Raw genomic sequence first — 72,089 nt, 5'->3', positions numbered from 1 at the left:
CATGCTGCCATCTTCCCGTGATCCCTTCAACAGTTGTTGTTTTTTGTCTTCAATTTGAACTTGCCATTCTAACATTTGAATTGAGATCTCATTGTGGTTTTGATTTGCATTTTCCTGATGGTTAGTGATACTGAGAATCTTTGCATGTGTCTGTTGGCATCTGTATGTCTTTTTAGGAAAAATTCCTATTCAGGTCCTCTGTCCATTTTTTGTAATTGGATTGTCATTTTGATAGTGAGTTGTATGAGTACTTTATATGTTTTGGATGTTAACCCCATATTGAATATATCGTGTTTGAACATCTCCCATTCAGTAGGTTATTCGTCTGTATGGCTGATGGTTTCCTTTGCTGTACAGATCATTTTAGTTTGCTGTAGGTCCCATGTGTTTGTTTTAGCCTTTGTTGTCCTTGACTGAGGAGGGAAATCAAAAAAATATTGCTAAGGCCAGAGTCAGAGAGCTTGGTGCCTATGTTTAATTCACATTGAGTTTGTTTGTATGTGCTTTAGGGAAGTGTTCCATGTTTTGCATGTAGCTGTCCAGTATAACAAACACGAATTACTGAAGAGACTTTTTCTCATTATGTATTTTAACCTTCTTTCTTTGTTTCTTTGTTTCTTTGTTTCTTTGTTTCTTTCTTTCTTTCTTTTCCTTCCTTCCTTCCCTCCTTCCTTCCTTCCTTCCTTCCTTCCTTCCTTCCTTCCTTCCTTCCTTCCTTCCTTCCTTCTCTCCTTCCTTCTCTCCTTCCTTCCTTCCTTTCATTTATTTAGGTATCATTAATCTACAATTACATGAGGAACATTATGTTTACTAGAATCCCTCCATCACCAAGTCCCCCCACAAACCCATTGCATTCACTGTCCATCAGTGCAGTGAGATGCTGTAGAATCACTACTTATTTTCTCTGTTGCACAGCCCTCCCTGTGCCTCCCTCCCATTATACATGCTAAACATAATGATCCCTTTCTTTTTTCCCCCTGCTTATCTCTCCCTTCCCACCTATCCTTCCCAGTCCCTTTCCTTTTGGTAACTGTTGGTCCATTTTTGGGTTCTGTGAGCCTGCTGCTGTTTTGTTCCTTCAGTTTTTTCTTTGTTCTTATACTCCACATAAGAGTGAAATCATTTGGTGCTTGTCTTTCTCCGTCTGGCTTATTTCACTGAGCATAATACCCTGTAGCTCCATCCATGTTGTTGCAAATGGTAGGATTTGTTTTCTTTTTATGGCTGAATAATATTCCATTGTGCATATATGTACCACCTCTTCTTTATGCATTCATCTACCAATGGACACTTAGGTTGCTTCCATTTCTTGGCTATTGTAAATAGTGCTGAGATAAACATAGGGGTGCATATGTCTTTTTCAAACTGGGCTCCTGCATTCTTAGGGTAAATTCCTAGGAGTGGAATTCCTGGGTCAAATGGTATTTCTATTTTTAGTTTTTTGAGGAACCTCCATACTGCTTTCCACAATGGTTGAACTAGTTTACATTCCAACCAGCAGTGTAGGAGGGTAGCCCTTTCTCCGCATCCTTGCCAACATTTGTTGTTCCTAGTCTTTTCTGTGTTGGCCTGCACAGGGTCCTCTGACCAACAGTCCCTGAGGGCAGTGGGCAGGGGCAAAGAGCAAAGGTCCTGGCCCAGGGGGAGCATCCTTTGCCCTACTTCCCTTGTTCCTGGGCTGATGGAATGTCAGTGGCGTCTGGGTACAGGTCTGAACAAAGTCACCTCACAGGTCCAGTTTGCCATGAAAAGAAGATGTGGCTGTGACAAAAGCCCCTTTGTTTCAGGGAAATCATAGCAGGTGCTGAAACAGGTCCCCAGTGTGCTAATTCAGTGACAGAGGCTCTTGGTCAGGCTCTGATGGGAGCATGAGAAGGGTGTCCTCTGGGTGACACTGTGTGAGTTCCACATCCTCTGGGGGGATCCACCCTGCCCCTCTATCTGCCCCTCTGTCACCCTCTTCTGCCAGCTCTCTCTGCCCAGGCAGTGTTAGGTGGACTGATGGTGAAATACCCCTAGGCTGCAGGAGGTCTCCTTTGGAAGACCAGTGTGCCCATCAGGCTCTGACGCCATCACAACAAAACATGAACTACCTTGTCTGTTTTTGGTGGCAGCTTCTGGAAGACAGAAAGATGAAGAGATAAACAGACCGGAAGGGGTGTGGAGGGCTCTGGCTCAGCCATGCACACGATGGGGGACCCTGCTCTGCAGCCGAGGACAGAACAGGGCTTTGGGTGTCCATCTGAGTGCTTGCTTCATGTGGGTCTGTGGCCAGCTGGCCCCACCTGCCTGAGCTGAGCCCACAACCCCCTGTCGGTCCCTGGGGAGACATTCAGGCTGGGGTGTCTGGTCCTGGCACAGGTGTCCCACCGGGTGGTTTTCAACAGCATTCTTTACATCTTATGAAGACAAGAGATACTCTCCTTCCCTTCCTTCTCTTCTCTCCCCTCTGCTCTCCACACCCTGAAGCACCCCCAGTGCAGAGCCCTCAGGGAAGTCCACCCAGCACCCTCCATAGCTTCCTGTCCTCAGCACCCCTACTTTGGAGACCTGGGACCTACCTGCAGGCTTCTTGATGGGGCTGCCCTCTCACGCCTCCGGGGGTCCTTCCTCCTGCAGCACTCCCGCATGTGTCATTGGGAGCCCAGCTAGCCAAGCCTCAGTGCCCACCCTCCCCTGGGCCAGCCTCTGGCCTGTTACTGCTCTGCTTAGGCAGGGTCCTTCCCACATGCCACGAAGGTGACATTTTACCCTCAGTACCCTGGGACCAACGCCAGTTGGGACACCAGACCTGGAGCTGCTGTGGCAGGAATGCAACCGCTTCATGTCTGTCCCCTGTGCCCAGCACAGGGCCCTGCACAGCCTGGCACAAACTGGGGAGGAATGACAAGGCTCTAGTGATGGGCAGAGACCACGTTGGTTTTACAGGCACAGCTGCCTCAGAGGAATCCTGGGGCACCTGACTGTACTTTGGGGCCATTTTTGGCCCTTCAGGGTCTCACTTTCCCTCCACAGTAGAGGGCTCTCCCCAGACTTTGTCCACCCGAGTCCCTCAGAACACTGGCCCCTGGGAGGCAGCCCTGTCTCAGAGCCTGGGTCACTTCTCCTCAGTGGCCAGGGCATCTCACAGGCCACTTCCTTAAGGCAAGCCTGAGGTACAGAGCTCCTCAGCATCCAGGATGTGGGCCCAGGAATGGGAGGGCAGCACCTGTACCTAAGCATTTGGTCAGGTGACCTTAGAGCAGGATCCCGGGGCGGGCAGGTGTCAGGGTGCCTGAGGGGTGCTGGAGAACTTGGGCACAGGGCTGTGTGGGTAGAGCTCCCTCACCTTCTTGCAGCAATAGATGCACAAGAGCAGCAATGGTAACAAAGAGAGCTGGGACAAGGAATGGGAACAGGAAAAGGCTGTGGGGTGTCTGGGTCTGTGGGACAGCCTCAGGCACTGTTGTCTGCTTGTGAGGGACCATCATAGCCTCCGTGGGCTCCTCCTGTGGGATGGTCGTGGGCTCTGTTTCCTTCCTGTGGGATAGTCATGGGCTGTGGTCTCTTCCTGTTGTAGAGTCTTGGGCTCTGTGGTCTCCTTTGGGACACTGTGGCCTCTGGAGGCTTATCCTGCAGAAGCATTTTAGGCAGCGACCTGAGGAGCTTTGGGTGGCCTCTTCCCAGGCACCCACCAGTGGCCATTAATTACCACCAAATGTAAGTTCAGGGAGAAGAAATCCTGGGACAAAATACCTCTAAAACTGAAATCAGTTAAAGGGAGAAATAAAGTTTAAAATCCATTTTTTGCTTACAAACTGCAGTCCGGGGCCATCTCTCTCTTCTGCTCTGGCAAAAGCAGGCAAGCAAGGACCTCTCCCTAAACTTTGAGGTTCAGATAAGCCCTTAGTTGCCCAGGTAATTACCCATTGATATGGAGATGAACTCTCCACCACTGAGGATATGCAAATAGAGTAAAGCTGGTGAGATATGGAAATATTATAATTTTGCTCACACAGAGGTCAAGAGGATTTCCGGAATCAGGTCTGATTATTAGTGGTGCCACTGTACTTGATAGTATTAAATGTCTTTAAATCTTCACCCCATATTTTCCAACAGGCATTAAAAAATGTCTCAGCTGTATCTGAGCACAGATACAGGCACTGATGAAAGTGTGTGACTAATATTCAAAATATCTTTTTCCTGGTCTTTCCCCCAAGCTGCTATGGTACTGTGTTCTGTTGCTGGAACAGAATAACCTGAAAAAGGATCTTTCATTCCAAAGTATTTTTTAATCACAGCATTTCCTGCCACTGTGTCTGTGCCTTTGAGGTTAACCAAGCAGCAGGCTCTTCTCTGACCACAGCCTCTTGAGAAGAAAGTCCTCTGTAGCCAAAATCATGCAACTTGTATTCTAGACCATCTAAGTTACCAGATGTGTCTACCAAATATTTGGTCAAAATTTTCTTCTGCTCTCTGGAATGTGTGGCCCCTGTGACTGGATACCAGGACAGCACAAGAATATTCTCAGTCCAGTTTGGAGGCCAGTAACACTCTGGATCTGTGTTTTCCACTACAAAGAGCATTTCCTTGGGGAGTAACAGAGCCCTTGGGAACAGCTTTTATTTCTATTGTAATATGCCCATCATATTTCTCAAGAATGTAGTTGCATCCCTTTTCATTTAAGACATTAATTATCTTGGAAATGCTCTCCACACCTGCTTGGCATCCTAGAATTTCTCTTTGGTTATTATGTTGCCTTTAAAGTACTTATTAAGAATGTACTGCAGCCCATCAAACACTGTTTCATTGAATTACACCTTCCTCATTGTGGAGTTTTCTCTCTTCTTTTCATGGCATTCACAGTAGGAATAAACATTGCTTGTGCTGGATGGGTATTGTTTATAGTGAGCACCATTGTAGTAGTTGGTAGCCAGGAGGATGTTGAACTGAGCCTTTGCCTCAGCATTCATCTCGGGCTAGAGACAGGGGAGCTGAGCATCGTGGGCTGCCCAGAGGGGAAGCGAAGGACAGAAAGGGGCGTCACCACACTCCTTGCTGGAGTACTGGCTCCAGAGGAGTGAGAGCAGGAGAGGAGGGAGGAAGTGAGTGGGAGGTGCCAGAGGGCAGGCCCTGCAGCTCTGCTGTGGGCAACAGTGGCAGTGGCTCACAGCATTTACTGTCTTTGACTCTTTAAAATGATATTTAATGTGTGTCTGAGTGGGTTGATTTAGGTCTCATGTATCTGGATGTCCATTTCTGAATTCTCCATGTTTGGGAAGGCTGTAAGGCTGGAGGCACCAGAGGGAGGAAAGCGAGGACAGTTCAAATGGAGCAAAGAAAGCATCAAATAGCTCTTTGCCATATAAGGAAGGAACGGATAGCTCTTCCTGGATTCCAGTCCCGTGATGTGCCGACAAACCGCAGATGCAGACCCCCTCCATCTGGAAGGAGGATACCTCTGGCTGTCCATCACCCGACCCTGAGCCAATAAGAATTCCCCACATACCTCTGGCCCAGCCCACTTCCCCCTCCCTTCCCTGTGCTTATAAAAGTTCCCTGCTTGTCTGGTTGGGCACGACTTCTCCAGCCTGTGTCTGTGCAGACTGGTGAATCTTGCCCAGGATTGGGCTCAAATAAACTGCCTGGCCTTTTGTTGCCTCTTGTCACCTGCTCATTTAAGTTAAAATTTATCTTGCATTTGGTGCCGAAACCTGGGAAGGAGCATGAGCGCGGGGCCCTGACAGGCCATTGGTGGCCCTGCCCCCTCCTTCCCCAACCCGGGACCTCAGCCTGCTCTCTGCTGCGTTTACTATTTTCCGGTGAGTCCCTCAGTTTCCCCTAGTCTGTTTCCCTTCCTAACTCCTTTTCACCTGGTCCATTCAAAATCGTAGCTATGTTCAGGTTGGGGCATCCAGCCCATCCTCTGCTGGCATCCGGCCTGCCCCTGGCCCTGCGGTGTGGGAGACGTCCTTCACCCAGGCTCCCAGGATGTCTCCCCTGACTTGTCGCGCTTGGGATGCTGGGTGCTCCTCTCAGCGGGATTAGTTAGGAGGGAGTGGTGCAGACATGGGGAATCAGCCCTCAAAAGCAGAGGCTCAGACCCCACTGCGGTGTCTCATTTCTAATTTGGCTACGCTATATTTGTCCTGGGAAGTTCGCAAACAGTAGCTAGTCCTTCTTTGCTCTCAGGCTGGGCCTCAGTATCCTTTGGACAATCAATCTCGCTGGCCCCCTGAGGGAACTTTCGATTTTGGCCTCCTCACCGACTTGACTAATTATTGCCACCAGAGTGGAAAATGGGGTGAAATCCCATATGTGCAGGCTTTTTGGACTTTGCATGCCCACCCAGATCTGTGTGTTAAGTGTACCCCTTCCCAAGTTTTGTTGGCCCAGGCCTCCACCAAAGACTGCCGATCTCTATGACTCCTATTACTGGGAGGCTCTTCTCTGATGGACTCGGCAGAGGATCTCGGCTACCCCCCTTCCCACTCCTTCAGGCCCACCGTGGGGGCCAGCTCCCTTCCTCAATGTTCATCTTGTTCCCCTTCTCTTCCTGCCTCTCTGCCATGTTGTTCCCCTTCTCTTCCAGTCATGCCACCATCTTGTGCCACAGGTGCCGACTCCACTTTGGAAAAAACAGATAAAACTCCCCCATATCCTGGTCCCCAGCCTTCAAGTTCCACATTGATTCCCAGGTTGTATTCCCCACTGCCAGTGTCGCCTCCTCCATCACCTCCTTCAAACCTGCCGCCATCTTACTCACCGCAGCTAGCGCCCAAATGGTCTAGCCCTCCCGTAACCCACTCTAAGTCACAGTGGTGTTAAGCTCATGTGATGGCTCCTTTGAGAGAGGTAGCAGGGGCTGAAAGGGTAGTGCAGGTTCATGTTCCCTTTTCCCTGGCAGACTTGTCCCAAGTGGAACAGCGATTGGGGTCCTTCTCCTCCAACTCCGTAATGTTCGCTAAACAGTTTAAGTATCTCACTCGAGCTTACAAGCTCACCTGGCACAATGTACATGTAGTCCTCCATTCCACTCTAACCCTGGAGGAATATGTGTCATGGTGGCAGCACAGCACTATGCCAATGAGACCCATGCCACAGATGAACAGGAACCTATGGGCAGAGAGGCTGTTCCTCTACAAGAACCCCTGTGGGATTATAATTCTCCTGAGGGTGAGGCGTGCCGGGATTGCATGGTTCACTACTTGTTGGGTATGAACTCAACCGCTCAAAAGACCACCAATTACAATAAGCTTAGAGACATTACCAGAGGCCTGATGAAAACCCATCAGAATTCCTCAAGCGCCTAAAGGAAACCCTAGGGGCTTTTACTAAGATCTACCCGGCCTGAGCGTTAGGTTCCTCTCTCCTGGCCATGCTTAAAAAGGCTGAAGGTGGTCCCCAGACCCCTCTAGGAGACCTGATAAATATGGCATTTAAAGTTTTTCGTGCCCGAGAGGATGAGAGCAAGAGGAGGTCAGCTGCCTGAATGGCAGAACACACTCACGCCGTAACAGCTGCTCTTTGGCTGGCTCATGGAGATTGTCGGGGTGTCCCTGAAGATCAACTCGAACCTCTGGGCCCTTGCTTTTGGTGCGGCAAAGAAGGGCACTGTGCACAGAAGTGCCCCAACCAACCATGCAGACCGACCAAACTGTGCCCCAGCTGCAGTAAGCGAGGTCATTGGAAAGTAGACTGTCCACTAGGGAGTAGTCCTCCTCCAGTGGAAGAGCCCCGCCAGGGGCAGACGCCCTAAAAAAACTACCCTTCAGACCTTCTGGGCATCCTCAAAGATTTAAGATGCCTGGACTCGACAGCCTGATCACCCTCACCGAGCCCAGGGCCAAGCTGTGGGTAGTGGGTAAGCCCATCTCCTTCTTGGTGGACACGGGGGATACCTACTCATTCTCCCCTCCTTTAAAGGGCCTTTATATCCTGCCAGAGTCTCCATAGTTGGGGTCATGGGAACCCTCTCCAGACCTTTAGAGATGGGCCCAGTGGCTTGCACCTTTCAAAGCATCGCATTTACCCATTCCTTTCTAGTCATGCCTTCCTGTCCTACCCTTCTGTTAGGACAGGATTTGCTCTATAAGTTAGGAGCCTCTATTTCCCTCCCACCTTTTGAATGCTTACAGGACACCAGAAGTTCCCTCATTGCTTTGGTCAGCGAAGGGGGGGGTTGGACGATGGGGACCTGAGTCTCCCAACTCCTTGGACTGCTGTCAATCTGGTTGTGTGGGACATCTCCACCCCTGTAGTGGCAAACCACCACACCCCAGTTTTAATACACCTTAAGGACCCATCCCGCTTCCCTTCTTGGCCTCAATTTCCTATTTTGTAGGCTCACTGAAAGGGACTACAGCCTATTGTTCATTGTCTGCTCTCGCAGGGGCTTTTAGTACCTACTAACTCTCCATGCAATACTCCCATCTTGCCAGTAAAAAAGCCTTCTGGAGTGTATCGCCTCGTTCAAGACCTCCAAATAATTAATGAGGCTGTTATTCCCTTACACCCAGTGGTGCCTAACCCATATACTCTTCTGTCTCAGGTCCCTTCCAGTACTTCTCATTTTACTGTACTGGACCTTAAAGATGCCTTTTTCACTATACCTCTCCACTCAGACTCACAGCCGCTATTTGCCTTCATGTGGGAAGACCCTGACACCCGTCAGTCTAGACAGTTAACCTGGACAGTTCTGGTTTTAGAGATAGCCCCCATCATTTTGGACAGGCCCTGGCAGAGGACCTCTTACGACACTCAACAGGCAAGAGATTTCTCCTCCAATATGTGAATGATCTTTTACTTTGCAGCCCCTCAAAGGAGACCTCGGTTCTAGACACCACATCCCTTCTTAATTTCCTGGCAGACATGGGATACAGGGTATCCCCTGCCAAAGCACAGCTGTCTCTGTCTCAGGTTACATACCTCAGTCTAGCTCTAACTCCCACCACTAGAGCCCTAACGGTGGGCTGAGCAGCTGCATTAAAGCTCTCTTGCCACCTACTTCAGGAGCCAAGGTACTGTCCTTTCTAGGATTGGTAGGGTTTTTCAGACACTGGGTGCCTAACATTGCCCTTCTGGCCAGACCGCTCTTTGCGGCTGCCACAGAAACTCCTACTGGGCTGCTAACTTCACCCACTGAAGTAGCTTCTGCTTTCAATCAGTTGCGAGATGCGTTGCTCTCATCCCCCCCATTGATACTCCCTGACCTAACTAAGCCCTTTACCCCATATACAGCAGAGAGGGCAGGGGTGGCAACCAGGGTGCTGCTACAGCCAGTAGGGCCAGGGAACCGTCCCATTGCCTTTCTCTCCAAACAGTTAGATACCACCGCCAGGGTGGTAGCAGCCTTGCCTCTGAGCCCTGGCAGCTGCGGGAAGTCTGGCCCAAGAAGCTCTGAAATCAACTCTCCAACAGTCCATCACTCTGTATTCCCCACACCAGTTACAGGATCTTTTGGGTCATAAATCCCTGGCCTCCTTGAGTCCTTCAAGAGTACAAGAATTCCATCTTCTGTTCATTGAACATCCACAGGTAACCCTACAAGTTTCTCCACCCCTTAACCTAGCCTCCTTGCTTCCTGTGAGTGATCAGGCGGTTCAGCCCACTCATTCCTGTGTAGAGATTGTAGAGGCTCTTAGAAAACCTAGAGAGGGCCTACAAGACGTGCCCCTTGAAAACCCTGACTTGACTTTTTTCACGGACAGAAGCTCAGTGAAAGGAAGTGATGGGGTGTGAAGGGTGGCCTATGCAGTGGTGACTCTGTCGCAGGTGATAGAAGCAAACCTACTCCCATCTGGGACCACCTCCCAGAAAGCTGATTTAGTGGCTCTTACCCAGGCGTTACAGCTGGCAGCCAGGAAGAGGGCCACAATTTATATTGACTCTAAATATGCCTTCCTAATTACACATACTCATGCTGCAATTTGGAAGGAAAGGAGCTTCCTTACCACTAAGGGAACCCCGATCATCAATGGCAGGGCTATCAGCCACCTGTTACAGGCCCTACAGGACCCCAAGGAGGTGGCCATCATGCATTGTAAAGGGCATGAGACTGGAAACAATCCAGTAACCAGGGGTAAATGCTTTGGCAGACGCCACGGCCCAACATCCGGGTCTAGCCAACCCTCTGTGCTGTTTCTTTCCCCCTCTCTATTGCCCCAATACCCTAATGACAAATGGCGACTGCTTCTACATCAAGGAGGGATGTTGGGAGATCAGGGATGGATATACCTCAGGGGACGAATTGCCTGCCCCCGAGCCCAAGGCCAAGATATCATATCCAAAATTCATCAGTTTCTACACATTGGTCTGGAGGCCATGCACTGGTTTCTGTCCCCCATATTTGCCCCTTATGGTCTCCACAAGGCAATAGATCAGGTACACCAGACCTGCACTACTTGTCATTGCGTCTCATCTCAAGGTGCTCTAAAGATCCGGATAGCCCTCCACCAGATGAGGGGAACGATCCCCGGACAGGACTGGCAGGTCGATTTCACCCATATGCCTAGGCATAAAAAGCTCCGATGTTTACTAGTTCTGGTTGATACCTTTTCAGGGTGGACCGAGGCCTTCCCCACCTACCAAGAAACTGCATCAGTGGTGGCGCAGGTGCTGGTAGAACACATCGTTCCATGTTTCGGGCTCCCCACTTCACTCCAATCCAATAACGGACCTGCCTTCATCTCCTGGGTCACTCAGCTAACAGCCGATGCTCTCAATATCACCTGGAACCTCCATATACCCTGTCAACCCCAATTGTCTGGTAAGGTCAAAAGGGCTAATGGTCTCTTAAGAGACCAACTAAGCTGTCTCTGGAGGTAAAACTCTCATGGCCCAATCTTCTCCCCATCACTCTCGCTCAACTGCGTGCTGTCCCGCGGGAACCCGTTGGACTAAGTGCATTTGAGCTAATGTATGGCAGGCCCTTCTTACTGAACACAGGCCTGCCTGCTACCTCTCCTCCTTTGGCCTCCTACCTTCCTTGCTTTTCACTGTTGAGACATCTTCTCAGAGAACACGCAGACCAGCTCCTACCCCAACCTACGTCATCCAGCAACCCAGAAAATGAGCGATCCTTCAGCCAGGAGATGAGGTACTTTTAAGAGAACTCTAGCCTTGATCACTCCAGCCTTGCTGGACAGGACCATGTACTGTAATCTTCACAACCTCCACTGCTGCCAAACTATCGGGACACCCTGCGTGGTACCATATTTCCCAACTAAAAAGAGCCCCTCACCCCGATGATGTTTGGCAGGTGGAACGAGTTGGACCTCTACGGATCCAACTCTGATGGGCTCCTCGTCCTACTCCTCCTCCTACATAGTGGAGTGGCCTCACCTTCTCCCGTCAGGTATCGATTTGAGGCCACCCAAAGATACACCATAGAAAATGGACAGGTAGAGGAGACGATTGGGACAGCTTTCTATGAGGTTAACAATTGTCAGTCCGTAATTTCCCTTCCTCTTAACCGAGTTTGGTGCCCTGATGAGGAGACACCTACCCACATGGCCCTCTGCTTCACCTTTCAACAAACAGGAAAGTGCAAAACACAGTGGGTCAAGGAAAATTTTGGGTGCCCCTGGGCCTCCTGTGTCATGAACTGGATGGTAGAAGGCCGCCCAGGCAATAGCTGCCATATGCTTACTTTTCAACTCTGGGCACCCCGGTCAAAGAGGTATTTAAACATCAAGGACCCCTTTCATTCCTTTTTCTTCTTGCTCCTATGACCAGGTAATTTCAATTCACTATCTTCTAGTTTACTTCTTGGTCAACTTTGTTGTTGAAGTTCTCCATTGAATTCTTCTATGCAGCTCCAGTGTTCTTCAGCTCCATGATTGATGCACAGTTTTTCTTTTTTCTATTTCATTGTTGAATGAGTTCCATTGTTTTAAATTTTAAGACTTGTTTTGTGGCCTTTCATGTAATCTATCTTGAAATTTACATAATCGCTGAAATGAGGGCGTTACAGGGGGTGTCTACTTAAATAATTTTCAAGCATACTCCTGCCAGACCATCATGATTCACTGACACCAGGAGGTAAGCACCCCCGAACATCTTGAAGAAGTACAACAGGCCATTAAAACCCAGGAAACCCACCTACAGTCTCACATACAACAAAACGCTAGGACCCTTCCCTTTTCTTGGTTAAGTCTCCTACAGGAAGGGCTGGATTTATTCCAGCACACCCTCCCCAATATTTCCTTGACTCCGTGCTTCCTCTGAACTTCCCTTATAGAAGCCCCTGTGGTAGCAGTTCAGGCACCACCAAGAGAGACCCTATCTTGCCCTCCAGGCCCTCCCTCAAAGCCCAAACTTATTGGGGAGGTGCCATTATTTGAGACACCTGAAGCAAATGTGACCTTGAGACATCACTATAAGCAGCCTTCCCTTCTCTGCTCCCCGCCAGGCACCTTCCTGTGGTGCAATGAGACCTTATACAAAACCAACTTCGCAAACACTTCTTGCCTGTTCATCACCCTGGTCCCTAGGCTGACTCTGTACGGGGGAGCTGAGTTCGCCAACTCCTGGGCCTTGGATTCCCGTCACAAGAGAGCAGTCCTCCTGCCTTTAGTGGCAGGGATCTCCCTCACTTCCTCCATTCTGGCCATGGGAGTGAGCGCTGGGGCCCTGGGTTACAGTATTATGGCCCTAGAAAAACTGGAACGGCAGCTTTAGGCAGCCATCCAGGCATCTGCAGCCTCTCTGGCATCCCTCCAGGGGCAAGTCACCTCGTTGACCCTGGTAACTCTCCAAAACCACCAGACTTTAGACCTCCTTACTGCAGAGAAGGGAGGGACCTGTCTATTCCTCCAGGAACAATGTTGTTACTATATCAGTGAGTTGAGACTTGTGGAGCAAAATGTTCAAAAACTACAAGAACTAAAAAAGGAACTCCAGGGAACCAGCATATCAGATAGTAATCTGTACAGCTGGTTTCAATCGCCTGTTATGACCTGGTTGATGCCTCTCCTGGGCCCTGTTGCAGCGATCTGTTTTCTACTCCTTATTGGCCCATGTGTTCTCAGGTTTCTTCAACAGTGCATAGTGGAAATAACATGCATAAAGGTCAATCAACTGTTGCTGCACAAGTACTCGCCCCTCCCGACTGAGCCTCCTCCGGCCGTCAACCAGCTTTAAAACCTCCTACGATGCCCCTTGTCAGCCAGAAGTAGCCAGATTGAGTCATCGCCCATGATGACCAAAAGGCTGGAATGTAAGGTTAGAGGTACTGGAGGGAGGAAAGCGAGGACAGTGCAAGTGGAACAAAGACAGCACCAAATAGCTCTGTGCCATATAAGGAGGGAATGGACAGCTCTTCCTGGATTCCAGTCCCGTGACATGCCGACAAACCCCAGATGCAAACCCCCTCCACCCAGAAGAGACCTCTGACTGATCACCTGACCCTGAACCAATAAAAAATCCCCAAATCCCCCAAGGGGTGGCCCACTTCCCCCTCCCTTCCCTGTGCTTATAAAAACTCCCTGCCTGTCTGGTTGGGTGTGACTTCTCTGACCTGTGTCTGCACAGACTGGTGAACCTCACCTGGGATTGCGCTCAAATAAACTGCCTGACCTTTTGTTGCCTCTCGTCACCTGCTCATTTCGGTTAGAATTTATCTTACAAAGTCTTAGCTACTATTGCTTTAAATTTACTTTATATCTCTTTCTCTTTCCTGTCTTCTATGTTTCCCATAGTACATATATTGTTTCTTTTATTGATTTCACCTAAGTCTTGTAGGCTTTCCTTACACTTTCATTCCTTTTTCTTCTTGCTCCTATGACCAGGTAATTTCAATTCACTATCTTCTAGTTTACTTCTTGGTCAACTTTGTTGTTGAAGTTCTCCATTGAATTCTTCTATGCAGCTCCAGTGTTCTTCAGCTCCATGATTTATGCACAGTTTTTCTTTTTTCTATTTCATTGTTGAATGAGTTCCATTGTTTTAAATTTTAAGACTTGTTTTGTGGCCTTTCATGTAATCTATCTTGAAGAAATTTCACTTTCCCTGGAGGAAAATGTGCATTTGGCTATTGTCATGTGGAGTGTCTCTACATATCAATTCCATACAATTGGTTTATTGTGTTGTTCACACGTTCTGTGCTCCTGTCTCTATTTCCTTATATTTTTGTCTAGCTGTTCTATCCATTATTGAAAGTAGGATATTTAAGTCTCCAGACTTTATTGTTGAGCCTTCTGTTTCTCTCTAAATGCTATCATAGTTAGCCTCAGAAATTTTGGACTGCTGATGTTTGGGGAATGTGTTTATAACTTTTGTTTTCGCGATCAGTCTACCCCATCACGAACATATAATGTCTTGGTTTCTCCTTTATAAAAGCTTTTACTTAATGTCATTTTGTCTAGTATAGCTACCCCAGGTCACTCCGGGTTTCTATTTGCATGAAATATCTTCCATATATAACATTCAACCTTCTTGAGTTCTTACCTCTAAAATCTCTTGTGGAAAGCATATACCTACATCTTTATTTCCCATCAACTCTGCCAGTCTGTAAGGTGGCTTTCACAGGGTTGCCCAGAAAATGGGCCTGTAACCCATCCCAAGTGTCTGCAGAGCAGATGGTCCTGCAGGAAAAAATTATGAACGAGTGTCACATAAAACCCACACAACAGAGGTGAGGGTGGAAGAGCTTTTCATTATCTGAGGGTGGGCTGCTGGCAGATGCCAGGGTCTGGCCCTTGGTGTCTAACATGGCATGAGGCTGGGGACTGTCTCCTGGAATGGGCACCTCTGAGTCACCAATCCCTGGCTGTGGGCCCATGCAATCTTCTCTCTCTTGCAGCTGAATAGCACTGCAGCAAGAACAAACCGAGTGTATGGTAGGCTGGAGGCTCTAGGAAAGATGTGTGGGCCCAGGGAAAGGCATTGAGCTGGGCCAGGAGTCTGCTGCCCAAGTGCCTGTGACCCCATGCCCTTAACTGGGTCTGCAGATGGCCACAGGAGTGCCGCAGGTGAGGTCTGGAGCTGGGCCAGGCCTGCACGGACCTGTGGGAATCTTGCACAGTGGGTGTGCCTGCTCCTGCCTTTGCTCATCTGGAAGGTGATGCTTAGTCCAGTGAAATTGCTGGAGCTGCCTTTCAGGGCAAAGGTTGTACCGTCTGATAGAAGTGACAGTTCTGAGCTGGGTTCAGTCTCCTCATTTGCCAAGTGGGTCCTGGGCTAGGGCCCCTTCTTGCCCCAGGAATAAGCTACACAGCCTTTCAGGGGTGTAGAGCAGGCAGATGTTCGGGTATGGGCATCCACTCCTCAGGAGGGTGAGTGTGGGGAGCAGGGCTGGGACCCTGGCAGCCTGTGGTGGCTCACCCCTGGCCCTTCTGCAAGCATGGTCACTCTTGCCTCCTGCAGATTACAACATTGTCAGCCTGATGATCGCTTTGTCTGCTGGGAAGCTACACTCAGATTTCTTAATTTAAACTAACCTGATGCAAATAGTTGACCCATCACTTTCTCCTTATTGCCTTTCTGGATCCCAGGTTTTCGCATCTAACAGTCAGATAAAACTGGTGGCCTGCAACCCCCAGATCAGTGTTTCACACTTGGCCCCTTTCTGCCTCACAGCAACTCTTTGGAACCCTCCGAAAAGCCAAGGTGATTCCATCTAGGCTGTGAATGGCAGAGCAAAGTTGGGGAGGTTCTGTTTTCTTTCTTAGCACAAGATTTAAAATGACAAATGCTTGATCAAGAAATTGGGTATTAGCTCTCAAATCAAGCTTGCATTAATGGGAGGGTTATGTTTTCTAGCCTTGAACACACTAAAAATAATTTCCTAGGAGAAATTTTCATATCCAAAGTTGATTCTGAGCTGTCCACTTCAGTGCATTTCAATACTAATCCTTAAGTCTAAGTAACTCTCACTTATATTCCTTAAGATATTCTATTACTCCTGCCCCACCTTGTCCACAGAAGTAAGATGATTGTTTAAATGTGTAAATCACTTCATGTCAAGTGCTGTTCTCAATTTCCAATGCCTTCTCATTTCAAGTTGAAAAAATTCAAATATTTCACATGAACCACAAGCGCCTATATACCTCAGACCCTGCTTCCCTCCCTCTTCCTCTGCCCCAGACACAAATGAGCTTCCTTTCTATACCCAAGGAAACTAAAACTTCAAGTCCCACATTAGGTCTATTATACTTGCTGTTTCCTTTAAGTGAGAGTCAGCTCTGGGCCATCCTACTTGCCAACTGGGTCTCAGGAAGGTCTCCTGCTCCATGACGCTTTCCCTGGTCACCTGCAGAAGGCCAGCCCTGCCTGTTCTGCTCTGTCATCCCATCCCCTTTACTTCTTCACAGCACATATTGCCAATTGGTGTTGTCATGTTCATTTAGTAGTGGACTTGCTTATTGGGATGAATCAATGAATTAACCATGTGAAATATATAGTGTTGAAAAGGAAGTGGAGACTCAGAGCAAAGACAATGGCAGTTGTGTTCTGTGCTTGCTCATCTCTCCTGGCAACTTGGGTTGCACTGCCCAGCCACGTACACAGTTTCCCAGGTGGTTTCCACCAAGTCATCCTTAGATATGGCTGGCAAACCAAATCCCCCCTCCCAGCCAGCCAGCCAGAACCCAACAAGCATCCCCCCAAATCATTCACCAACATCACACAATATAACCAGCCCATAAAAATGTTCTGTTTGAAATGTTTTCATATAACTATTAAGAAGAGTGCAGAAAAGAATAACCTTCATTCTTCAATTGGTTGAATGGATGACACTAGAAATAAAATCAGATTTTAACATTTTGGTTACCTTTAATATACTTTTGAAAAAATACTGGTGATGCAATTTAAATGCACCAGTGACTCAGAAACATAATTAGTTTCTGAACCTCTACAGACCTAACTGGTCAAAAGGGCCTAGTCTTCTAAGAAAGTGGGGAGGAGAGGAAAAGAGGGAAGGGAAGAGATCAGAGGGGAACCAAAGTCCAGGATTCATCCAAATCGCAGCAGCACCCAGAGCTGGCCGAGAGAATGGGGGTTTAGGTGCAGATCAGGCTTTGGCAGTGTCTGTGGGCCTCATTTGCAGAGACAAGGATCCAGTGGATGAAACCTCATTGGCAGCAGAGAAATCATCAGTGTTGATAGACGTAATGGTGTCTCGGAGGAAGAATAAGCTGTATGTCGTAAATACTGCAGACTCAGCAGGTCCCGTGGCAGCACCGCACATTGGGAAGTCTCTGAGGTGTACACGTGCCCAGTCTCAGGGAGCCTCCGCGCATAAGAGTAGCGGGCTACCAAATGTCCCCTGGGCTTAGGGTGCAGGGACACAGCAGCACCCCGAAGCCTGAGCAGAATGCGGGGACGGAGGGCTCGGCGGTGCAGTGTTGTCCAGTGAGGGTCCGTCCGAAGACAGGGCCTGAGCATGGGGATCCTGAGCTGCGCATGCTGTGCTCAGCAAGAGGCGCTTCTTGGCCGGGGCCTCGTCTGTCAGCTCATGAGTCCCCTGCTCCGGAGGATGACAGCCAGGACCACGCCTGCCAGTTGGGTGGAGACCCAGGTCGGATGGACCCAGGGTTGTCAGCAGGGTTGAGCCGCGCTCCGGGGACCTACAAGCAGTGTCCTCGCCCTGAGCTGCAGAGGGAGGAGCAGCGGCCCGCAAGCGGCGCTGAGAGGCGGGGAGCCTAGGGCCATGGCGGCAGCCCCCTAGCCCTGCAGCCACTTGCCGGGCAGGGTGCAGCGCGCGGCAGGGCGGCAGGTCCCGGAGGACCAGCGTGGCTATCCTTATCACCCACAGCTCCCAGGCATCCGGCTCCTGGCTGTCTGCCGCCACGGGCGCTGCGTGGTTCACTGCCGCTGAGTGGTTCACTGCTGCCCATTCCTGCCAGCGCTTCTGGAGCTCATAGCTCTCGGGCCGCAGGGTGCACACGAAGACACCCATGGAAAAGCTGACCCTGGCCTCCCCGCAGCTGCACTGAGAGGCTGCTTTGCCATAATCGATCCAGCGAGGTGTGGCGAAGTTGATGGCCTCCGCCCAGTTGAAGCCATGGTTGAAGCCAGCGTATTAGCCGTAGGGAAATGTCAGTATGAAGTCGCCAGCCTCGTGCATGACCCGACTGAAGGGGATTCCGTTGTCCCTGAGGACAGTGGGCAACATGAGGGCAAACTTGTGCCGCAGGAAGGCCCCACAGCCGGAAGCGCTGGCCAGGAAGAGCTCCTCTGCCAGGCGTTCCAGGAGCCGGTGGTGCTCCGGACACACCACGTACCACGTTTTGGGCTCCCCGAAGTGCATGTAGTTGATGCTGTACAAGTCCATGTCCTCCGTGTGCCATGCGAATGTGGTCTTCCACATGCCAAAGTACAGGTAGGGCGTGTTGACGCCTTCGATGACCACCCCACTCTCCTGCTCCAGCAGGTCCTGAAGGGTTCCCAGGTGTCTGAGGTTCCACTGCTTAGTGTTTTCATCAAATAAGGAGCCGTTGACATCAGCGCCATAGATTGGTGAACCATAGAGCCGGGTTTTCCAGTATTTTCGCTCCAAATCGTCAAAATCCGAGTGTGGTGGTGCCTGATACTTAGCACTGTTGGCCAGGTGGCAATACTCCCCGACCATCATGGCCTTGTTTTCTTGTGGTATTGAGTGAACACACCAGCCCTGCCTGAGACCACCTCTTGGAGGGGAGTGGGGATTAGGATGTCACTGATGTCATCGTAGGTCTTTCTGGCTTCCCACCCCTTGGGGGGGATTATCTTGGCCACACCTGCTTGGTATGCACCTTGAGATTCCATATAGGCAATATATTTATAAAAGTCATTAAATTCTTCTTCGGTGGGGTAGAAGGTCATGATTGTACAACTTGGGTTCTGGGTACAGTTTGCCTTAGACTTCATAGCTTCCATAATGAACAACAATTTTCTAGAGAGGAAACATACACAAAATGGATCCAAGAAAAAACAAGAAAGCTCAAATGTCCCAGATAAGAATCTGGATCAAAGTATAACCCCTAAAAAACTCTGAGACACAACATTTATAGGTGAACCTAGCAAATTTTTAAGAGAACAACTGATTATACAAATCTTTCATGCTATAGAGAAGGTTGTAAAGCTACTCAGATGAGGCTATACTTATCTGATAGCAAAACTGGGAAAGGACAACAGAAAATAAAGCATAAATGAAAGCTTGCTAAATAGAATATCATCTATCCAATAAAGCAATATGCTAACACCATTGGTACTGGGGTCTGCACAGAGCCATGGGGAGATCAAAGTCAGGCCAAGGAAATGGGGTGAGGGGGAACTCCCAGGAGGAAGGAACCCCATTCCCTTTAGAGGTCTAGGCATTTAATCTTCCTCATCCTGCAGTCTCCCCAGTAAGACTTCAAAAGATCAGCTTGCCTGCCACAGCGTAAAATAGTAACAGCCCCTGTACCTTTATTGGCAACTATGGGCAACTCCACAAGGAGATTTTTAAACTATCTTATTGATGTCCTCAAATTTTCCCTTTTACTTAATGCCATTCAACTTTAAACTGCCCTCCTCTTCCACCATTATTTCTCCCATATTTCCTTTCCATCTTTGTCCTTAAGTTCCATCCTTTCTCAAGTATATCAACTTGATCCCATATCTTCCCTTACTGACCCAACAAAGCACCATCTCTTCTTCCACCTCTTATAGTTCTTGTTTAGCACTTATAATTTATACCTTATATAATATGAACAGCAAGAGTCACCTTTACTTAGCACTCACTTTGCCAGGCCCTTTATTAAGTACTTTCTATATAATATTTCATTGAAACCTCACAGCTAGTTTATGAAGTTGGCACTATTGTTAGCCCCAATCAGTGGAGTAGAAAATGAAATGTAGAAAAATGTATATTTAATTCAACAGCTTGTGCTCTCCATCTCTGGAACTTTTTCTGTTCTCTCCATGGCTATTTCTACTGTTAAATTCCTTAAATCAATGCCTCCCCCTTATTCCAGGACACAGTCAATTAAATATCACAGTCATCTTTGTCTCTCTTGAATCATCAGTTATCAGTCTCTTTCCTGATTTAAGCTGCCGTCTTCCCTCTCACCTTCGTTTCAATACCAAACATATTGAAAACATACATGAAAATAGTTTGCATCCACAAACGCATTTCCTCCCCTCTCACCTGCTTCTGCCCCCACTTCTCCGCCTAAACTGATGGCTACAAATCATCGAGCTGTTTCCTCCCAAATGCCGCTCCAGGGGCTACACTTGATCTCTGCACATCCTTGGTTCACAGACACCTTCTTGCTCCTAAAGGCCTCTGACCTCCCTGACGCTGCTCTTAACTGCCTGGTTCTTCCTCTTCCTCCTTAGTTCCACTTCCTTTCCTTGCCACACACAGATGCAGGGAACATCTCTCTCCTAAATTCTTTTTCTTTCTCCCTTTAAATTTCCTATTTATGTTGATAGCTTTCTTTAGTACTGCACTTTCTCTCCTTACAAGCATTATTTATTGTTATAGCTTTCCTTAATATAATACTGACTTTCTTCTAAGCTTCTGCTTTCCTTCTTTATCTTAGACAGGTCCACTAAGCCCCTGAAATTAACTTGTCTTTATTTCTACAAATGGTAAAACAGTTATCCTACTCACCTTCATCAACTGTTACATCTCCTTGCCCAGCCTATAGGCAGTGGCTGTCAGGGGATCCCATGATTGTCTACTGGGAGACCCCAAGAACATTTGCACAGCATATGAGGCTTCTGTGCTCTCCTTACCTTCCCTGCATAAGACCCCAAGGACCCAGTTTGCTTTCCTCTCCTACTTAGCTGTCACCACCCAAGCCAGACCTTGGCTGCTTTGCGCCGGGATCACCTTGTGATAGTATCATGTCATAGACTCCCTACTCACCCCAATTTTATAATCTTAAAATTCTTTTATAATATTTTATAAATTCTTTAAGTATTTCTTGGGAACATATAATCAAAATTTCCATTCTATTTGAAAACTTGCTCTAAAGAAATGGGAAGAATGAACAATTTAGAAGGAAAGCTAAATATCAAAAGCTTAAATACCATGCTAAAGGCCTTTCCCTTAAGACATAATAAATGCTGACTATGAATATTACACAAGACCTCATTTCTTATTGAATTATCAAATATACAATTGAAATAATCTTTGAGTTGAGCACTTTGTATCTGTTTTATAAACTCAATTATTTCCTTTGTGCATTTCTAAAGATTCTAGGAAGAATGAGGCAGGGCTATCATATCTATTATATATGTGTGTGTGTGTGTGTATTATATATGTGTGTGTGTGTGTGTGTGTGTATATATATATATATATATATATATTAGTCTTCAGCTATTGAGCAACAAAAGATAATAATCTTTTATGTTATAATATAAAAATGTATATAATAACTAGTATATATAACATATATAAGTATATATTATATATAGTAATACAACTGCACTCAAAACAAAACCGCTCAGAATTTGCCAGGTACAAAGACAGTATCCTTCAGTTATTCCAGTCAAATGTGTCACTTCTCTGTGATCCCAGCTGCTTGCTGTAACCATGAGACTGCCTTCTTCTTTCAAGCTGGGCTACAGGTACTGGTTGAGAATAAACAAATAACACTTTCACTTCAGATACACGTATCATTATCCATGGTATCCACAGTAAAACAAATTATTTATCTAAGGAAACTTGACAGTTCTTACCATGGAGGAAGGTATTGTCTTAACAGAATGATTAAAAAATAATACCTGGTCTCTTCAACTTAATGATCTCTGGAAATTACAAAGTCTTTCCTCTGTGTCTTTTAAAAATAATTCCTCTGATCTTTCCTTGTGTGTATGTGTGTGTGTGTGGGGGTGGATGTATGTGTGTGTGGGGGGGGGAAGTGTGTGTATGTGGGGGGTGTTTTCAGTTAGAGAAGGTGAGGAGTGAAGTGAATAAATTTAAAAGTCCCTTTCACTTCAGCCAGTGTCCAGATTGCACACCAATTTCAGGATAGCAGGAAAGCCTTTTCGTCTTTCATGCTGCATACATATTTCAATTCTATTATCTCAAATGGGGATTGTTTCACAAAATGCCTCAGGCATTGGCCACTGTTTCTGCTGACAGTATCTAAATTGTGTTCAACAAAAACTTTCTTCTCAAGTTAGAAAATCTGCTTAACCATTGACTGAAAATAATTTATAGCCATGATATTTGATGGCTGAATAAATTCTATTTTATTAAGGCAAATGGCTCAATTTCCCCCTCTTATTGGACAGTTATTTTGTTTTTACTCTTCCACGACTATTACCAATCACTTATATTTATCCTATATTTCAGTACCTAGAACAGTATATACAGTAAAATATTGGTTGAATGAAATTCCTTAGGCTAGTTATTAGGAATGGAATTACTGCATTTTAGTATTTAAATATTTTTAAGATCCTAACACATATTGCCAAAACTTTTCAGAAAGAATATGTCATTTCATGTTCTCACCACTGAGTAACTTCACTTAGGGGGGAAAAAAAAGGCTTTGCTAATTTGGTAAGTGAAAAAGTGCAGCTCTAGTTTTAATTTACCTTTCTTGGATTACCATGAAGGATGCTATTTTTTCTTTCATGATTATCAGCCATTGGATTTCATGGTATATATTGGTTCCTATCTTTCACCCATCTTTCTCTAATAGGGTTCTAGTGTTTTTTTTTCTCATCTACTTATACTAACATTTTACATATTACTTATGCATATTTCACAGATTATTTTACATAATTAACATTTAAATATTGCTCATATGAATATTTTACATATTAAAATAAGCCCTTTGTTATATATGCTCATAGTTTTTCCAAGTTTGCCATTTAGTTTATATAACTTTAATTCTATTTCATTTAAAATGTTTTTGACATACATTTCAATGTCTTATGCTGCTGTTTATTTTTTCCTTTGTAATGTCTTTCATGTCTTTTATATTCAGTAAATTACTTCCCTGTCCAGAGGCAGATAAGTATTACCTCATGGTTTTTTCCTTTTTATACATTAATTTTACCTTTAATTCTGATTTTAATTATACCTTTCATTCTAACTGGTTTATTTTATTAGTTCATTTTATTGTCTTGTGTGTATGGTGGTGAGGAATAAGGAAGATGAAACTGGCCCACAGGCCTCTCTATATATGACCTGTTTGCTGTGTGTTTTCTCCATTTACAGAAGCTTTTTGCTGTCCCAGTGTTCTTAAGTTTTTTCAGTCTCAAAATTCAGGTGCTTTGGTTTTAAGACATTTTTTAAGTTACTTCTTTGATGACTTCCTCTACATTTTTCCTATGCACATTTACTCCTGTTATTTGGATATTGGACCTCATGGATTGGACCTTAATTTTTGTATCTTTTCTTCTCCCACTTTTCTATCCCTTTACCACTACACTCTCTCTTTTGAAAAACCCCCTCATCTTTATCTCCCCAAGCTCCTTCAATTGTGTCTTTTTCATTTCCCCTATCAAAATTTTAGTTTCCAACAGGTCATTTCTGATCCCTTAAGTTTTTTTGTATATATGTACCTTCCCCCACGCATTTTCCCCCCAGTCTTAGTATCCTGTTCTTGTTTTACAGGTGCACTTCTTCAGTCTCTCTGAAAATACTAAAATGTCAATGGATTTGAAGTGTTTTTTTCCCCCTGTATAGTCTGTTTCTTTGAAATTTCTTTTTACATTTTTTTCATTTTGTTTTCTATCTTTCACCTGTAAGGCTTTCCTCAAATGTGTGATGATCCTTAGTAGTTGGATCATATATGAGTATAGCACAAAAAGAAGCTGATTCAAAACTGGGTGTTTGGATAGGTTTGGTGATTATGCTTCCCTGAATGGTGATCTGGCTGGGCTGTGTCCTGGGTGAAACGCTGACACTGGCATCTCTAAGAGCTGGTCATATGGAACAGTGAAGGATCTTCCAATCTTCTTCCTGGAAGGGACAGGCCTGGCTTCCCCACCACATGGAAAAAGATACTGAAATTTCCAATATCCAACTTGTGAGGCTCACCAAATCAGTTTGTTTTCCCGATGACAACCACACTGTCAATGGTTCCTGGAAATTCTCAGTTCAGAGACTACCTTTTCCACTTGCTCTAGGAAATGAAACTTGGTTTTCCACCAAGATGAGAGAGGAGCAGTTTATCCTGCTACGAGAGAATGCGAGGGAGTCTGAGGCTCCAACTGCTTCTTGGACTTTCAACAAATCTTCCTTAGCCTCCGTCCACATCCAGAGGAAGCCAGTGCCATGAAGTCCTAAGCCTTTTGGAGTCTGTGGACACAGTTGTGTTCCTTCTTAGCTTTTCTCACTCCCAATTTAAGATTCAACTTTCTGGGTTTGATAAATCAGTTTCTATTTGTTCATCTGTTTTCAAAATTTACTACTATCTTATTTCCTGTACCATATGCTCTCTTTGTGACTTATTTCTTAAAACAAAAATCCTAGTACTGTCACTTCAGTGGAGTTTGGAGGGAGCAAAGTAAATATTGTGTCACCACCTTTTTCTCTTTGTTTTCCCAAATGTATCTCTCAGTAGCTCCTTCCACAAATCCTTGGCTGGAAATACTCCTAGCCATTGTCTTGATTCAATGCTCTCTCTCCCTCACTTCTCTTTTCTAAGTTATTACCTCTGCCTTCCTGATATAGGTCCCACCAATCCTAGACCTTGGTGAGGATTCTGTCTTCCATATTCCATGAGAACTGGTTGCTTGGGCCATTTATTTGGTGTTTAATACAAATTGCTGAGGTGGGAGCTCTCCAGAATATTCCTTTCACCTCTAATGGGCACTTATCTAAAGTAATAAATTCCTTCCATGAGTTATGCTTGCTTTTCTCTCCATGATATTTTCACGGTTCTGCCTCACAAGCTTCAACATTCCCTTCTTGATAAGCTACATGGAAAAGTTATGATAAAAAGGTGACTTTTTCTGTATACTTTGTGTCTGAAAGTCCAATATTTGGTGTAGATTTCCTATGTAGGAACATCCAGGAATGTAGATATAAAGACTCATGGCAGGAAGTGTCAGGCATGAACAGCATAGACTAAATTGTGACATAGTTGGAAAAGCACAGAATAATCATGACAAAGATTGGAATTTGACCTTTATTTTTACTTGCCAGGGAGGACATGCTCTTTAAATTAGCAACTTAAATATCACATTATGACTTATTTGTGATGTAAAGTATCAGTTGAGCATGGTAATATGAACCTCATTAGTCTTCTCTATTTGCTTTCCTCTGTTACAGGGACACTTAGCAGTCACAGTGGTATTTGGAGCAGAGAGCAGCAGGAGCCAGAAGCCTTCTGGAGCCCCTTATTGCCAAGACACAGCCACGCTATTGAGTTTTGAGGCAACATCTAATATATGTTTCTTTGAATTGTCAATACATTTTGAAGACATTGCTTGAGTAGCACGTAAGTCTTGTTCTTGGATTCTCCAGGAGATTCTGTAAATTACTTTAATGCTTAGAAAAACCCCACTTCTTTACCTTAAAGTAGTGAATTCTATAGTATGCAACTAAAGAATCCTGACCAATACACTGTCTCCCTCATTCCCATTCCTAAATGACTCTTACATTTTTAGCTGTTTTGTTTTTCTAGTATTTGTAGACTTTTCAGTTTTAGAGATTGTGGACACTCATACCACAAAAGGCATGGGTTAAGTTCTCTTATGTTTCATCCTAACACAGAGACTTCTTCTGCCCCAGCCTGTCATATAGATACAAAAAACTTTTTGGTTAAATCACGTCTGAATTTTTACCATGTAAAATTAGTCTCAGCTGAGTCATGTAGTGTGCTATGATTACCCTGCCTTCCATGTACAAAATTTTATCTATCCTATAGTTAATACTTTTCTTATTATGTCATTTGCTTGGCTTAATACACATTAACTCATTCCCAAATTCATTTCCACTAGTGTACACCTCTTCTAACTACATAAACCACACCAGATACTAAATCATATTTCTCTTTTAAAAATATTCTGCCAGGAGCTTTCTGTAAGCTTTCTTAAACCTGGGTTGGCTAGTGTTTAGACCGTTGCAAAGCCTGCATCCTGGGGTTTGTTAACCATAATCGTGGGGGTTCCCTTTCCCTCAATATTATGTTAGACCCCTTGATTCCACCCATCTCTCTTCTTTCCTAGTTTATGCCCTTGTGTCAGTGAGCAAATCCACCAGAAGCATCTTTGGAAGCTTCATTAGAGATTATGAAGTAGCTCACAGAATCTCCAAGAGGACAGGGGAATAGGGTTTGGAGACTGCATCCAGAAACAATATCCAAATTTTCCAGCAATCTATATTAAGGTGTTCCTATACCTCCTGTGTCAAAGGCACCAAAGACCTTGAAGAAGGGACACTACCAACTAGAATTTATGCCACTATTGCCTCTGAAAACCCAATCTCTCACCACCCTCTCCAGGAACAGATCCTGTACAAAATCGATTCCCTCACATTCCCTCCAATTGAGGTCTCCATAAAAGTGTCTGACTGGAGGAGCCCAGGTCATCTGCCTACATATTTGCTGCAATAGATGCTGGACAGTTGAGTTCTGGCTTCAACCTTGTCAAGGCAAGGGTCATAATGTGGGAATTTCCCAATGTAAAAAGGGAATTCAGAATTATTGGTTGGTCACACATATAACCACTGTCTAGCAAAGTTTACATGTCTGAAGTGTCTTTGTTCTAATTTTACACTTTTCTTTTGGGATTTTGATGACATTGATTCACTGAATTCTAGCTTCAAGAAATCCAAAACCAATTTGTTTTCTGATCCTTTTTGTGCAAACCACTTTTACTCTCTGTATACCTTTAGGATTTTCTTTTGCTCTTTATTTTCTCAGATTTAATCAAGATGATTGGTCTTATTTGTCAAGAAAAAAGGAACAGTAATAGAGTATTTTAGGAAAATACATATTAAAAGGAAGCTAATTTTTTTTTGAGAGGGCATCTCTCATATTTATTGATCAAATGGTTGTTAGCAACAATAAAATTCTGTATAGGGGACTCAATGCACAATCATTAATCAACCCCAAGCCTAGTTCTCAACAGTCTCCAATCTTCTGAAGCATAACGAACAAGTTCTTACATGGTGAACAAATTCTTACATAGTGAATAAGTTCTTACATGGTGAACAGTGCAAGGGCAGTCATCATAGAAACTTTCGGTTTTGATCACGCATTATGAACTATAAACAATCAGGTCAAATATGAATATTCGTTTGATTTTTATACTTGATTTATATGTGAATCCCACATTTCTTCCTTATTAATATTGTTATTATTATTATTATTATTTTTAATAAAATGCTGAAGTGGTAGGTAGATGCAAGATAAAGGTAGAAAATATAGTTTAGTGCTGTAAGAGGGCAAATGTAGATGATCAGGTGTGTGCCTATAGACTAAGTATTAATCCAAGCTAGACAAGGGCAACAAAACATCCACGGATGCAGATTTCTCTCAAAACAGGGGGGGTGGGGTTCTAAGCCTCACCTCTGTTGATCCCCAATTTCTCACCTGATGGCCCCCCTGCAACTATGCCTGTCTTAGGTTGTTCCTCCCTTGAGGAATCTTACCGTCTCTGGCTAACCAGTCATCTTCCGGGGCCATACAGGGAAATGTAAAGTTGGTAAGTGAGAGAGAAGCAATATTGTTTGAAAAGGTTAGCTTTTTACTTCTTTGCAGATTTATGCCCTGTGGCTTTTATGCCCAGCATTTGTCTTGAGGTATCTTTATCACTTGGAAAAATGATACTCGGTAATTTCAGGAAGCTAATTTTAAAATATTTGAATTGACATCCTTGAAAAAAGTAACAACTATGGAATAAACTGGAAATAATTTTTTAAATTAATAATCATTCTTCCTCCCAAGCTGTTGGGCCCAGATGGCCTCATGGGGGTAGCTTGGCGTTGGGAATCAGGATGCAGAGTATAAACAGCCCAGTATACTCTGTATTTTCACCCAATTAAATTCTATATAGTATACAACAGCTATATAAAGGAAAACATAAAAGAAAGCATACGATTCATTTACATAAACATTTTGAACATTTATATAAAGTTCAAAAATTAGACTACATATCATTTAGAAATGAGTACATAGGCATTTATTGAAATTTATTTGGAGGCTTTACAGTTAATTTTATGAATGTCCAACATTTTTTAAAAAGAATATATATTTCTCTTGGTTGAAGGATTTTATATACATATATAAATGTGACATAAATATATATGCAAATATAAATAAAGTAAGCATACGTATCTATGCACACAATGCATCAATGTTGCTAATTTGTTTAATCTGGGAGAAATTGCCATTAAAAAAAATTCCCACCATTACAGATTTGTCAGTTTTACCTTTTAATTCTTTATTATTGCTTCAAATTTTTCCAGACCATGCAACTAGTTACATACATGTTCATGATTTAATGTTTTTCTAGATTTTTCTTTGGAATGCAGTAAGATGCCCCACAAATGTCCTTGTTAATGCTACTCAAAGGATACTTTTGATAATTCATTTGCTAGACAAAGTTTTTTGTTGCTTTTTAGTATTTGTCTGGTACGTCTTTTTCTATCCCTTCATATTTTTCTTTATTTTAGTTCTTTCATTTTAACTGTTTTTTTGAATATGCTTGCTTTTAATTGTCTTAGTAATAATGGAGTGGCCAGCAAGTGATAGGTAGCTATGTGCTTGGATTGGCTAATAGGTGGTTAAATTATAATATTATCTAGTAATCTAGTCTGGACCATCAGCAACTTTCATTTTGAGGCTGTTCCCAGGAAAACATCTCTCTGGGTCCCAGAGTATCTTCAATTAAAATCACGATTTGTTGGTAGAAGGCAAGCTACTTTATTTTTCTATTTTTTTCACTTATCAAAATAGATTAAAGCACCAGCTTTTTATATTAGAAAATTAATCATTTTTAGATTAAAAATAGAACAGATGCTATCATTTATACTACTTAAAGTGTAATTTCTAACTTGTGAGCATTGAGTTTTTTTCCTCCATTTATTTACTAAAAGCCTCAAGCAAAATGTTCACATTTTGTGGGCTGGTAACTTTGTAATGAAAGGGTTTACCGGAATTGGAGAAAGTGATTCAATTAGAAGAGACTGGATTCAGGGTAGGGCTGGCTGAATTAGAATTTTGATGGTAACATGATTTTCATTTAGAGATTCTTACCTGAAAAGAAATCATCTTTCTGTGTCTTGGCCATATCTTTACTGCAAATCTGAATTTCAGACTAGCAGAACGTTAATTATGTTTTTCCTTTAAAATATAAAAGAGATTAAGACAATAACTTTTTACATAAAAATGCGACTTTTTTCTGTTAAAACTCATTCATTCATTCACTCATTCACTCATTTGAAAATCGTTATAGGCACCTATTGGTGCTAGGCACTGTCTCATATGCTTGGCTTACATCACTGGGCAATACAAAGATGCTTGCATTTGTAGAATTTATATTCTTTATGAAACAGAGAAAGAAATCATAAAACAAATTTATATAGGATTGAGTAAGGATCATACTATACAGGATCATGGATGATATGTGCTACACAAAAAAGAAAAGTAGGACAGGTTAAAGGAGATAAGGAGTGCAGGAGGTTTGGGACCAAGGTAGAGGATGGCTGAAACTTTAAATAGGGCTGTCATGGTTGGTTGACTTGATTTGAACAAAGACTTGAGTAAGACAGGTAAGAGTATTCTTGGCTGAGGAAATGGCTAGTGCAAAGGCCCTAAGACAGGAGCCATATTCAGACACCACCAAGAGAGGCACAAGCAACACAGGAAGTCAACTAGACAGGGGAGTCTTGGAGGTTGGTGTGAGTCTTTTGACTTTTACTGTAAGGGGAATGGGGAGCCAATGCCTTCCCACTGTCTGACTCTATCCCCCTTTCTCCCAATCCCATTCAATAATATTAATTTAAAAGAATTATTGCCAATTTGATGCTGTAATATGGTAATTCATTGTTAGATTTCTCTCATTTTCTTAATAGGGAAGTTGAGTGTCTTATGTTTGTTGTCTATTTGGAATTGCTGTTTCTGGATGGCTTCTTTATATTCTTTGCCTATTTTTTTACTGGGTTGTATTTATTATTAGTAATAGTACTAGTAGTAGTAAAGTTTTATGTTATAGGCATAACAGCATTTACCTGCTGATTTAATATTTATCTTTTGACTTAATTTGGGGCATCTTCTGCCATAAAATTAAATTTTTATAAAGATAAAAGTTTTAAATTCTTTCTTTTATGCTCTTAGGTGTCTTATCTTGATCAAAAGGTCTTTACAAACCCTAGGTTGTACAAATAGTCCCTTAAATTTCCTTTTTAAATTTTTATAGTTTTTCTTTTGGATGTTTAATTCTACTGGACACAGTGTTTGTATAAGTGTTGAAGCTGGAATTCCTACATCCTGCCATAAGAATATTCAGTTTTGTAATCACAGCTATTATATAAAATATCCTTTTTACATTGATTAAAATAGTAACGGTGTCATATTAAAATAAAGGGGCATTTTTTTTTGACAGTTGCCTAATGATTTATTCATTCTCTTTTGTGAAGCTTCCCTTGTAGGCATGTTTAGGCTACATTTTTTTTCTTCTTTTTCTTTTTGAAGGAGCATTTTTTAAGGCTAAGATATACTACAGCATATACAAAAGCTGGAAGAATGATCTGAAGGGGATGGATTCACAGACAATGAAAGACAGGAAATACAGCAGGACGCCAGTTACTAGGAAAGCCAGAGAACTTGGAATCCAGAGAACAGAGGAGAGGGTTTGGGGTCACCACACATGGAAAACTGAGGGTTTGGGCAAACTCAAAGGCAGCTTGGTAGGTTTGCCTGGGGGAGATAAGTAGTCCTTGTTGAAGAGCTTCTTTTCCCAGAGAAGTCAGAGCATCATCAACTCCCGGGAAAGAGGGTCAGGAGGGAAAAGTGGGTGGAAGAGGGGTGTGGACTTGAGCAAAGGGGAATGTGGGAAATCATATTATTGCAGAGTGGGAATAAAAAATTAAGAGTATAAGAGGATTAGCTGGAGAATTAAGGGCTCAAAGAGATTTTTGTATTAATGGGTTTAAAATGAGAATTCTTGGGAGGTTATATAAGATTTTTGCCAGCAAAGGCAGCTGATAGGATGAATTTTAAGTTTTTAGTAAACTTAATTTTAGTTTCTTTTTCTAATACTTTCAAAACATTTAAGCCACAAGCTTTGTAGTTTTCTTATTAGTACTTTAAATCACGTAACATAAACTGTTTACTTAATACTTATTAACACTTTAATATTCTTATCTTTTATTAATACTTTCAGACCATTAAGTCAAAGCTTTAAATTTCGTGGACTAATATGAAATTAATGAATTAATGAAATTACAGGAGTGGTTATTTAATCATGGTTGGTTATCAAAAGATTAGGTGGTGGGCTAGATGTTAAATGAATCAGGGTCATGAATTCAGAGCTGATAAAGGCCACTGGAATAAAAACCAAGGGTATTTTCTGTAATGGTGTCAGAACCTTGTCATTATTACTTCATTTCTCCACTTCATAGTGCATGATTCATTCATTCATTCAACAAATACTCAGCACCTATTATGTGCCACGCACTGTTCTATATGCGGAGGATATACACAGATGAACAAGAGATAAGGTTCCTGTTTTCCTGGAACTTGCGTTCTAATACAGGAAGATAGACAATAATAATAAAATAATATTAATAACAGCCAACATTTAGCAGGTATTGTTTGTTGAGACAGTTTTAAGCACTTTATAAGTATTCATTTAATTCTTACAGCATTGTAAGGTAGAGACTAGAAATATCTTCATTTTGTACATAAGGAAACTTAGGGTACAGAAAAGGTAAATAACCTGCCTAAGGTCACAGAGCTAGCAGAGGGCAGAGCTGGAATTTCAAACCGAGAGTCAGACTGTAGAACTCTTTCTCAATGACTCTGCTATGCTTCCTCTCAGACAAGTAAAATGGCAGTAAACAATGAACAGAGTTAAGTTCAGGATTGTTTAGTACTATGAAAAAATAATAAAGGGTGATGCGACAGTATTTTTGTGTTGGAGGTGAAAATGTAGATATGAGGGAAAAACTCATGTAGGTGACATCTGAGCTGAGACCTGAAGGATGGTGATCTGTTCTCGTGGGACACAGGCAGCAGAGCAAAGACAGCACAGTGGAATCGTTCCTGCTCCTGGCAGTTGGGCCCACCGTTCTGGGTGCTCCATGTCGCGTTAATAAAAGAATCTCCAATAGTGACACCTCCCCTCCCAGAACTTAGGTTTCTTTAAAAGTAAAACTTTTAACCAACAATACAAATATAACCTTTGCTTTGAAGACTAATATTTTTGCAGGAATGGTACCTTTATAAAGATCGTGGTTGCCCCCGTATATATTTGTTCTTTCTTCAAATCCAATTAAATGAAAATACTAGTTATTCCGTAGCCCAACCCTCTAGGCTCGCCAACTCTCTAGGCTCAGCAGAAACGAAGCAGGAGCCGGTGGCTCTCTGTCGCTGGCCGGGATGTGGAGTCGGCTACCTGGAGCTTTCCGTCCACGAAGGAGTCTAGGAGGGGGTCGGGAAAGGAAAAGACGGGAGAGACCTTAAATTAAGCACTGTCTACTCTGAAGCACTGGTTTCAAACGCCCGCCCAGTCGAACGCCTAGGCTCGGGCCCCACCGTCGTCATGCCAACGTACAGCTTGGCTTCCGCGGGTTGGTGGCTCCCTCCGCCTATGACGTGCGTTTGAAGAGCCCGGGTTTGCTCCCGGGTCTTGGGCTTTGGCGCAGGGGTTCCTGGGAGTCGCGAGTCGTCATGGTGTCTGCGTGAGGTGCGGCGGTCGCTGCGTGGGACCTCTGCCAATGTGAGCGGCCGGAAGCTGGCGGAATCTATTGTCCACGTAAGGCGGAAAGTTCGGTGGGTTCGGGGTTGGCTGACGGATGCTCTGGAGCTGCGGGCAGCGGTGGAACGCGGCGGCGGCAGCGGCGGAGCCCGGCGGCTGTCGTGCGCCGCGCCGCGGGAAGGTAGCTGTGCGCGCGGCTAAGCGGGGTTGGCCGGCCTCGCTCCACAGCGGGTCGGGCCTTGGGGAGGAGCGGAGACCCCCGGGGACAGCCCGAAGGCTCCCGGCCCCGAGGCGGGAGTGATGATTATTCGCCGGTGGAGTGTCCGTGGGAGGCAGCGGTGTCCCCGGGACAGAAAACCCTGTGTCTCCCTCTCTGGATACATCCCTCCTGTTGTGAAAAATCTAGGGAAGTAAACCAGTTCCCCCAGCTTTCTCACACACTTGCTTTTCCAACATTTCACGGGTTTGGGGAGCTGTATCTGCTGTGCGGTACCCTTTTGGCTGCTCAAACCCAGAAATACCATGAAGACTTTTGGTTAACAGAATCATTTAGGGTGAGGTTCCTGTCTTTTGGACATTCAGTAAATTATAACCTGTAAAATACAAGATTTTTATTAACGATGGTTTTTGTAGGAGAAGATTGCATCAACAAAAAGTTGTTGGAGAATTTTGCCTATGTAACTGTCATTGAAATTTAGCACGTTTTTCTCCAAGACAGTAACTTTGTCCAGGGATTTTCAAAGTATTTTTTTTTTGTTTTTGTAGCCTATTTTCTGTTGTGTGAGGTGCAAACTTTAGAGAGTCTGGTGGAGTAAGGTTGAGTTGAGAATTTTTAAAACTCAGGCATGGCTGCACTGAATTTTACAAGGCTTTGATATGTCAAGTCTAATAATTCTTACAGTAATCCCATTAGGAATATCCCCATTCCACAGGAACCTACATTGGGTAACTTGCCCAGGGCCACAGAGCCAGAAGGAGAACAAGAAACAAGCTCATCTTCACGACAGAATTGTTTGCACTAATTAAGAACTGCTTAAGAAGTTGTATTCCTGTATTCCTGAGACTCATTATTTGTTTTCTTGAGACCTTTTGTTTGAGGTGAAAGTAAAATTTGGAGAACGAGTTTTGGAAGTGATTTCACAAGTTGGATATTTGTCAATACTTTATATAATGAAAGTTTATCATATTGGGAATAACTAGATACTATTTTCCTTCAAAGTGTAAAAGATTACAGCAGCTAGGCCAACTTTTGAACCTGCAAGAGGCAGAATAGGAAAAGGAGAAGGTGATTTGAGCCAACTCTCAAAGCAGCATTCAAGCAGAGACCTGCCATCTCCTACAAAGATCAAATACAGGTAATGAACACTTTTTTTCTTGTTCACAAGGCAAGGCCAAAAGTGTTGAATGACACGATCATGAAGTAGTATGTTTGGGTTATATCACGTATCTATTTTCATAAGACTAGAATGCAATAGAGTTGTCTAACACAAAAATTATGCTCTATGATTGTGGAATGCTACCAGACATTCCTTATGTAGAAATTCCTATTAATTGGAAATTTCCCTGTGTGGATTTAATAATAACATATTACCTCAGAGGGACCGTACACTATCAGCACTAATCAATAAGGGATTAAAAATATTACAGTAAAGAGCCCTGAGTTGCCATACTAACAAAAAGTAAAAATATTTTAGTCAATCTATAGCATTATTGTAGGAAAATATGTGATTCACTTGGGCTTTTTGAGACACTGGAAACCACATGGATCCTGTTAGTAACCTTCAGATTATCATAGTGATCTTGTCCAGTTCTCTCTTTTATTCTTGAGGAACTTAGGAACAAAGCTCCTTTCATGCAGTTACTGTAGGAGATGGTTTTTCTTTCCACAGAAGGTCAGCAATTACTTTAGGTGTAAAGATAGAGGTGTAGCAGATGTCCATGCAGGATAAGTAGCTGAGGAAATAGTACATCACTGAGTTAAAAAGGTTGCATTGAATGGAGAAAAGGATCAAACGGTTTCCTGCCAACAGGGCAGCATAACAGAATAAGAGGAGCACAAAGCAAAATATTTGTATGTTTTGGTCATAAGAAAGCCCCAAAAGGATGAATTCCGAGATATTCCTCTCTCTCTCCATGTATTTCAAATTGGCATATATTCTAACCAGATGGCTTAAATATCTGAAAAGAAATAAAACATTAATCTGTGTAAAAAATATAACAATAATGTGAAATTTACCAAAAAAATGAATTGACACCACTATTTAAATATTTATTCCTGATAGATTTTTGCTTCTTTTTATTTCTTTTATTTTAGAAATCTATTGTAAATAATTCTATAAAGGGGAAAACAATAATTTTTCAACATCATAATGATTATAGAATATTAAAATATTAGTTTGATCTAGAGAAAATATTTTATTGTTAATTATGTTATGAACTAACAATGTATTTACGTTTCTTAAAAAACAATTATTTTGTACTTTTTTATATTGAAGTATAGTTAATAACATGATATTATATTGGTTTCAAGTATAAACACAGTGGTTCAACAGTCCCCCACATTATTAAATCCTCACCCCAACTAGTGCAGTTACTATCTGTCAACAGAGGAAGACAGTCTAGAACACTTGTTTATATTTTCCATGCTGCACTTCCATCCCTGTGACCAGCTTTTATTATGATTGAGATTTTTTAAAATGCATATGTTTATCCATTGGGTCAGATGCATTCTTCTTCCAGGTTGATCAAAACAAATACTCTGTTTTATTTGGGAGTGTATCCTCAAGAATGCAAAGTTATTGAAAATATATCAGCTTGAATTGTTTAATTGGCTTAAAAGATAATCTTCCTTGCCATATGAACAAACACTATTGATCAGACATTTAAAACTAATATAGTTTCAGTCACATTAAAAGCAAAGAATGCTTGAACAATATGCAGGTAAAGAGAAAATGTTAACTGATTGAAGTTGTGAAAAATCATCAAAAATTGATTCATTTCTCCTATTTACATTTAATGTACTAGACAAAATTATTGTTTAAAATTAATCTAAATTTGTGATAGTAAATAAAGGAAGATAGAAGTTGCCAAAAGATATTTGAATTATTCATATTTCATGGCTTTTCTTGGAAATTTCATGTGTCTTATATACTGTCAAGGCAATATAATAAAAATGTCATTGGAAATTAGCACTCAAATAATTTTTATTCTGTTTACCATTCACTTTTATCCTATTTGACTTCATATCTGCAGGTTATATAGGCTCAGCCCCACATGTATCCATGGAAGTTCAGCTCACCAATTCCCCTCTATCATGTACAAATCCATATATTAGTAACTTTCTTCAGACCTGTAAAAGTTCCAGATATCAACTTTTATAGGATGTTATCTGGTACAATATAATAATAAGAATTACAATTTACTGAGAGATTATTTTGTGCTTTAGGTTCCTTATAATTCCATTTCACAATAGTGCATATTTTGACATCAGCAATATTAGCTCTATGGTGCCAATAAGAACACAAACCTCTAGAGGTTAGAGGACCAGCTCAGAGAGCTACTAAACTGCAGAAAAAGGACTCTGTGCCTTCTGTGAGTGAAAGGAATGGGTTTTTACATGTTTAGTACCTCAACTGCCAGGTTTTGAAAGTTAAGAAATCTTGAAATGAGAAGTTCTAGCATTTCAGCACAAAGAACATCACAACCCAGTGTTTTAACTGATTGTGCATTTCAACATAATGCCTGAATGCTTTACTTAACCTAGCTTGTGTCATTACACAGAAGGAGATAGCTGGTCATGTCTCCACCTATTCCACATACACATATTGGGATACTCCTTAGAGATATATGCAAGAGCCTTATTTACAATCCAAATTCCTGAATTTGTCTCAGGACATCTTACCTTACTTTGGTGAGAGTTGATTTTGGTCTATTCATCCTTTCCTAATTCCCTTATTAGAGTTTGTTGTATGAGTTATATGAACTTATTTATGAAATTACATTTTTTTTCAATTTTCCAAGTAATGGAAGACAGCAAATTTGCACAGTGTCTACAATGTTTATTCTTGAACAAATAAGTTGAGAATAGTTATTGGATTTCTATCTAAATCTAGAAGTTCCAGGATGACCAGAGAAGAAGTAACAGGATCAATTCCAAGAATATATATTTTTAATATCTATATAAAAATGTAATTCGAATACAAAATATATAATTAATATTCAAAGGGCCTGACCTGTGTATATACTTATAAGACGACCAGAGAAATTGATATAATGAACATACCAGTCCCCAGAGGTTCCTTGTGCCCCTTCATCCGTCTTCCCACTTCTCTTTCTTGCCCAAGAAAACATCTATTTCTGGAACAGTAGATTCATTTGCGATTTCAAGGATTTTATAAGAATGGAAACATACAGTGTGAGCTGCTTTTTGCAGGCAAGATCTGGATTTCACCCAGCCATGTATTCTGAGATTTAGTCATGTCTTTGTGAATGTCAGTAGTACATTCCTGTTTACTTCAGAGGGTTATGAAAATTCCATAATTTGCTTACCCATTTCCCCAATTTTAGACATTTTTGACTGTGTCCAGATCTTGGCTATCACTAATTATCTGCTATAGTAATTCATGGACAAATCTTTTTTTATGGAAAAGTGATTTCTTTCTCTTGAAAAAGTGTGGAGTAGAATGTCTGATCAGATAAGAAGTGTATATTTAATACTTCAAAGAAATTTCCAAATTGTTTCCCAGTGTAATTATACCATTTTTCATCCCTAGTTCTGGGGTTTGTGGGTCCTGATTGCTCCACATCCTTTCAAACACTCAAAAGTTCACTCTGTTTTAGCCACTGGAGTGGGTGTGTGGCAGTATCATGGTGGATTTTTATATTTACCTAACAATAAATAATATTTAGTATCCCTTAGTGTTACTATTTGCAATGTGCATATATTCTTTGATGAGCCATCTGTTCAAAATTTTTACCCTTTTTTAAATTGATTGTTCATTTTCTTCTGAGTTTTGAAATACTTCTATATATTCTGGACAATAGTTGTTTAGTAACTATATACATTTAAATATTTTCCTCTAGTGTGTAAATTGATTTTTCATCCTTTCAACAATCTTATTCTTACAACAAAAGTTTTAATTTTCATCAAGTGCAATTTGCCACTGTTTTTGTTTTTAGGTTCATAGTTTTGGCATCCTACCTAAGAACCCTTCACCTAGTCTAAAATCATGAAGATTTACTTCTTTGTTTCCTTGTAAAGATTTTATAATTTCTATTTTACTTTCAGATTTGGATCCATTTTGAACTAAATTTTACAAAAGATATATAAGTAGATGTTTACATTTTCTGCCAACAGATGTACAAATAGATGTTCATTTGTTGGAAAGACTATCTTTTCTTCACTGAGTTGCCTCCAGACCTTTGCTGAGAATTAGCTTATCATAAAGGTACAAGTATAGATTCTCTAGGCTGTTCCACTAATCTGCTTGTCTACCTTTATGAGAATGTCACAATGTGTTGATTGTGTAGCATTATACTATACCTTTAATTCAGGCAATGTAAGCTCTTCAAGTTTGTTCTTTCATAAAGTTGTGTGGGCCAATCTATATCCTTTCATGTTTAATATAAAAGTTAGAATGATCTTTTAAACTGGGAAAAAATAATGGCTTTTATTTTTTTTCAGAGGATTTCTTTGAAATTAATTATGGGGGAGTAGAATAGAATCTTGATGAAGTCTAGTCGTTTGATCAAAGAACATGGATTTGCTGTCCTTGAAAAAGGTCTTCTTTGATTTCATTCAACAAAGTTCTATAGTTTTCATTCATACTTCACAAACCTGTTTTGTGAGATTTATTTCCAATTATTTCATATATTTGATGCTATTAAAAATGACCTTGCTCCTGGGAAGGAATCTCCAGCCTTGCACCAGTGGCATCCAGAGTGAAAATCTCCATTTCCTTCTCCTCATCAAAAGGTGGCCTGGGAGCTGAGGGAATCAAACACCTATGCTTCTTTTACTAAGTTACATTTAGGAGTAGAAATGCCTTTGCTGGTCTGGAGAGAAAATGCAACACAATGATTAAAAACTTGAATGTCAGGGATGGGGAGACTGGTCCAATTCTTACCAGCAACTACAATTTAATTTTGCTGGGATCCTAACTGCATCTCTAGTCCAAGAGGAACAACACAGCCAAATATACAATACTTTCTTCATGCCAAGAATTGAGCTGGGCACTTTCTGTGGATTAATCAAGGTCACACAGCTGAACTATCACAGTAGGTTTTCCGACCCCAGAGCTTAAACTCTCGGCCACCATAATGCACTCTGGCATATTCCATCTCCTCAGGACCACCTGAACACTCAGTGCCTGTGAGAATGAACTGTCGTCACTGTGGCTCTAAGACACCAGCTGGACTGAAATGTGGAAGCCTAAGGCCTAAGGAAAACCTGACTTCTCCCTATAATACATTCCCAGGGCCTTGAGGAAAGAGGGTTTATGTAAACAGCTGCCAATTTTCCTTGAAGTGAACCCAATTCAGATCATAGTTCATTTTATAATAAAATATAAGAATATGAAGTAAACCACTCTGTACTTTCAGATGAAGAAGCTAGTCTAACATATATTTAGAAAAATCAGAATGTTCTGGGAAAGTTGATGGTTTATGTACAGAGGAAAAGATTAATAATTTGAAATTAGAAATGCTTTGAAAACCTAGGATATTTGGAATATGGAGCCATATTCATAGGCTTCTCTCAGATGTTGAAGAGAACACTGGAATATCCTGGAAGTGTCTAAGTCAGCCCTCTCAGTAGGTGCCTAGAAATGGCAACAGGATGAGGAGCAGGGAGAGTGCCACAAGCAGGAAGTCACACCGAACTGTCACGGCTGCTAGTGACAGCAGCTTTAGCAGCCAGTCTTCCCGTTAGGCCCCACCCAAGATTCTGAACTGCGAGTGCTCCTCAAGCCATTACGCTCCTTAATGAGGAAAATAAATAAGTGAAAAGATGTTATATGGGGAGGAGGGCTGAACAGAAGAAGTACAGAGTCTTCAAGCCTGATGATATCTGATATTTGGGGCACTGAAATATCATGCCTGTGTAATAGGAGTGTTTATTAGCAGCTTATGGTATTCATTTAATAAAAATTAGTAACAGTGGGCTTTTAAGTTTCTAATAAAATATGGTAATAGGTAAAATTTCTTAATTTACACATATAAAACCAATATTTCTTAAATATTCTATGCATACACTCATACATTGAGCAAAACAACTGATAAAAGTTCACTATACATTTATTTGACAGATATTTTTGTTATCAGGTATTATACTACAGGCTAGAAAATAGATACATAAAATATATAAATAGAAACAAAATAAAAATAAAATAATTAGAAAATACCTGATTAATCTTAACATTTTAGGGATGGACTTAATTTATACCACAGTCCTATTTCCTGCTAATAAAATTTTGTGGCACTTGGGGAAAAATGCCAAATGATAATAGGCTTCATAGTTTTGATTTGCAGCATTCTCTGTGATAGAAACGGGCTCCACTGTGAGTGCTCCTCAAGCCCCTCCTCTCCTTAATGAAGAAAATAAATAAGGAAAAAGGTGTTATGGGGGGAGGAGGGAGGGCTGGGCAGGAGAAGTACAGAGAGAGGATTTTTAGGGTAGTGAAATGATACCATAATGTTTGATTCATGTCATTATTCATTTGTGCAAGTTCATAGAATATTCAACGCCAGGAGGGAACAGTACTGTAAATAAACTACTCACTTTGGGTAATAACAGTGTGTCAAAGCAAGTTCAAATAGAGCCTAAAGATCCATCCTAATGGATGTGCCACTCTTTGGGAAGGGGACGTTCATGTATGCGGTCACGTGTGTATGGGAACTCTGCTCCTTTCCCTAAATTTTGCTGTAAATATAAAACTGCTCTTAAAAAACTTTTTAAATAAAAAGGCTTATAGGGGCTAAGAGTCTGCTGGATTTTATTCCTTCCCTCATAGGTACATGAAGATATATGTTCAATTTTGGTCTTTCTGTATCACTTGTTCTGTAATTAAAGTGTAACTGAGTGACATAAAGGATGTTTTAAGATGAGATGTGTGAAGACTATACACAGACAAAGGTGACGTTACGTGGAATTTTTAGAAAACTTATTTTTTTCAAGAAACCACGTTTTTATTCTACAAGCCCATTTAAATAGGGGGGTTTTATTTTTCCTTTTCATAAACAATGAAACAAATTATCTACTAATAAAATCAGTTATTTTCAGCATTCTCTTTCAACCTTTAGACTGACGTAACATTTTGTGATGGTTTTGCAAAGATAAATATAATTGTGGCAATATTTTTTTTGTTATCATTAATCTACAATTACATGCAGAACATTATGTTTACTAGGCTCTCCCCTTCACCAAGTCCCCCCCACAAACCCCATTACAGTCACTATCCATCAGTGTAGTAAGATGTTATAGAATCACTACTTGTCTTCTTGGGGAAACATGCCAAATGATATCCCTGTGCACCCCCCCAAATCATACATGCTAATAATGCCCCCTTTCTTCTTCCCTGCCCTTATCCCTCCCTACCCTTCCATTCTCTCCAGTCCCTTTCCCTTTGGTAACTGTTAGTCCGTTCGTAGGTTCTCTGAGTCTGCTGCTGTTTTATTCCTTCAGTTTTTCTTTATTCTTATACTCCACATATGAGTGAAATCATTTGGTACTTGTCTTTCTCCACCTGGCTTATTTCACTGAGCATAATGCCCTCTAGCTCCATCCATGTTGTTGCAAATGGTATGATTTGTTTTCTTATGCCTGAATAATATTCCATTGTGTATATGTACCACATCTTCTTTATCCATTCATGAACTGATGGACATTTAGGTTGCTTCCATTTCATGGCTATTGTAAATAGTGCTGCGATAAACATAGGGGTGCATCTGTCTTTTTCAAACTGGGCTGCTGTATTCTTAGGGTAAATTCCTAGAAGTGGAATTCCTGGGTCCAATGGTATGTCTATTTTGAGCTTTTTGAGGAAACTCCATACTGCTTTCCACAATGATTGAACTTATTTACATTCCCACCAGCAGTGTAGGAGGGTTCCCCTTTCTGCACAACCTCGCCAACATTTGTTGTTTGTCTTTTGGATGGTAGCGATCCTTACTTGTGTGAGGTGATATCTCATTGTGGTTTTAATTTGCATTTCTCTATGCAAATTAGCTAGCTATGTGGAGCATCTTTTCATGTGTCTGTTGGCCATCTGAATTTCTTTGTTGGAGAACTGTTCAGCTCCTCTGCCCATTATTTAATTGGATTATTTGCTTTTTGTTTGTTGAGGTGTGTGAGCTCTTTATATATTTTGGATGTCAACCCTTTATCGGATCTGTCATTTATGAATATATTCTCCCATACTGTAGGATACCTTTTTGTTCTATTGATGGTGTCTTTTGCTGTACAGAAGCTTTTCAGCTTGATATAGTCCCACTTGTTCATTTTTGCTTTTGTTTCCCTTGCCCGAGGAGATATGTTCATGAAGAAGTCACTCATGTTTATGTCCAAGAGATTTTTGCCTATGGTTTTTTCTAAGAGTTTTATGGTTTCATGACTTACATTCAGGTCTTTGATCCATTTTGAATTTACTTTTGTGTTTGGGGATAGACAGTGATCCAGTTTCGTTCTCTTACATGTAGCTGTCCAGTTTTGCCAGCACCATCTGTTGAAGAGACTCTCATTTCCCCATTGTATATCCATGGATCTTTTATCGTATATTAATTGACCATAAATGTTTGGGTTAATGTCTGCAGTCTCTGTTCTGTTCCACTTGTCTGTAGCTCTGTTCTTGTGCCAGTACCAAATTGTCTTGATTACTGTGGCTTTGTAGTAGAGCCTGAAGTTGGGGAGTGAGATCCCTGCCACTTTATTCTTCCTTCTCAGGATTGCTTTGGCTATTTGGGGTCTTTGGTGTTTCCATATGAATTTGTGAAGTATTTGTTCCAGTTCATTGAAGAATGTTGTTGGTAATTTGATAGGGATTGCATCAAATCTGTAGATTGTTTTGGGCAGGATGGCCATTTTGACTCTATTAATTCTTCCTAGACAAGGGCATGGGATGAGTTTCCATTTGCTAATGTTCTCTTTAATTTATCTTAAGAGTGTCTTGTAGTTTTCAGGGTATAGGTCTTTCACTTCCTTGGTTAGGTTTATTCCTAGGTATTTTATTCTTTTTGATGCAATTGTGAATGGAATTGTTTTCCTGATTTCTCTTTCTACTGGTTCATTGTTAGTGTATAGGAAAGCCACAGATTTCTGTGTGTTAATTTTGTATCCTGCAACTTCGCTGTATTCCGATACCAGTTCTAGTACTTTTGGAGTGAAGTCTTTAGGGTTTTTTATGTACAATATCATGTCATCTGCAAATAGTGACAGTTTGACTTCTTCTTTACCAATCTGGATTCCTTGTATTTCTTTGTTTTGTCTGATTGCCGTGGCTAGGACCTCCAGTACTACATTGAATAACAGTGGGGAGAGTGGGCATCCCTGTCTTTTTCCCGATCTCAGAGGAAACGCTTTCAGCTTCTTGCTGTTCAGTATGATGTTAGCTGTGGGTTTATCATATATGGCTTTTGTTATGTTGAGGTACTTGCCCTCTATACCCATTTTGCTGAGAGTTTTTATCATGAATGGGTGTTGAATTTTGTCGAATGCTCTATCAACATCTATGGAGATGATCATGTGGTTTATGTCTTTCTTTTTGTTGATGTGGTAGATGATGTTGATGAATTTTCGAATGTTGTACCATCCTTGCATCCCTGGGATGAATCCCACTTGGTCATGGTGTATGATCCTTTTGATGTATATTTGAATTCGGTTTTCTAATATTTTGTTGAGTATTTTTGCATCCACATTCATCAGGGATATTGGTCTGTAATTTTCTTTTTTGGTGGGGTCTTTGCCTGGTTTTGGTATTAGGGTGATGTTGGCTTCATAGAATGAATTTGGGAGTATTCCCTCCTCTTCTATTTTATGGAAAACTTTAAGGAGAATGGGTATTATGTGTTCTCTGTATGTCTGATAAAATTCCTAGGTAAATCCATCTGGCCCGGGGGTTTTGTTCTTGGGTAGTTTCTAAATTACTGCTTCAATTTCGTTGCTGGTCTGTTTAGATTTTCTGTTTCTTTCTGGGTCAGTCTTGGAAGGTTGTAGTTTTCTAGGAAGCTGTCCATTTCTTCTAGGTTTTCCAGCTTGTTAGCATATAGGTTTTCATAGTAGTCTTTAATAATTCTTTGTATTTCTGTGGAGTCTTTTGTGATTTTTCCATTCTCGTTTCTGATTCTGTTGATGTGTGTTGATTCTCTTTTTCTCTCAGTAAGTTTGGTTAGAGGCTTATCTATTTTGTTTATTTTCTCAAAGAACCAGCTCTCTTGGTTTCATTGATTTTTTTCTATTGTTTTATTCTTCTCAATTTTGTTTATTTCTTCTCTGATCTTTATTATGTCCCTCCTTCTGCTGACTTTAGGCCTCATTTGTTCTTCTTTTCCAGATCCGATAATTGTGATTTTAGACTATTCATTTGGGATTGTTCTTCCTTCTTTAAGTATGCCTGGATTGCTATATACTTTCCTCTTAAGACTGCTTTCGCTGTGTCCCACAGAAGTTGGGGCTTTGTATTGTTGTTGTCATTTGTTTCCATATATTGCTGGATCTCTATTTCAATTTGTTCATTGATCCATTGATTATTTAGGAGCATGTTGTTAAGCCTCCATGTGTTTGTGAGCCTTTTTGTTTTCTTTGTACAATTTATTTCTAATTTAATACTTTTGTGGTCTGAAAAGTTGGTTGGTAGAATTTCAGTCTTTTGCAATTTACTGAGGCTCTTCTTGTGGTCTAGTATATGGTCTATTCTGGAGAATGTTCCATGTGCACTTGAGAAGAATGTGTATCCTGTTGCTTTTGGATGTAGAATTCTATAGATGTCTATTAGGTCCATCTGTTCTAGTGTGTTGTTGAGTGCCTCCGTGTCCTTACTTATTTTCTGTCCGGTGGATCTGTCCGTTGGGGTGAGTGGTGTGTTGAAGTCTCCTAAAATGAATGCATTGCTCTCTATTTCCTCCTTTGGTTCTGTTAGTATTTGTTTCACATATGCTGGTGCTCCTGTGTTGGGTGCATATATATTTATAATGGTTATATCCTCTTGTTGGACTGAGCCCGTTACCATTATGTAATGTCCTTCTTTATCTCTTGTTACTTTCTTTGTTTTGAAGTGTATGTTGTCTGATACTAGTACTGCAACACCTGCTTTTTTCTCTCTGTTGTTTGCATGAACTATCTTTTTCCATCCCTTGACTTTTAGTCTGTGAATGTCTTTGGGTTTGAGGTGAGTCTCTTATAAGCAGCATATAGATGGGTCTTGCTTTTTTATCCATTCTATTATTCTGTGTATTTTGATTGGTGCATTCAGTCCATTTACATTTAAGGTGACTATTGAAAGATATGTACTTATTGCCATTGCAGGTTTTAGATTCGTGGTTACCAAAGGTTCAAGGTTAGCTTCTTTACTATCTTACTGTCTAACTTAAGTCGCTTATTGAGCTGTGATGAACACTGTCTGGTGATTCTTTATTTCTCTCCCTTCTTATTCCTCCTCCTACATTCTTTATATGTTGGTTGTTTTATTCTGTGCTCTTTTGTGTTTCCTTTAACTGCTTTTGTGGGTAGTTGATTTTATTTTTGCCTTTAGTTAGTATTTGGTTGGTCTGCTTTCTTTGCTGTGATTTTATTTTCTCTGGTGACATCTGTTTAGCCTTAGGAGTGCTCCCATCTAGAGCAGTCCCTCTAAAATACCCTGTAAAGGTGGTTTTGGGAGGCAAATTCCCTCAACTTTTGCTTGTCTGGGAATTGTTTAATCCCTCCTTCATATTTAAATGACAATCATGCTGGATACAGTATTCTTGATTCAAGGCCCTTCTGTTTCATTGCGTTAAATATATCATGCCATTCTCTTCTGGCCTAGGTTTCTGTTGAGAAGTCTGATGATAGCCTGATGGGTTTTCCTTTGTAGGTGACCTTTTTCCTCTCTCTAGCTGCCTTTAAAACTCTGTCCTTTTCTTTGATCTTTGCCATTTTAATTATTATGTGTCTTGGTGTTGTCCTCCTTGGGTCCCTTCTGTTGGGAGTTCTGTGTACTTCCGTGGTCTGATCGATTATTTCCTCCCCCAGTTTGAGGAAGTTTTCAGCAATTATTTCTTCAAAGACACTTTCTATCCCTTTTTCTCTCTTCTTCTACTGGTACTCCTATAATGCGAATATTGTTCCTTTTGGATTGGTCACACAGTTCTCTTAATATTGTTTCATTCCTGGAGATCCTTTTATCTCTCTCTGCATCAGCTTCTATGCATTCCTGTTCTCTGGTTTCTAGTCCAGCAATGGCCTCTTGCATTTTATCCATTCTGCTTATAAATCCTTCCAGAGATTGTTTCATTTCTGTAATCTCCCTCTGGACATCATCCCTTAGCTCTTGCATATTTCTGCAGCTCCGTCAACATGGTTATGACCTTTATTTTGAATTCTTTTTGCAGGAAGAGTGGTTAGGTCTATCTCCTTCTCAGGGGTTAACTGTGATTTTGGTCTGTATCAAATTCTTCTGCCTTTTCATGGCGATAGAGATAGTTGTGCGGAGCTGGCACGTGTGTCGGCTGGGAGAATGTCCCTTCTTGCTGGCTTGTGGCCTTCCTCTCCTGGGAGAACAGTGACCTCTAGCGGCTTGTGCTGGGCTGCTGCGTGCAGACGGGGCCTCTGATTCTTGCCCGGCTGCTGTGGAGTTTAGCGTGGCCTTCCTCAGGCTGCTGCTCCAATATGGCTGAGCTGCATTGGTGGGGGAAACGGCCGGGAGGCTGTTTATCTCCGTGAGGGGCCTCCGAGCTGCACTGCTGCCCAGGGGGTTAGGGCACCCGAATTTCCCTGGGATTCCCAGCTGCTGGCCTAAGTGTCCCGGGATGCTTCCATCCAGCTGTGGGGTAACTGTCCCTTTAAGGCTTTCATAAAGCACTTGCTTTTCTTTGTCCCAGGGACGCTGGCTGTGGGGACCCACTCATAGGTCCTACTGTCCTGTTTCCTTCATATCCAGCACCCCACGCACTGTGTGTCTGCGCTCTGGTGTGGATGGCTAGGGCTGGCTATTTAGCAGTCCTGGGCTCCTTCTCCCTCCCCGCTCTGACTCCTCTCCTTCCGCCGGAAGCTGGGGTGAGGGGCACTCAGGTCCCGCTAGCCCATGGCTTGTATTTTACCCCCTTCGTGAGGCGCTGGGTTCTTGCAGGTGTGGATGTGGTCTGGATGTTGTCATGTGTCTTCTGGTCTCTCTTTTAAGAAGAGTTGTATTGTATTTTCAAAAATATATATGGTTTTGGGAGGAGATTTCCACTGCTCTACTCACGCTGCCATCTTGGCTCCCTATAACATCTGAAATTATACATGCCCTGGGGACACAGGATCAAAAGCACAATGAATGTCACCTTTACTTGAATTCTGAGTGTGCCATTTGTGACCATACCTTCATCATGGCAAGTTTCATCTCCACATTTCTGAGGGTGCAGATGCAGCATGTGGGCAGTCACAGTGTAGGACACTGAGATTTCCTTATCCTTGTTCTCACTCCCTGCAGGTAGTACATAAATATAGACACAGGCCACAAAGAATAAGACTAAAACCACTACATAAGAGCTACAGGTTGGGAGAGTGCATCTCCCTGCAGAGGAGCATGTCCTGAGATTATATAATATGATATGTAGAAGTCACTAGGACAAGAAAAACGACAACCACCACCATCCCTGAATCTGCAATCATTAAGGTATTAACAGCACAAATATCTTTGCACACTAGCTTCAAAAGAGTCTTCACATCACATAGGTAGTGGCCTATCTGATTAGGACCACAGAAGGGTAACCTGTACCACAAGCAGCAGAGCAACAGAGGGCCAAACTATGCCCCAGGCCACGGTGATCAGCATGTCACACCTGTGCCAGCTCACGATAACCATGTAGTGCAGGGGCCTGACAATGGTGACATAGTGGTCAAAAGCCATGGAAACCAAGAAGAACATCACAGCAGCCAGTGAATGAGCTGTAAAGAGCTGGGTTATACAGTTGTTACAGGAAATGTCTTTTCCTATTGCCCCTAAGTCTCTGATCAGCCGGGGGATCACAGTGGAGGTGTAGCAGGGGTCCATGAGGGCAGAGAAAATAGTACATTAGCTGTTGGATTAGATAGCTGCAGGTAACCGTGACTAAGATGGTGAAGTTCTCCATTAAGACAGCCAGGCAGCAGAGCAGGAAAAAGAAAAAGAACAGTAGCTCTATTCGGCTATTTCCCCACAGTCCCATGAAAACAAATTTGGTGACATTGTTCTGATTTTCCATGAGGCTGAGGTCAGTCCTGTGTACGCTTCAGAAACTTTTTCATCTGCAATAATACAGAACATAATATATTCAGTAGCACTTTTCAGTATTTTTACACTGAAAGTGTTTATACACTGACAAAAGGTCATTGAGGATTTATTACAGAGCTTCTTTTAAATACTTTTTATGTTAAGGGCTTTATTGTATATCAAATGATAATTAAAGAGAGCACATTTTATGCATGGAACTTTTATCAACCTTTTGCATGTATTTAACTCATAGCCCAATAGTTACTATTCTGATACTCATTTTATAAAGGGAGAAAAGACAAATGGGATGGTTCAATAAATTCTACCAAATCATTAAGATCTTCAGTAGTTCCCCAAGATAAGATGTCACTTTCCATTTTTTTAACAACTATGCCACAATATACACTGACTACGTGGACTTCCAGCTATTTTCCACCTCTATAAAATACATGGGGTCTTACACCATCACTGCCATTAACTGCCTGTTAAACAAGTCACTCCCCATCTCTCTTTTTACTTGTTGTAAGAACCTTTTTTTTGATATATTTCTTATTGAAGTATAGTTGATATATGATATTATATTGGTTTCATGTATACAATGTAATTATATACATTATTAAATGCTTACCTCAACTACTATGATTAGTAACTGTCAACATAGATATTATAGAACTATTGACTGTATTCTCTATGGTGTACTTTCTTCCCCATGACTAATTTACATTATGATTGACATTTTGTGCCTTTTTGTCCCCTTCATCTATTTAAACCACCTACCTCAACCCTCCCCCATACCCCAACCCCTCCCCCATGGTAACCACCTGTCACTTCTCAGTGTCTATGAGTCTACCGCTGTTTTGTTCATTTTGTTTTCTTTTGTTTTTAGATTACACATATAAGTGAAATCATATGGTATTTGATGTTCTATGCCCGGCTTATTTCACCCAACATAATACCCTCTAAGTCCATGTATATTCTTGAAAATGGCAGACTATCTTTCTTTCTTATGGCCGAATAATGTTCCACTGTATACATGTTCCATATCTCCTCTATCCATGTGTCTGTTGATGGAAACTTTGGTCAATTCCATATCTTGGTTATTGTAAATAATGCTATAACAAATATAGGATGCATGTACCTTTTTGAATCAGAGATTTTTTGTTTTCTTTACGGCAAATTCCCAGAAGTGGAATTACTTGGTCATATGTTATTTCTATTTTCAATTTTTATGTAGAACTGCCACACTGACTTCCATAGTGGTTTACCAATCTACATATCCACCAACAGTGTAGGACTCTTCCCCTTTCTCTGCATCCTTGCCAACACTTGCTAGTTCTTGTCTTTTGTATAGTGACCATTCTGACTGGTGTGAGGTGATATCTTATTGTGGTTTTGATTTGCATTTCCCTGATGATGAGCAAAGTGGAGCATCTTTTCACATGCCTGTTGGCTATCTATATGTCTTCTTTGGAAAATGTCGATTCAGGTCCTCTGCCTAGATTATGGATGGGTTGTTTGCTTTTTGGTGTTGAGGCATATGAATTCTTTATATATTTTGGATGTTAACACCTTATCAGATATATCATTTATGGATATATCCTTGCATACTGTAGGTTCCCTTTTTGTTTTGTTGATGGTTTCCTTTGTTGTACAGAAGCATTTTAGTTTGAGAACATCAAACAATACATGGAAACAAATTAAAACAGAAACACAGTGGTTCAAAATATGTGGGATGCAGCAAAAGCAGTTCTTAGAAGGAAATCCACAGCAATACAGGCTTACCTCAAGAAACAAGAACAATCCTGAATGAACAATCTAACCTCACAACAAAGGAACTAGAAAAGAAGAACAAACAAAGCCCAAAGTTTGAAGAAGAACATAATAAAGATTATAGCAGAAAATAAATAAAATAGAGACTAAAAAAATAAATAAATCAATGAAATCAAGAGCTGGTTCTTTGAGAAAATAAACAAAATAGACAAAACCCAGCCAAATTTATCAAGAAATGAAGAGAGAGGACACAACTAAACAAAATCAGAAACAAAAAAGAATTACAACTGACACCACAGAAATTAAAAAAGTATAGGAAAATACTAATACTATGAAAAATTATATGTTAATGAATTAGACAAACTAGAATAGACAAACTCCTAGAAAAGAACAATCTTCTCAAACTGACCCAGGAGGAAACAGAAAACTTAAACAGATCAATTATCAGTGAGGAAAGTGAATTGGTAATCAAAAAATTCCCAAGAAACTAATTTCCCATACAAGATGGCTTCATGGGTGAATTCTACCAAATATTTAAAGAAGAGCTAATATATATCCTTCTTAAATTATTCTAAAAAAATTGAGCAAATACTTCCAAATTCATTTTATGAGGTTAGCACCACTCTAATACCAAAACTGTATAAAGACAATATAAAAAACAAAATCGTAGACCAATATACCTGATGAACACAGGTTCAAAGAATCTCAACAAAATATCAGCCAACTGAATGAAAGAATACATCAAAAGGATCATCCGTGATGATCCAGTGGGTTTTCTTTCAGGGATAGTATAATATTTGTACATTAATCAATGTAATACACCAAATTAACAAAAGGATAAAAACCACATGATTATCTCAATAGAATCTGACAACACTTTTGACAAAATTGAAATCCATTCATGATAAAAAGTCATGAACAAAATGTGTGCATAGGGAGCATATCTCAACATAATAAAGGCCGTATGTGACAAACCCACAGCTAACATCATACTCAATGGTGAACCAGTGAACATTGTTCCTCTAATATCAGGAGCAAGACAAGGATGCCCACTCTCACCACTTTTATCAATATAGTAGTGGAAGTCCTAGCCACAGAAAATAGACACTAAAAAGAGATAAGAGGCATCCAAATTGGTAAGGAATCAGCAAAACTGTCACTACTTGCAGATGACATGATATTAAATATAGAAAACCCTAAAGAATCAACCAAAAAAAAATCTATTAGAACTAATCATTGAATTCAATAAAGTTGCAGGGTACAAAAACCAATATACAGAAATATGCTGTATTTCTCTAAACTAACAACAAACTAGGAAAAGAAGAAATCAGAAAAACAATTCTATTTACAATTGCATCAAAAAGAATTAAAAACTTAGGAATAAACCTAACCAAGGAAGTGAAAGACCTTGATTCAGAACTATAAGATACTGATGAGGGAAATTAAAGAAGACACAAATAAATGGAAATATATCCCATGCTCATGCATACAAAGAATTAATATTGTCAAAATGGCCATCCTGCCCACAGCAATTTACAGATTCAATGCAATCCCTATCAAAATACCAGTAGGATTTTTTCAATAAACTAGAGTAAATAATTCTAAAATTCATATGGAACCACAAAAGACCCCAAATAGCCAAAATTGTCTCAAGAAAGAACAAAGCTGGAGGTAGTATGTTCTCTGAATTCAAGCTGTACTAAAGCTACAATAATCAAAACAGTATGGTATTGGCACAAGAACAGACCCAAAGATCAATGGAATAGAATAGAGCCTGGAAATAAATCCACACATAGATGGTCAATTAATGTATTACAAAGTAGGGAAGGATATACAATGGGGAAAAGAGAGTATCTTCAATAAATGGTGTTGGGAAAACTGGACAGCTATGTGGATTACTGTATAATCCATACACAAAAGTAACTCAAAATGGATTAAAGGCCTAAATGTAAGGCATGGAACCATAAAACTCTTAGAAGAAAACATAGGCAAAAGTCTTTTGAACATATCAGGAGTAATTTTTTTCTGGACATATATCCCTGGACAAGGCAAACAAAAGAAAAATAAACAAATGGTACCAGGTTTCCTGCTCTATGCTGTATATAATTTATGTATAAAATCCCAATCACACATGAACATTCCACTCATTCAATAGAAATCAATATTTATTCTTGAAATAAAAACAAAATTAAGGCTCCTAATCATAGCAGATAGTCTTGATTAGATGATTATAGATCCAGTTACTCTCCTTGGCAGGCTTGGTTGAGATTCAGGCATGGAGAGGCAGCAAATAGGGAAGAAAAGGCACAATTCTTGGATCTTAATGTAAGAGCACAGGTTATTGTTATATAAAAGCCCCAGCTTTTTCCTAATTATTCTACAGACACATTTTAAAGGTCACTGTTGAGATATTAGAAACACTTTAGAGAGCTATTGTCATCAACATATTGAAGATCCCAACGTGGTGAAAGAATGACCTGTTGTTTATTTGAAATCCATTCATAACATTGCAGCTGCTCTGATATGTTATCCCGAGGGGCAGAGTGAATATGCTGACCTTCTACCCATAACCAAATGACCTCTACTGTAACATCATGGTTTGCCTAAAACACTGTTATTTCAATAAATTGCTTTAATGGCACCTGGGAGAGAAAAATGTGACATAGCAGACAGATCCCTTGTCTAATAATTATGAAGATGAGCATCCAGTCTCACTTGTCCTGCTCATTTTTTAGTGATCATTGAGCAATTCATTCTCTCTGCACCTCTTTCTTCAAGGTAAGTGGAACTGATAATACTGGATCTATTTGCCTTACGTGAAAATCAAAATGAGTGAAGTTCGTGCAAAGAAATATAATATAAAGGGCTTATCTTGCCAAGTCCACAGAACAGTATTTCCAAACATTTTTGGAGAGGATTGAGCTGTTCTTTAAGAACATGGATACTAGAACATTTCATTAGCAAATTGGTTTTACCTGTGGATTTTATGTTCTGCCAAAAGAGGATGGGTTGAAGAACTCACAGTAGACATACTTAAGAATAAAAAAAACAAGTGTTCTGGGTTCAAAATAGAGCTTTACAAGGGAGATGCTTACAGGTAAATTGAGAATATATACATGGAAGTATCTGATCAGTTCAAGGACATAAAGGAGACTGATGATAGCTTTTCACTAAAACTGGATAACAAAAGTTGTAGAAAAACTAGTGCATCAAAACTGTAGGATGTGCAATTGTTGGTTTAGAATGGTTGGTAGACATCTGGAGAAGCCTCTGTCTCAACATTTGGACCAGTGCTGCTCAGCTTACAACAACCGAACATCACTGGGGGAAATATAAGGCCATAGAAAAAAGCATCCATGAAAGCAGTGCCCACAGACTCCACTGAAAAACTACCTCGTGCAGAAATGTCCCCTGGTCCCAGCCTCAAATCATTTTCCTCCTGGTCTTTAATTCATAAAAACCCCTGAACTTCTTTACTTTCTTCCCCTCTCCCTTTTCCTCTTCTGTCTCTGTTTGTCTCTCTCTGTCTCTCTTACAAACACTCACACACACACGCACATGCACATATACATATATATGCTTAGACACCAGGGTTTTCAGAGTAAGGAATATTGAATTCACCTTTTAACTTACATTTCAGTTAAGGAGTTTCTCCCACAGATCTCTTCTTTAAATTTTTTAATCCCTTAAGGAAAAAAAAGATCTCTGTGAGGAATTGTTGGTCAAAACATGCCAATGACTGTTTGAAAGGAAAAAAACTAAGATTTTTGGGAAGTGGGATTTGTGACTTTGGTTGTGAGAGTGTATGGCAAGTGTAAAAATCTATCAGAGGCAAATGATATGATTTTTCTGTTTATTACCTCTCTGGTAAAGAAAAATGTATTTTTTGGCTTAATATTATGAATATTATGGGCTTAATGATTTGATGTACTTAAGAGTAAAATCTTTGGGTATTACATACTAAGTAATAACATGCACTAGACACTTCTGACTGATCAACCATTTCATCTTCACTCACGAGATATAGATTATTGTTATTTTCCCTATTTTTCAAATAAGAAAACTAGAACCCAAGATTACCCAAGCACTAAACAGAAGGTCTGTACCTGAGCCATTTCTGTATGACTTGGACGCTCATCCTATCGCCATTATGCTTAAATGTTTTTCACAAATACACATGAAGACTTAGAATCCTCAAATTATCATCCAGATTTTCATGAACACTCTCTTGAAAATGACCACTGAGAAAATTATTCTAGAAGAATCTTTTAAAAATTTATATGCACTAAATTCAAACTTGTACATAAAATAAAATGCTATAAAATCCTCATTTCCTTCCAATTTAAATATATATCTCTATATATTTACATATGTATATACATATATACACATACACATGAATATATATGTATACTAATCAAGTGCTCACCTCCACAAGAGTTTACATTTCTTTGGAATGCCAAGGTGATCTCTCAGACTGGCTCCTTTTATTTTCTCTGCTTGTGCTATGAAACAGCAAATAGCTGGGGAACACTTCTGACCCTCCCATGAATCTCCCATCCGAAAGAACCCTTTAGGAAAGTATTGCTGGGAATATCTTGAATTGAAAAGTACAAGGACCAGTGGGAAAAACTCCCACAGGTATTTCATGACAGCCAATGTGTGTTTGTTTCTAACTGTAGAAATAAAGCCAGTACAGTGACAGCAGGGGTACAGATGGGATTGGGGCTCATTCATCTCTTGAGACTCATCACATGAATGAGTGAGTCAATGCATCTGTAATGTTTCATGACTGATGTAATGTTATGAATATTTGCTTTTTTTTCTTTCTCCTCCCTTAGAATAATTTCCTCAGACTCAAGTCTCTGTTGTTTATCATGGTACATAATATATATGTTTAATAAATGTTTATTTCTTTGTCATCCAGTTATACATTTGTAAATGTCTTCTTTTTGCTGCAAAACTCTGAACTCATAACATTACTGAGCACTAAAGCCACCAAATGCATAAAACAAAGTTAGATGAATGCACATGGAGGAAAATATCTATCCATCTTCACAGAGGAAGATCTCAATGCTCCTTTTTCAATTATTGATTAGTAAAGTGAGCAATAATTCAGGAGGATATAAAAGACCTGAGAAACATGGTTTAGAAGTGTAAAGAGGTATACATGAAACTGTACAAGTAACAAAAATATATATTCTTTGTATGTATAGCTAGAATATCTATAAAATTAAATATTTGATCATATAAGAAGACCACACATTAAAGAAATGACGTACAAAAGTCTGAGCACAGCAAAACCTAAAGATCTGTATACTTTTATCATATTAAGTATATCTCTGTCACATAACTGGTTAACCACTAAGCTAATAGAAGAGACACTTCAGCAACCACACATGGTGGCACAGAATAGTCTTCAGAAAAATCACTAAGCAAACAATCACACCCACATGAACTTCCCTTAGAGTCAGAACAAAACAAGGATGTCCACTCTCACTACTTACATTTAACATTTTACTAGAGATTCTTGCCAGAGAAATGAGGTTAAAAAATAATAGAAGGCATTCCATTTGGAAGGGAAGAAGTAGAACTGTTAACAAATGACATGATTTTATATATAGAAAACCCTAAAGAATGCACTCATACAGTGTATCAGTGAGAGGTAGTAAACAAGTCCAGGACATCAGCAAGATGCAAGGCTCTGAGGCCCCAGGGCTCCTATCCCCACAACAAAAAAATGAAAAACCAAAGAAAATACAAAAAACTACACACCAAAGAAAATAGGACTACAAAGCAACAGCAGCAAAGGCTGTGGAACTCAAACATCAAATGTTTCACCCATGTCACCCCTTCCCCCAGTTACTGGGAACCAGGAAACTGTTCCTCAGAGAAAGTTCACCCTGTAGGAAAAAGAAGCAGGAGAACCCCAGCAAGCGTCCCGCTGGGGACCGTTACTTCCACAGCTACACCAGTGCTGGTCCCCTCTGGCAGAGCTGCCCTGGGGTTCTGCCACCACCACTGCATTTACTTCCTGGGACTGGAGCTGTCGGTGAAGTGAGACCTGCTCTCAAGTGTGTCAGACGCTGGTGTTCAGGGACACCATAGCACTTCAGCCTCTGGTACGGGAGCTGCCTCTGCTCTGCTCCCCAGCTCCAGCCCCACGTTGCAGCCTTGTCCCATTACCAGTCTGCACTGCTGCTGTGCTCAGCCCCTACCCCAGCTCCAGGTCTGAGCTCTGAATGGTCACTGCCATTTTTTGAGCCCATCTCCCTGGGTCCTGAAACGTGGTTTTAACTGACCACCACCTGGCTGGTGCTGCTATTTCCTATGACTGCTTCCTGGGTGTAGCTCTGGGGGGAAAGATGTTCCCAGCCCAGGGCAAGTCCTTTGTGAATCCGATGAAACTGATAGAAGTCAAGGGAAAGGGTAGGTTGAAAGAAACATTTTTATTGCTTACAGCTTACTTGAATTCACTGGCCAGGCTTGGCGTTGTCTGCCTCCTCCAGCCATAGTTCACACAGTACAGCCACAGTACACTCTCTACTTCCCATTCACCTCTTCTGGGAGGAACTCCATTGGCATCCCCTTGGTGACTGGCAGATGCCAGACCAATTACATACCAGGAATGGAAGGGAAGAGAGAATGGCTGTTATCTCTCTACTCCTTGCCCAAGACTGACAGGAGGCTCTGCAGTGGTAAACACCTACTGAAATGTAAATGAACTAAGGCTACATTGGAGATTCTGAAAATTTAGTCATTTCCCCCACAGTCCAACCCTCCAGAATTCTCACCTCACAATCTACATGCTCCCAGTGCTCTGCAGTGGTCCCTGTGTGAGAAAGCCAGAGTGCGGTAACCAGACTAATAACATACAACAACAGAAATACAGGTAGCAATAAAATCATGATAATCCTCAAGCCTGAAGATCCAACTGGGTTCAAAGTCCTACTCAGATTAAGTCTATAGCTCACCCATTCCATAGGAGGCTAGACGCTGAACCAACAGGAAGCTCCATGCTGTGGAGCAGCAGCTGCAGCTAGGACGAGGCCCAATCTGCCAGGATAAGGGTGATAAGATACATGTTCTAATGACACCAGCATAGGCAAATCCTGTCCATTAGGTAGGATGCATGCAAGAGAGGGGTCCTGTGATAGCACAGGGGAAGGAATGGGGTCTCATCCTGGTTAGCGTACTAGACCTTCACCCCTCTCCCTGTGGGAATTATGGATGGGTCAATATGTAGGGCTATAGGAGGCACATGCACTGGCCATAAAGATAAGGCAAAATGCCCCTGTGAGATGTTCTTACCTCCTGGCTATTTTGGATACAGTACCATGATCTTTGGGGGCCACTCTGCTGTTACTACAGGAACATGCAGGAGGTCAGCCTCTAGGCCTTGTTCTCAAGGTGCCAGAAGGACCAATTATCACTGGTCCATGTGTCAAAATGTCCAGGGCCACATCCACTCAACAGAGTCTCCAGGGTTTAGCATGGTTGGTGCTGACAGCAGGATGTTGCTCTGCTAGCAGGCCCCAGTGCTCATATCCCCACAACAGGGGGATTCAATATCCTGGCTTCAATAACTCCTTGGTTTGCATATGTGCATAGGAGAGGCAGCAACATGTGTTAGCATGTCCACAGGGCTCAATGCCCCCTTCCAGGGCTTCTCATTCAAACACTGTAGGACTGAGCAGCCCCAGACTATTAGTATCTATCTGACTTCAGGTCAGATTTTAACAAACCATGTTCCTCTCTATCATGCCTGCCCTGGTAGGCTTATATGTACATGAAATTTTCACTTTATTCCTAATAGCTGCACCCAATCTTGTAATGCGTGTCCAGTAAAGTGGGTGCTTTGATTGCTCTCAATCACCTGAAGCCAGCCAAAGGCTGCAGAAAGACACTCTAAGCCACTTTTAGTGATTTTCTCATCTGCATGATGTGCAGGAAAAGCAACCAATAGTCCAGTTGCTGTGTCCACACAAGTCATGGCATACCGATATCCTTCTGATATGGGCAGAAGCCCAATATAGTCTATCTGCCACATGAAAAGGGGTATTGGCCCCTTTACTGTTGTCCCATGTTGCTGCGGGACTCCGTGTAAGTCCCTATTAGAGCACACACACACAAGGCACTCTTTCTAGGCTCTGCTGCTGACTTATCTGAAGGTCAAATGCAAGCCATACGGATGGGCTACAGCTCACATTGTCTTTTGTCCTGTGGGCAACAAACGCTGATGTAACTCCATTGAGGGTAAATGCCTTATTCCCAAAGGGATTTGGGATTTCCTCACTCTAATTGCCTTCCCCGTATCCATCTATCACAGCAGGGGTCGCAGGAAACCACCTGGGGTTGCCATAAATTAGAGAACATGCAGCTCCTATGTCTGCCAGTACCAGGACATGTGGTACATTCACTGAAGACCAGTGAATTGCTAATTCTACATGTGGCCTCTGGTCCCCACCACATCCCCCAAGATTGGGGGCGCTGTATGGAGCACCAGATAGTTAATCCCCATGGTGAGCAACTCCTGATCGGGGCCCTGGGGGTACATATTATAGATGATGTTTCTCAGGTCCAGTTCCCATAGAACCCACTGGAGCTCTGCATACGTTTTCTACCCAACAAGGAAGTTGGGTAAATCACCCTGATAGGCCAGACCGCCCTAAGGGTTGCAGTCAGCCAATCAAAAAGCGCATGATTCCCTAGGGTCTGATGGGCATTTTGTATCCTCTGCCAAACAGAGGGGTGGGTCGTCAGGGAAGCCAGTTTACCCATTTCTTACCCATGCAGAACAATGTCCGCTACTCCTAAATCTCAAAGGCACAAAAGCCATGTATGCAGAGGCTCTGAGTGCTTCTGTCAGAACCAGGTGCTGAAACCCACGAGCCCAGCCGGGGGTGGGGGTGGGGCACGGAGCCTCTATGGCCGCGGGAGGGGGCGGCTCCTCCCCCTGAGGAGACCATAGGTGTGTTGCGTCGTTCTTTTCTTAACTACAACCAGGCGGGCTTTCAATACAGGGGAGGTTGCTGTCTCGGGAGGTGGCTTTGCAGCAGCCTCCTCCCCAGCCCCAGCTCTCTACCATCTCCAGGCTGAAGCCGCCACTCTTCCCTTCCCTTTGCAGCCTGCATTCTTCTGCCGCCCCCTCCTGTGTCTGTAGCACGTCTCTCAGCAGCACAGCCTCAGTTTTCTGCACCTTTCCTACCCTTTTCAGAGCATCCCACAACTCGTCTTCCTGTTCCTCCAATCAGTTTCAAGCCGAGTCCCTCTGGTCGGTAACCTTTCCCAATGCCACAAGGAACAGCTGCCCCACATACTCCTGCAGCCCCGTGATCGCTCAGTTCCCCTGAGGGGCCCCCTATGGTGAGGAGGGCCAACTCCGCGGCCTCTGGTGTCCTCGCCCCTCCCCAGGTCTGGGGAGGGCCCATGAGGCACTTTACCCCGGACCAAATAACCCCTGGGGAGTCCCCAGGTGAATCCCCACCAACCACCGTGGGGATCCCTGGGTGAGGCCCCACCATCAACAGCGGGGGTTCCCTGCTGTCTCCCCACCAGCCAAAGGGGGTCCAAGGGTATTTCCCTACCATCCATAGGGGCATCCCACCCACACATTGTGCCCATGAAGACAGATTCCGGGTTTACCGATCCTGCTGACTCATGGCGGATGTAGCTCTCCGGGAAAGGCTCGGGGTGAATCTTCTGCGAAACACGTGAAACTGAAATAAGTCAAGGTAAGAGTAGGTTGGGAGAAACCATTTTTATTGCTCGCAGAGTGCTCAGATTTGCTGGCCCGGCTTGGCACTGACCGTCCCCTCTGGCGGCAGCTCACGATCCACAGCCACGGGGTGCTGTCTACTTCCTGCCTCCCTCTTCCAGGAGGAACTCCATTGGTGTCTGGCAGATGCCAGACCAATTAAGTACCAGGAAAGGAGGGGAGGAGAGAATGGCCGTTTTCTTTCCACTCGTTGCCCCAGATTGCTCCAGAAGAGCAAAGCTGGAGTACTCTCACCAGTTCTAAATGAACAAAGACAAGTTGGGAGATTCTGGAAATTCAGTCATTTACGGCACACTGACTCCCCATGACCAGGCTGTGTTACTACTGCTTCCTCCCCTGTGGGCCCAAATCACTGCTGCCCTTGCCCTCCCAGAGCCATGGTCATGGCTGTGTCCACTGTACCCCCTGGCCAGTCACTGCAGCGAGACGATCTGAAATATTGGAAATACTAATTTGACCAAAAAACTGTTATAATGTTGAAGGGTATAAAATCAACACACTGAAATCAGCTGCATTTCTATGTTCTAACAAGTTATTTGAAGGAGAAATTAAGAAAGCAATGCTATTTTTTATTGCTTCATAAACAACAAAACACTAAGCAATAAATTTAACCAAGGAGGTGAAAGATTTGTACACTGAAAACTCCCAAGACATAGATGAAAAGATTAAAGAAGACACAAATAAAGATATTTCATGCCCATGGATTGGAAGGATTAATACTATGAAAATGTACATACAATCCAAAGCCTACACATTCAAAAAATCCCTATCATAATTTGAATAGCATTTTTCACAGACATAGAAAAACCCATCCTACAATTTATTTGGAACCCCAAATAGCCAAAGCAATCTTCAGAAAGAAGAGAGCAAAGCTGAAGGCCTCACACTACCTGATTTCAAGCTATATAACCAAGCTTCATCATCAAAGTAGTATGGTGTTGGCATGAAAGCAGACACTGGAAGTGAACAGAGAGCCCAGACATAGACTCACACATATACCATCAGCTGACTGCTGACAAGGGCACCAAGAACACACGATAGGGAAAGAACAGTCCCTTCAATAAGTGGTTTTGGGAAAACTGGATATCCACATGAAAAACAATGAAATAGGACCCCTATTTTAATTTGAAATGGATCAAAGACAAATACGGCAGGTGATACCATAAAACTCCCGGAAGAAAACGTAGGGAAAAAGATCTTTGACTCTAGTCTTGGATATGATTTCCTGGGTTAGACACCAAAAGTGCAGGTAAGAAAATCTAAAATCAATACGTAGGACTACATTAAACTGAAGAGTTCTGCACAGCAAAGGGAACAATTAATAAACTGAAAGGCAGCCTACAGAATGGGAAAAATATTTGCAAATCGTGTAACTGATAAGTAGTTAATTTCCAAAATATAAAATAAACTCAAACAACCTAAGAGAAAACTAAACAACCCAATTAAAATTGGGCAAAAGACCACAATAGACTTTAGGGTAGATCAATATTTATTAGATTCACACAATAAGCATATACCATAAGAAAAAGTTAAAAAGTGAATCGTCAAGTATTTTAAAATGCTCATCAGATGTAATCCTTTTAAAAAAAAGAAGACAATCCACAGCCTAGAAGTAAACTCACTACATAAAATATAAATTTTAACAAAATTTAAAATGATTATTTATTATTACTGTTTATTGAAATTAAAATTAAAATTAAATATAAATTTATTTTAATAAAAATTTATATATAAAAACTATATTTACATATAACTATACTTTTATAAATATATAGCTTTAGCTTTATAAATTATATATAAAAATTATCTATGTAGTTATACAGATAAAATATATATGTGACAAAAGACATATATCTAGAATACATAAAGAATATTTACAACTTAGTAATAAGAAACCTGGAATTGCTATTTTTAAATCGTGCAAAGAACATGAAAAGAAACTTTTTAAACTTACTAAAAAAATAAGATATACAACTGGGCAATGAGAACATGAAAAAAATGCTTAACATCATTAGTCATCAGGAAAAACAAACTAAAGTCACAATAATTTATCACTACATATCATATAGAAAGACTAAAAGGAAAATAACTAAAAATATCTAAATACCAAGAATGTGGAACACTTCCTGTGTTTGAAATAGGAATTCTCTTCTTCTGTTTTGACATCCTTCTGCATTCTCAGTGCTGTCTGCTATTCCATACCCACCACACTACGGGTCCCAAAGATGACTTAGAGTTTTTGTTTACTTGCATAACCCTCTGATGACTGTGAAAAACAGCTTTTGGCATCAAAAACTTCCAAATGGCAGCTGCACCCTCCCTCCTTTATCTCTCAAGCAATCAACAGGGGGCTTCCAAAGGATTTAATGGTGACGTGGGGAGAGAAGTTCTGCCGGAGATGGGAGCCCACAGCGTAACTGCAGTACTGGTTCCCATCGTGGACTTGGGCCACCTTGCTATTCACACGACATTCAACTTCTTAGAAACTCAAGTTCAGACAGAGGAAGGAGACACACTTGTTTAGGTTCCAAGTTCAGGGAATACAATTCCCCATTAAAATTCAAAAAAGGGTGTTTCTCAAACATGTGTCTCTAGAATATGCTTCTAAGACTAAGCCTTTCCAACAGAAGAGATAATTAATTCCTGGGAGAGAAAGTAGCAGCTGCAAGGTCCTTATGAAAACCTCTTTAAATATCCATGCTGTGCAAGGTGGTTTGTTGACCACATCTGCAGAGCAAGATTCATCACAGGTGAAACGACCCATCTGAATGTGTCTCCTCCACTCATTCTCACTCTTGCCTACACGATCAGAGCCTTTTATAGAGGATCATTTATCTATAGTGTTTCAAATGCATCCCTTCTAAATTCAAATACAGGTTTCTATGAAAATTTCTGAGGCTATAGGCTAGAAGAAAATATTTAGATTTATAAAAACACATCCTTAACAACTTTAATGTTGAATAATCTGAGTAGTTTCTTTCTGAGTATGTCACATCTTTCATAATGAAAGTTACTTATTTTAAGAAGAGGCCAGTTTGAAGGCAGATTGTTTCTGAACACCTCCATAATTAAGTTCATCTAACTCTGTATGGTAAGTTTTTTAATGGGGCAGAAGCATCTCAAAAGATTTTTACTTGATGTATATGTATATATATAATCATTATGTTTCAACACTTTTCAAATATAGTAATAGGGCATTTATCCTCATGCTAATTCTTCAAAAGATAGGTTGCAAATAATGTTAACCTATTTTGAGAAATGAAGAATTGGAGACTCACAGATATTAAGTAAATGGTGGGACCCAGTTCACTAATATTAAACACTTTCCTTTGCCCAAATGAGACATCTCCTTTAATAATCAAGACTAATCATGAGACTGAAAACAAAATATAAGTACATTTCACCCGCAGAAAAGGCCTAAATATGAATATCAAATGACACAAATCATCAGTTGTTTAGTCCAAGCATGAACATGGTGCACCCTTCCTAGGATGTGTAATATAAGTCTCTGTGGCTTCTTTAAAAGTAAAATTGGAGATGAATCCTGACCTTCGGCGTGGTTAAATGTTTCTCTGTATCATCACTCAAAATGTAATTCTTCCTGTCTTGGAGCATACACAATCATAATAGACGAGTCCTTTGTGTGTCCACAGCAGCGTGGAGAATATGTTCATGTATCTTTCCTCTATCAATTCTCATTAACAACCTGGATATTTTATTCTCACTTTATAGATGAGGAAAGAAGGACTAAAGATGCCAAGAAGTACCTCCAGGAGAAAGAAGTTGCAAGTGGAAGAGACAGATTCCAGTCTGGGGTTTCCAATTCTCAAACCAATACACAACCACTGTGGCTGTCATTTTCAGCATTGTGCAGAGCAGTCCGGGCCCAGGCTCTGGAGGAGAGCTGGGGAGGCAGGGAGTGGGGCTGAGGGCAAGGCCAAGGGTAAAGTGCCTTTCAATGAAAGCACTGCCACATTTTAATTAATATCTGGAGATTCCAATACGCTAGTGTGTGTATTTTGTGTGTGTGTGTGTGTGTGTGCTTCTGTTGATGAAATTGTTTCAAGAGATCACTATTTCAACATTGTTTATTATAACAATGGAGGGCATGGATGAAGAGTTTGGAGGAAGAAAACGTTAACAAGTATAATCTGACCTAATCTTAGCTCTGCCCTTTATTATTTGCTTTATCTTGAGGACACTTAACTTTTCTATGCTCTTATTTCCTACTCTGTAAAATAAGAATGAAAATGGTAATCAACCTTAGGTTTGTAGTGAGAATTCCATAACCAAATGTCTGCAAAATACTTGGAGCCCAGTAAGTATTCAGTAAGTTTTAGTTAATATTACCATTATCTTCACTATTAACATAGCCTCTGAGATTGTTTCCTCATTTGCTGAATGGATGAAATAATACCAACCATAAAGGTTGCTACCATGCTTTGCACATAACAATCAATTACTAGAAGTATGTTTATGAGCTATTATAATGGTATGAGAATTAGACTACATGCATTATACATTCTTCACACTAGCTCCGGGATCCTTTCATTTAATTCTCATCACCAATACTCTGCTACCCTTCATTATATTATACTATATGAATATATTATAAATAGTCTGACACTGGGGTTTCTGTCTCTGGCTTCCATCTTCTTACTGAACCTCAAACCACTTCATCCAAGACATACCAAGATCATTAGAAGAGTTATATCCAAGGATTCCCTTTCCTCAAATTCCTCTTCATCTGTCCATTCATTGTCCATTCATATTCTCAATTCCTCTTTATGGTCCCCCATCTCCAAAGAACACAGGGAAGAATCCTTAGCTTTGCATCTGTGGCCTTTAAATCCATGTTCTACCTCCCTTTCCTTACTTACCTGTCAGGATATGCACGAGGTACAACTTCATGTTAGACTCTAAGCCGCCTCAGATGACTGCTTGTTCACAAATGATCTACTGCCTGTGTGTCCGCAAAAGTTCCCCATGTCCACACTCTTAACAGAATCTTTACCCAGGAGATGATTTAAGTATCCAAGAATTCAGACCTATTTTCTATCTCAAAAGCCTTCACAAGAATTCATATTCAATAGAATCTAGGTAGTTATTATATATTAGATGGAGAAGCTTAATAAATTGAAGGTTGTGTTAATAAAAACTAATTATTTTCAGGTAATGTAATTAAGATAATATGAAATACGTGAAGAATAGAAACAACGTGACACAATTTGTTCTACTGGGGCTCACAGAGAATCCAAAGATGCAGAGAATCATATTCGTTGTGTTTTTTCTCATCTACATCTTTTCTGTGGTGGGAGATGTGCTCATTGGTCACCATCGCCGCCAGCCCATTATTGGAAACTCCCCGGTGCTTCTTCCTGGCCTACCTCTCCTTTATTGGTGCCTGCTATTCCTCTGTAAGTGCCCCTAAACTGATTGTAGATTCACTCCATGAGAAGAAAACCATCTTATTCAATGAGTGCATGACCCAGATCTTTGGGGAACATTTCTTTGGAGGTGCTGATGTTACCCTGCTGATTGTGATGGCCTATGACCCCTATGTGGCCATCTGCAAGCCCTTGCACTATATACAACCATCATGAATCGGCGGGTGTGTGGCCTTCTAGTGGGAGTGGTGTGGGTGGGAGCCTTTCTTCACGCAACCATACAGATCCTCTTCATCTTCCAATTCCCCTTCTGTGGTCCTAACATCATAGATCACTTCATGTGTGACCTGATTCCTTTGCTCAATCTTGCCTGCACGGATACCCGCACTCTAGGGATCTTCATTGCTGCCAATAGTGGCTTCATGTGTCTGTTAAACTTGCTCCTCTTGATGGGCTCTTATGTGGTCATCCTGCGCTCTCTAAGAACCACAAACTTGGAAGCGAGGCGAAAAGCCCTCTCCACCTGTGTCTCTCATATCACAGCTGTGGTCTTATTCCTTGTTCCCTGCATATTTGTGTACATGAGACCTGTAGCTACTTTATCAATTGATAAAGCAGTTGCTTTATTCTACACTATGATAACCCCTATGTTAAACCCCTTAATCTATACCTTGAGAAATGCCCAGATGAAAAATGCCATGAGAAAACTGTGTAGTTGGAAAGCTGATAATAAATGTTTATTCAACTGATAAATGTTCCTGAAGCCCCTATATTGATTCAACTGAGGCAAAGGACAGAAGAATATTTTGGAAGATCTCTATAAGAAATGCATATAAGATAAAAAAAGATGAATTTCTATAAATTATGGATTTTGCATTGAAAGGAACAGAAATGGCTGCAAGCAAAGGAATAAACCCTTAACCTAAGACCATAGTTGGAAAATTCTGCCAAATTAGTTCTGCTAACTTCATTCATGATATAGACTAATAAATTTTCATTTTAATACAAAAAGTGAAATAAAATAAATAAAATATATGGGTACTGAGCATTAATCTCTATAATAATTCAATGTTGTGAGCACTTCTGTTGTCCCCCATTGTATGGAGGGAGGCATCAGAGGTGCAGTGAGGAGCTAGTAAGGAGAACCCACCTTCCCCCTCAGGCCACACTCTGAGCCTCCGTGACTCCCTGCCAGGCGATGATGACAGCAAGGTAAGGTGATTATGTTAGTACAGGTAGGGACTGTGCTGCAGGCTATACATATATGTTATCAGTTATAATATATATTAGTTCATTGTATATAACTAAATTATAATATTCATTAGTAACTCTGCTTATTTTCATATGGCATCATAGTTGATGATAATGGTTTGACTGTAATATTGTGATATGTGATTATTTCAGAAATATAAAAGCAATGGGTCATTTAACCTTTAAGGGGTATGAGATGAATATTATGCCATATTTCCAAATTCCCTTGTAGGATTCAGAATCATGTTGATTTGCTAATGACTGTTATGCTGATGACCTTTGAGAAAGTGTGATGAAATAATTTTTATATTTTAAATTAAAAGAATATTTCAAAGTCAGAAGGAATTTCTATTTACTAAATATATATTCATACCCTATAAAGTACTTGCCTGCTACCTAATGATAGTGTCTACAAGTAGAACAATAGCTGGTGCATGATAAATAGTGAATGAATAAATGTAAGTATAAAGTAAGATGAATAAAGTCAAAATATGGAGCAAAAAAAATGATACTGGAGATTTTTTCTCCTACTTTGATTCAGACTCTAAGGAAGATTCTAGCTTTCTTTTGGGAACTACAATTTATTTTAACTCCTGTTTAACTATGAAATGAGAAAGAAATTGAAACTGAGATACTCAGTGAAAGAGCAAATAGTTTGCCTTGATATATCTCCCTCATTTCAGCATTTTCATCTCTTCAATGTGGCTGTATATTTTTCTCTGTTAATGGGTTTGATTTTGGTAACATTTCATTATGAAAAAATGCTTTAAAAAATATGTAGCTCATGCTGACAAAACTGGACAGCTACATGTAAGAGAATGATTCCTGTCTAACCCCATACACAAAAGTAAATTAGAAATGGATCGAAGACCTGAATGTAAGTCATGAAACCATAAAACTCTTAGAAAAAAACATAGGCAAAAATCTCTTGGACATTAACATGAGCGACTTCTTCATGAACATATCTCCCTGGGCAAGGGAAACAAAAGCAAAAATGAACAAATGGGACTATATCAAGCTGAAAAGCTTCTGTACAGCAAAGGACACCATCAATAGAACATAAAGGTATCCTACAGTATGGAAGAATATATTCATAAATGACAGATCCGACAAAGGGTTGACATCCAAAATATGTAAAGAGCTCACACACCTCAACAAACAAAAAGCAAATAATCCAATTAAAAAATGGGCAGAGGAGCTGAACAGACAGTTCTCCAAAGAAGAAATTCAGATGGCCAACAGACACATGAAAAGATGCTCCACATCACTAGTCATCAGAGAAATGCAAATTAAAACCACAATGAGATTTTACCTCACACCAATAAGGATTGTCACCATCCATAAGACAACAACAAATGTTGGCGAGGTTGTGGAGAAAGGGGAACCCTCCTACACTGCTGGTGGGAATGCAGATTAGTTCAACCATTGTGAAAAGCAGTATGGAGGTTCCTTAAAAAGCTCAAAATAGAAATACCATTTGACCCAGGAATTCCAGTTCAAGGAATTTACCCTAAGAATGCAGCACTCCAGTTTGAAAAAGACATATGCACCCCTATGTTTATCACAGCACTATTTACAATAGCCAAGAAATGGAAGCAACCTAAGTGTCCATCAGTAGATGAATGGATAAAGAAGAGGTGGTACATATACACAATGGAATATTATTCAGCCATAGGACAAGAAAGACATAGGAGAAGAAGAAAACAAATCCTACAATTTGCAACAACATGGATGGAGCTAGAGGGTATTATGCTCAGTGAAATAAGCCAAGCAGAGAAAGACAAATACCAAATGATTTCACTCATCTGTGGAGTATAAGAACAAAAGAAAAACTGAAGGAACAAAACAGCAGCAGAATCACAGAACCCAAGAATGGACTAAGAGTTACCAAAGGGAAACAGACTGGGGAGAATGGGAGGGTTGGGAGGGATAAGGGTGGGGAAGAAGAAAGGGGGTATAATGATTAGCATGTATAATGTCAGGGGTGGGGGAAAGGGGAGGGCTTTGCAACACAGAGAAGACAAGTAGTGATTCTACAACATCTTACTATGCTGATGGACAGTGACTGTAATGGGGTTTGTGGGGGGGACTTGGGGTAGGGGAGAGCCTAGTAAACATAATGTTCTTCATGTAATTGTAGATTAATGATAACAAAATAAAATTATAAATAAATAAATAAACAAAAGAAATGGAAGCAACCTAAATGTCCATCAGTAGATGAAAGGATAAAGAAGAGGTGGTACATATACACAATGGAATATTACTCAGCCATAAGAAAAAAACATATCCTACCATTCGCAACAACATGGATGGAGCTAGAGGGTATTATGCTCAGTAAAATAAGTCAGGCAGAGAAAGGCATTTACCAAATGATTTCACTCATCTGTGGAGTATAAGAACAAAGAAAAACTGAAGGAACAAAACAGTGGCAGAATCACAGAACCCAAGAATGGACTAATAGTTACCAAAGGGAAAGGAACTGGGCAGGATGGGTGGGAAGGGAGGGATAAGGGCAGGGAAAAAGAAAGGGGACCTTATGATTAGCATGTATAATGTGGTGGGGGGGCATAAGGAGGGATGTGCAACACAGAGAAGACAAGTAGTGAGTCTACAGTATCTTACTACACTGATGGACAGTGACTATAATGGGGTTCGTCGGGGGGGGGACTTGGTGAAGGGGGGAGTTTAGTAACCATAATGTTCTTCATGTAATTGTAGATTAATGATAATAAGATGAATATTAAAAAAATATGTAGCTCTATCTATAAGCAAAGCAATTCCAGGATAACTATATCCCATTCATTGCTTCCCTCCTTAATTCATTAATCAACAAATATTTTTGAGCTCAAAGAAAGTATTAGGCCCCTTGATAGGGGCTGGTGCTTTAGTGGGAAATAAAGAAAACTGCTGGTCTTGCCATCAGAGAACTTACAATCCACTGAGAGAAATTCAAAAGGAAGCTTGAAATTCCAATATTATGTTATAAACAGTAAGACAGTGGAGGCCCAGGTGCTATGAAAGCAGGTTTGCGGGACACACAACAAAGACGTAAGGAGTCAGGAAGGGTTCCAAGATGAAAAGACATAATAATGGGACCCAAAGCATGCAAAGGAGTCAGCAGAGCACAGAGGCATCAGTTGGAGTGAGACCATTGCAGGAGAGAGAATGCATAATGCAGTCCAGAAGGTGATAATAGCTAGAAAGAAACCTAATGAGTTCAACATCTCTGTGGTTGTTAATCCATCTATTGAACACCTGCCCTGTGCTGGGCACCATGCTGGACACTGAGCTTATAAAGGGTAAATGGTAAGATCTGAAGCTGGAAAAATAGGAACAGGGAAGATTAAGAAAGTTCTCATAATTGTGTTAAGGCCAATGCTAAGTATCCTGGAGAAAACATTGAAAGGTCTTTTAAACAAGTGAGTGGTGTCGTTTGATTTTGAGTTTTAGGTGACAACTCTGTATGGGTTACCAGAGTGGAAAATGGGCTGAAGGGGCCAAGACTGGGGGATGGAGAGCAGTTAGGAGGTTACTGCAATGCTACGGGTGTGGAAGGAGGGAGGCCTGGACGCTGGCGGTGCCCGTTTGGAGGACCCTGCTACTCCCAGCCCCGGGGCCCCATCACAGGCCAGCACCTGCGCTCCAGTCGCTGCGCCGGGCTGCTGAGAGCCAGAGCCCCATCCTTCTCTGCCCACCTGCACTAGAGAAAATTGGAGCTGCCTCACCAGAGGGCGTATGCCTATCATCTCAGGACCGGAGCCAATGAACGGCTGGAACTGGGGTAAAAAATGGTTGCTCCCTCTGCCTCAAGGTGGAACTAGTTGTGCAGTACAGTGTAGAGCCCGAGCTTCCGTCGTCCGGGCTGAAGCCAGACTCCAGGCTCCAGTCAGAACTGTATCCTTTCTTCTCCCTACTCAGCTCCTTTCAACCTTACTCTTTACAAATCACAGTTATAAAAATACCAGTACAAGATCTGCATTTAGGGAATCCTAATGGAGAATTAGAGAAGGCATCGAAAATTATTTAGGCACTATAAAGAAAAGACTTGATATACGATGATGATTTGAGGAAGAGTTGTGGATAAAAGCTAGACTCTGACTTAGATTCCAGGAAGACTGAGGAAACTGAGAAGATGAAACAGATGAGTCTTCCTTGTCAGTGGGAGAAGCTTCTCCCCCTCAGTCTGAAGGATTATCCCACATCCTCTGAGGAAAGCCCTTGAGGCAGTGGCCGTGAAAGAAAGCTGATTCTCCTCAGGACATCCCCCACCCCACTTCCTTTCCTTGCTTCCAGACTTGGAACTACAGTCAAGTCCCAGGAGGTCCCTAAAGGTGAGGTACAAAGTGTGACCCCGGAGGAGATGCACTATATTCCAAATGCTACTTGAGTTCTCTAATTTATACAGAAAAAATTTTGTGGAATATATATATATTAATGGACGTTAAAGGTGTTGGGCCAATTAGAGAAGAGCCGTAATTTCGATCATCCCAAATTTAGTGCCGTGGGCTCACTAACAAGATATTCTTCATTTAATGTTGCAGCAGAGGAAGTAAGAAAAGTCTAACAGTTTGTCTCGTTGGTGGCGAAAACATGAACCAAAACTTGGTCCATAGTGAGCAAATTAGCAATCCCAGGCCTCCCTTGATTTAATGTACAGAAAGAGATTCAAAGGCCTTGGGAGAGTGGAATGTTAGAATGGATTTGTCTTTTAAGATCTACTTAACCACCCTGGGAAGGTCCAGAAGGCATCCCTCTCATCATTACCATAAGAAATGAATTTGTAGGCAGAGCCACAGCGTACTTGAAAAGCTCTGTAATCACTGTTTTCTGTCCGGCGAGACCTCTGGTGGGAACTATGGTCACTGGACTTTGACATCTAAAAGCAATGCGAGTCATTTGATCCCAGGTAACAGTGGCCAAGTGGTGCCACTCAACCTTCAAAGGCAAGGTGGGTCATGGCTACCCCAAGGTACAGCAGAGTGAAAGCAGCCATCAGAATAATCAACACAAGCAGACTAACAGTGTTGCTAGTTTATTATGGTGTTTCTAGAAGTGAAACAGACAGGAAGCCTGTTCAAGTCTTAGCAATGATTAAGGTCAGTTGATAACTATGACAACCCAATCCAAGCAGAGCTACTAATGGCCCAGACCATTCAGCAGTGAAGCTCTGTGTCACCCCAGCAGGTGAAGAACCATGACCAGCTTTGGAGCCTGCTGAAGGCACACTGAACACAAACGAGTAACAGAAAAAATAATTAGAAACACCAGCTACGACCATGTTGTTATGGCTGAATTTGTTCGCCTCGGTTCTCCTCCTGCTGCAACAAAGAACTGAAAGGTCGAGACGCAATAGTGAAGCAGGGTGAAAGTTTTATTTTAATACAGTCCAAGGGAGGAGTGGGCCAGAGTCAAGGAAGACAGAGGCCCAGAGATTTAGGGGAGGGTCTCTTTATCCTTACCTAGCTGGGAGACACTTTTTTGATTGACAGGGTGGGATCATTTGATTGACAGCTCTAGTTATATACCCATTTCTCTTGGTCAGCATGTCTTTCCCCAAAATGCACACCGAAAAGCTCATGGTGGGGGAGGGTAGCAAAACAGCAATTTTACTTTAATTAGCTTATGTGGAGGTGTGATTTGGCCGTTCTTAGTTTTGTTTGCACCCGCGTTGGGACCTTGTTGGGAATGGTTTGTATTGTGCCCAAT

At 41.4% G+C, this 72,089-nt stretch overlaps 1 protein-coding gene, 2 long non-coding RNA genes and 3 pseudogenes across 3 annotated transcripts; 2 read left to right on the top strand and 4 right to left on the bottom strand.

The window, feature by feature from the left end:
- Positions 1-4,101: 4,101 nt before the first annotated feature.
- On the bottom strand, positions 4,102-4,952 carry LOC108400613 (nicotinamide phosphoribosyltransferase pseudogene; annotated as a pseudogene).
- A 622-nt stretch (positions 4,953-5,574) lies between these two features.
- Positions 5,575-13,551, top strand: LOC140846531 (uncharacterized). The gene is made up of 3 exons (XR_012125708.1): positions 5,575-5,801; positions 10,541-10,747; positions 13,024-13,551. It is a non-coding gene; the product is annotated as an uncharacterized lncRNA (long non-coding RNA).
- Positions 13,552-16,751: 3,200 nt separating this feature from the next.
- On the bottom strand, positions 16,752-30,020 carry LOC108383425 (lysine-specific demethylase 4D-like). Its single transcript, XM_017639897.3, is given in 3 exon segments — positions 16,752-18,561; positions 18,564-18,853; positions 29,112-30,020. Coding segments are annotated over 2 exon segments (1,584 nt in total). The 5' UTR covers positions 18,838-18,853; positions 29,112-30,020; the 3' UTR covers positions 16,752-17,251.
- A 2,714-nt stretch (positions 30,021-32,734) lies between these two features.
- On the top strand, positions 32,735-66,333 carry LOC108394373 (olfactory receptor 4C46-like; annotated as a pseudogene).
- On the bottom strand, positions 45,927-49,850 carry LOC108383426 (olfactory receptor 4P4-like; annotated as a pseudogene).
- Positions 52,128-59,670, bottom strand: LOC140846407 (uncharacterized). The gene is made up of 3 exons (XR_012125451.1): positions 59,613-59,670; positions 53,601-53,652; positions 52,128-52,286 (listed from the first exon to the last, which is right to left on the bottom strand). It is a non-coding gene; the product is annotated as an uncharacterized lncRNA (long non-coding RNA).
- Positions 66,334-72,089: the final 5,756 nt, after the last annotated feature.

Source organism: Manis javanica, chromosome 15 (genome assembly GCF_040802235.1).
Source record: "Manis javanica isolate MJ-LG chromosome 15, MJ_LKY, whole genome shotgun sequence".
NCBI classification, from domain to species: Eukaryota; Metazoa; Chordata; class Mammalia; order Pholidota; family Manidae; genus Manis; species Manis javanica.
Note: the sequence above shows the minus strand (reverse complement) of the source record. Positions and strands in the feature narration are given on the sequence as shown.